The sequence below is a fragment of the Aotus nancymaae genome, unplaced genomic scaffold (genome assembly GCF_030222135.1).
Source record: "Aotus nancymaae isolate 86718 unplaced genomic scaffold, 86718_ANA_hifiasm-v0.15.2.pri h1tg000029l, whole genome shotgun sequence".
Classification (NCBI taxonomy): Eukaryota; Metazoa; Chordata; class Mammalia; order Primates; family Aotidae; genus Aotus; species Aotus nancymaae.
Genome location: NW_026988442.1, coordinates 55,055,677 through 55,119,659, shown reverse-complemented (window position 1 = coordinate 55,119,659; position 63,983 = coordinate 55,055,677). Strand labels below are relative to the sequence as shown.

At 38.8% G+C, this 63,983-nt stretch overlaps 1 protein-coding gene across 1 annotated transcript; it reads left to right on the top strand.

Annotated features, from left to right (window-relative positions):
* The first annotated feature begins 9,945 nt into the window (after nucleotides 1–9,945).
* On the top strand, nucleotides 9,946–63,346 carry GALNT5 (polypeptide N-acetylgalactosaminyltransferase 5). Its single transcript, XM_012454902.2, has 10 exons — nucleotides 9,946–11,561; nucleotides 30,803–30,969; nucleotides 32,832–32,951; nucleotides 41,341–41,476; nucleotides 42,177–42,296; nucleotides 46,082–46,199; nucleotides 47,216–47,539; nucleotides 52,285–52,365; nucleotides 55,085–55,246; nucleotides 57,723–63,346. Exons 1-10 carry the CDS (start codon nucleotides 10,108–10,110, stop codon nucleotides 57,861–57,863), a joined length of 2,823 nt encoding a protein of 940 aa, XP_012310325.2. The 5' UTR covers nucleotides 9,946–10,107; the 3' UTR covers nucleotides 57,864–63,346.
* The last annotated feature ends 637 nt before the right edge of the window (nucleotides 63,347–63,983 follow it).

The window sequence follows — 63,983 nt, the reverse complement described above, 5'->3', positions numbered from 1 at the left end:
CTTTTTTCGTCTTGTGTCTCTTGGGCATATGGATACCTGAGTAATCTTATATACACAATATCAAATAGAGTACTTTAGCTCCACAAAGACCTCAAGGCCTGGCCTCTTTCCTAAAATCCAAGACAACTTTTTTTTTTTTTTGAGACGGAGTTTCGCTCTTGTTTCCCAGGCTGGAGTGCAATGGCATGATCTCGGCTCACCACAACCTCCGCCTCCTGGGTTCAGGCAATCCTCCTGCCTCAGCCTCCTGAGTAGCTGGGATTACAGGCAAGACAACTTTTTTTAACAAAAGATGTTTCTAACTAAATATCCCATTGGCACTTCAAACCCAGTACGGCCACAATCTAAGCTATCATCATCCCGCTACAGACTTATTAGTTATCTAGGCTCACCTTTCTCAGCAAAAGCCAAAGTTTATCAAAGTGTGGTCCCACAGCTAGTACAATCAGCCTCAAGAGAACTTACAAAGGAAAATTTTTATTCTCCGTCCAAAACTAACCGGAAACTTTAGGGGTGGGGCAAGAAGTCTGGGAGTGACTTTTTTGCGTGCTACAGATGGAGACCCATGGGAAAAAAATAGTATTCACCCACTCACCCAAGTAGAAATCTTTCATTTGTTTTGTACTTGCTGTCTCACTTACTGAGAAATTCTAACTCACCAAAGGCTCCTAAGCATCGAGTTTTCCCCTCTCTGTCCACTCTTACTCTCCTTATACTTCCAAAGCCTTCACCATCATTCTTAGAAAGAGTCCCTGGCACAATCTTGACCCTGGACCTGGAGTCTGGAGCAACTCTGTCCCACAAATATCATATTTTATAAAGATTTTCTTCAAACAGTGCTGTAATTGAAACCTATAGGCCTTGATTTTAAATGTTATACAACTCAATCATAACACAACAATTTGAATGTAGAAACAATGGGACAAACTCTAAGTTTGAGACTGGCATCCATTTAAATGTTTTAAATGAATTGGTGGGTACTTTGTGCCCAGGAAACAGAGTGAGAAGGGCATCTGGCTGGGCCCATACAGGGAGCACACAATGTCCTGCTCTCTCTAACAGCCTAAGGCAGCACTGCACAAACCAGAGACTCTGCACTGACCTTGTTGAAACCAGAACTGCAGCTCCTTCCTAGGACCCAAGAAGCAGGGATCTCATTTCTTGAGGCTCTACAAGCTATAATAATGGTATCACTCACTTTTTTCCTGCCTGGAATGATAAGAAACTAAAACACTGAACTCTTTTTTTTTAATCCAGGAATTGTGCTTATTCTTTCCTTAGTTTGTTTGTTGTTTTAACAGTCTGATTTAGGTATAATATATACACAATGAACTGCACATTTCTAGGTTGTACAACTGAATACATTTTGATATTGTGTCTATACCTATGAGAGCATCACTGAGATGAAGATAATAGACCTGCCTATCATCCATAAAGGTTTCCTTGTGCCCCTAAATGATAAGAAAACCAATCCATTAACAAATTCATCAAAAATTTGAAGACATCATTCACCAAAGAATGTAGACAGATGGCAAATAAGCACAGAAAAATCTGCCCAAAATTATTAGTCATTAGGGAAACATACATTAAAACCACAAATAGATACCACTATATACCCACAAAATGACTACAATTAAAAAATTAAGTATTAGTGAAAATGTAGAAAAATGTCCATGGTCCAAGCAATTTGGGGACATTTTGGCAGTTTCTTAAAAGTTAAATACACCTTAGCCTTATAAAGAGAGGACAGAGCTTGTATACTTGTGCCTTATGTGTACTCTAAGAGACTGTGTCTTTAATGAAGACCCACTCTGTTGGTAGAAATTATCCTGCTTCGTCATTCCTCTTGATCTAGAAAACTATCTCTTAAATAGAGTAACACATACAATTAAAGTTTAGATTTTATTCCACGTGTGATTAGACTGATTGAAAGAAGGGCAATAAATATTTCTTTGATTTGTTTCATCAATATTTTATAGTTTTCAGTGCACAGGTATTTTACCTTCTTGGTTAAAAATACTTTCATCTCTTTGGTTAAAAAATACTTATTCCTAAGTATTTTTATGCTATTGTAAATAGGCTTGTTTGCTTAATTTATTTGTGGTATAAAATCAACTTAACATTGATTAAAGACCTAAACAGAAGACCTAAAAGTATAAAACTACTAGAAGAAAACAGAGAGAAAAAGCTTCTTGACATTGGTCTGAGTGGTGGTTATTTGGAACTCCAAAAGCACAGAAGACAAGAAAACAATCAACAGAGTGAAAAGACAACCTATGGGTGAGAGACTATATTTGAAAACCATGCATCTGTTAAGGAGTTAATATCTCAAATACAGAACCATGTTTATTGGGCTCCTACTGTTGACAAGTAACACACTCAATATCAAGAAAACTGGATTTAAAAATGGGCAAAAAAATGAGTAGATCTTTTTCAAAAGAAGACATACAAATGTCTAACGGGTATATTTTTAAAATGCTTAACATCAAGGAAGTGCAAATCAAAACCATAATAAGATATCACCTCATACATTTTAGAATGGCTATAATGAAAAAGATAAAAGATAAGTGTTGGTAAGGATATGGAGAAAGGGGAACACGTGTACACTGATAGTAGGCATGTAAATTACTACAGCTGTTATGAAAAACAGTGTGGAGTTTCTTCAAAAAAACTAAAAAATAGAATTACCATATGACCCAGCAATAATACTTCTGGGTATATATCCAGAGGAAATTAAATCAGTACTTTGAAGAGATAGCTGCACTTTTATGTTCATTGCCGCACGATGCACAATACCCTAGATATGGAATTCACCTAAGTGTCCATCAACAGATGAATGAATAAAGAAAGTACAATGTACATACCTATAGACATCACACACACACACACACACATACACACACAACACACAGAGGAATGTTAGCCTTAAAAAAGAAGAAAATCCCATCATTTGTAACACTGTGAATGAACCTGGAGGACATTATACTAAGTGAAATAAGACAGGCATAGAAAGACAAATCCTGCATGATCTCACTCATACGTGGAAGCTAAAAAAGTTGAACTCGTGGAGTAGAGAGTAGAATGGTGGTTACTGGGGGCTGGGGGATAAAGAAAGTTGGACGATATTGGTCAAAGAATACAAAGTTTCAGGTATGCAGGATCAATAAGTTCTGGAGAGCTAATGTACAGCACGATGACTATAGTTTATAATAATACATTGTATACTTGAAGCTTGCTAAGAGAGTAGATCTTAAATGTTCTCATCACACACAAAAAAGGTAATTATGTGAGATGATGGGAATCAGCTTCATTTAGGCAATCATACCACAATGTATAAGGTTATCAAAAATCATGTTGTACACCTTAAACATTTAATACATATAATTTTAATAGTCAATTATAGTCAGTAAAACTGGGAAAAAAAGAAATTCAGTGATGCACCTATGAATAATCATTATTCTCTATGAAATATATGTTTAAATTAATTTCCCTTTTGCATCTTTCTTTTTACTTAGGGGTGGGTAGTTGAGTAAATATCATAAATTAAAACAGATATTAGTTACTCAGGATATGCTCACATAGTGGAGAAACTTTCAAATACCCAGAGAAACCAACTTTAGATGGAAAGCCAGAGAGCTGGAATCGGTATTTCTAAGATTTTGTATTCCCATCAGGGAGATTTAAGGCTAGATATAAAATAGTGTTTACTGAGCTCCTACTTGATTAACAATAAGGATGATTCAAAGATATTTGCCATGAGAATATAACACAGATATACTTTTCACTTTAACTTTATGAAGATCTGTTTTGCTGGACAGTTTATGATGCAGTGTGTGAAAATCAAATGTTGAGGATTAAATGAGATAATGTCAAGTGACTAGTGGCAGGCCCTCAGTAAATTCCCAATGAATGGTTGCTATTAATATGATTATCCTGACAACGACCAAACAGAATAGAAGCCAAGTCCTCCTATTATTGTACCCGTTTTACAGAAGAAGAAACTAAAGTCTGTTTTTAGATTTTTACTACAAGCTGGAGTCAGACTGATAATTGGAATAACCCCTCCAAATATCTCCCAAGGCTAATACATAACTCTAGATTTTCAAACAGATATCATCTCCAACTAAGTATGTGCAGATTCTTGAGAAATTTGACTAGTCAAAACTATCTGCATTCTACCACTTGGGATGACAAGGCAGGCTCCCTAACTGTAGGTACCTCAAAGAAGCAACCCACTTACATATTTAGTTTCCTGCTGGTAACATTTTAATCCAACTAAAATTTTAGAAGCATCATCATTTACCAATATATAAGGGTAATGTGTTGGGCAATATGCGTGTTGATGAAAAAGTGGAATTTCCTAGTATCCTTTTTTTTATATTCTTTTTTTTAAAAAAAAAAAGGAAGAAAGAAAGAAAAAAAAATGAAGGAGAGGAAGAAAAAGGAAGAGAAAGAGAGAGAGAGAATGGGAGTATTGCTTTATTGCCCAGGCTAGAATACAGTCTAAAAATGGGAATCAAAAACCTCTTTTACGCCAATAATTGTGCTTAACAATGGAGTCAGTAAGGAATAAGGGAAGAAAATAACAAACAAGCAGCCAACCAATATTTCATTTAAACCTATGAAATGCTATGCAATTACTGAGGAGTGATTTACTTCCAATTATGTAGTCACTTTTGGAATAGGTGTGATATGGTACTGATAAGAATGTACGTTTTATGTATTTGAAGTGGAGAGTTCTATAAATATTTATTAAGTTTACTTGTTCCAGGTCTAAGTTCAAGTCCTGGATATCCTTGTTAATTTTCTGTCTCGTTGATCTATCTAATATTGACAATGTGATGTTACAGTCTCCCACTGTTATTGTGTGGGAGGCTAAGTCTCTTTATAAGTCATTAAGAACTTGTCTTATGTATCTGGGTGCTCCTGTATTGGGTGCGTAAATATTTAGGATCGTTAGCTCTTCTTGTTGCATTGATCCTTTTACCATTATGTAATGTCCTTCTTTGCCTCTTTTGATCTTTGTTGCTTTAAGGTCTATTTTATCAGAGGCGAGAATTGCAACACCTGCTTTTTTATTTATTTATTTATTTTTGCTCTCCGTTTGGCTGGTAAATCTTCCTCCATCCCTTTGTTTTGAGTCTTTGTGTATCGTTGCATGTGAGATGGGTCTGGATGCAGCATACCGATGGGTTTTGGCTTTTTATCCAGTTTGCCTGTCTGTATCTTTTGATTGGGGGAAGTAGTAGATTTAAATTTAGGATTAATAATAACATGTGAGTTTAATATTTTAATAATTTTAATTTTAATAATATCTATTCCTTTTAACCTATACAATTCATTAATAATTTTAATTTTAATAATATCTATTCCTTTTAACCTATACAATTCATTGATCTGAGATGTGAAACAGCATGTGTGTCAGAAAAGAGAAGAAAAAGGAGAGCGATATACAGCTATAGGGGCCACAGAAATTGTTAGAGTCCCTGAAGACCCATAATGTTGAGTCAGTGATATGGCTTATAACAAACTTCTACCATCATCACAGATTATCATAAACTCACAAGGGAAAAAAACAGAAAGAGGCTGGGAAGAGAACCTTACACAAGCTTTGCGATGCGTGACACATACATGATTATATGGCTATTAGTGGCCAAGTCAGTATTTCAGATCAAGTCTGACAACCCAATCTACTCCTCCATTTCTAAGATATTTAACCAATGTTTCCCTACTCTGTTACCTACTCTTCACATCTCATTCTCAATTGTATGTCAGATAGATTGAAGACTAAGCCAGATTAACATTTGACTTTACCCATGATAGATAAGCCAAGATTGCCTTTTAATTTTTTTGACATGTTGCTCTCCTGTTGCAAGTAATTTGTGTTTTGATTCACAAGAGGGATAAAAAAGAAATCCCCTAGGAGGGATAAAAAGAAATCAGTACTCTCTGACAAAACTTATATGGAAACAAGAATATATTTCAAGCAGTGTTTTAAACTGTTAAGCATAGAATGTAACAAGTGTTGACTTTCCTAAAAGACATTTGAGTAATTCCAACTGCCATTTGGGTGGGATGGTGGCTGGACAAGATTGAATCATGCAAGTAAAATAATTTTAAAGCATTCTATTTTCATGTTTAAAACAATATTGCAATGCAAACCATTTTTCCATGATACTAAAAAAATTCTCACTTTATTTTGGAATGTGGATGCTAAATATGTGTGCTGTTTTTTGCTCATGGTGTTCTGCTGAGGGGAGTTTTAAGGTTGTTGGGGCAGAGACAACATCACCTACTTCACGTTTTGGGCATGTAGTGAGTTCTCAGTGCACAACTGTCATTGGTTAAATCTACAATTAGAGGAAATAAGAATAGCAAGAATAAAATAAAATAATCAGATATATTTCTTCCCCATTACCAGCATCACATTAGTCACTAGTTTCCTACTTTTTTTTGGGAAGAGCTGGTATATTGCCACCGACATGCACCTGACACTCCTATCACAGCAAAGTATTAGCAACAATATGAATGGCAGTGGCCAACATTTAGAGAGTAACTTCAATATAACAATAACTTAAACCATTCTGAAATATTCTCACATTAACCTGCAAAGCACAGGGTTTTTTTAATTGCTCAGTAGCCACAGAAAATTATCTAGTCTGCAAGGTCATACAGCTAGAAAAGCAGTACTGTGTGATATTTAAGCACAGGGACTACAGTATCGTACAGTTGTGTATTCGAGAACCAACTCCTCCAATCTCTACTGTTGCTTTACCTCTCTCAGGTTTCATTTGCTGACTACAAATTGTAATTTTCTCCTTCCCATTAGATTCTTTTGAGGATTGAGTGACATAGTCAATGGAAAGAACTTAGCAAAGTGCATGAGACATATATATATATATACACATACACATATATACACACACACATATATACACACACACATATATACACACACACATACACACACACATATCTATACACACACACATGAATATACATGTATGCAGAAAAACACTAAAGCCTGTGTTTCCAGTCATGCTAGTTCTCAAAAACTTGGGACTCTCCTAAGGTACTATGCTCTCTCTTCATTTCTATGCTTTTGCTAATTTATCCGCCTTTCACCATCTAACTAATACTGATTTTCTCAGACTACAATATGGGCCAAGGTAATTATTATCTTATTCATTTTTGAAGTCTAAGAATAGCTTATCCAAAAATCATCTATGCCTCCCAAAACTAATCTCTGTCCCCACAGAATCCAGGATATTATTTCTCCCATATTACTTATTACATATTGGAACATATAACATATGCCTACTTGTCTGTGTCCATCAATAAACTGTGAGGTCCTCAAGCACAAGAACTATGTCCTTTTACTTAGTGTCTCTCAACACCCAACACATGGCCTGATCTGTGGAACATACCCAATAGATATTGGAATGATGGATAAGTTGAGAGAGGGATGTACACAGGAAATAGGTGAGCCATAGATGCTGCCATCCACGTGGATATTCCAAGTTGAAGTGAGCAGGCACTGAACAGAAAGGAGAATCAGCGACTCAGCAAACATGTTACCATAGCTGCATTTATCTGAATTCCCTCCCATGGTGCAAAGGCCAAATGCTGCAAAAGGCAATGCATAAGTATAAAGAATTGGAATCTCTCCTTCCCCTCCCAAGCCATTAGGAACCTAAGTTTACCTCAAAGCATGGAAGCTAGACCCTCCCCACACTGGAGAAATGAATAGCAGTGTTGTCTACAAATCACTCAGAGTTCCTCAGAGAGGAGAAGAGTTGTCCTGAGCAGTGATTCTTAAACTCTATAGACAATCTTTATAACTGGCAATGTCAAAGTGTATATTCTGATTTAGGTGTTCTGGGAATCCATAGTTTTTATTAGACTGTACTTTATTTGTCAGGGAAGGAATGTCACACAAGTTGTAGACTGTATTAGCCAGGATTTTTCAGAGAAACAGAACCAATAGGATTCATAGAGATAGATAAATGAGAGGCAGTTTTCATGTGGTTATGGAGGCTGAGAAACCTCAGGCCAGGCCACCTGCAAGCTGGAGAACCAGGAAATCCAGTAACATGGCACATTCCGAGTCCAAAGGCCTGAGAACCAGGGAAGCCAATAGCATCAGTCTCAATCTAAGGCCAAAGGCCTGAGAACCTAGGGGGAAATGTGAGGGTCTGGGGGGCAGACTAGTACAAGCCCCAAAGTCCAAAGCCAGAGAACCTAAAATTCTTGTCTAAAGGCAGAAGAAAGATGTCCCAGCTCACTAAGAGAGAGAGAATCCACCTTCCCTCTGCCTTTTTATTCTATCTGGGCCCTCAACCAAATAGCGATGCCTACCCACATTGGGTGAGGGCATCTCTTCCCCACTCACTGCACTAAGTCAAATGCCAGTCTCTTCTGTAAACACCCTCACAGACATACCTACAAATAATGCTTTACCAGTGCTCTGGGTATTCCTTAGCCCAGTCAAGTAGACACCTAAAATTAAATGTCCCATGGGCAGTGTTACAAAAACCAAATAATAATAATAATAACATTGAGACTTTTTTTTCTAGACCAGTGTTTCTCAACTTTAACTGCACATTTGAAAGACCTTGGAAGCTTTGTTAAAATATATATATATATATATATATATTTAATACACTGTCATCTCCACCTCCTTTCTCATCAATTGATCAGAGTTTTGGGGATCTTGTTTCAAGTGATTTTAATGAAAAGCCTGTGGGGGAGCCACTACCCTACCAGTCAACCAGCATCACTCAAAATCTGGTCCAAGTCCTGGTGTGGTCCTCAAACTGTTTCATGCTGGTTCATGACAAGATAAGTACTGAAACTGAGAGTGTGTCTTACTCTGTTCATGCTCTTGTAGAAAAATACCATAGACTAAGTGACTGATAAGCAACAGAAGTTTGTTTCTCACAGTTCTGGAGACTGGGAAATCAGAAATCAAGGCACCAGCAGATTCATAGTTTGGTGAAAGCCCATTTCCTGGTTCATAGACGGCACCTTCTCATTATACCATCACTTTGTGGAGTGGCAAGGCAGTGGGGTCTCTTTTTTAAGAGTGTGGATCTCATTCATGAGGGCTCTATCCTTATAATCAAATCACCTTCAAAAGCCCTACCTCCTAATACTATCACATTCATGATTAGGTTTCAACATATGAATTTTGGGTGGACATAAACATTCAGACCATAACAAAGTGCTTAGAAACTTTTTGTAGCAATATGATAAATTTAAGTTTATGTTTATTGAATATAATAATAAAAACAGATGGATTCACAAAAAAATAAGTAGTTGGCTTACAAAGAAATACATTAAAACCTCCTGAAGGAAGGCTGTAAGTAACTAAACATATACATTTCTGGAAATGAGGAGGATATACTGAGCCACTTCTTTAAACTGTTACGTCTTAAAGCTGAAACGTTAACTTCAGTGATGAATTCCTCAGCAGAGCATTGGCACCTGGGTACAACAGGGTTAATGAGCAGGAGTAGGGTAGGTGGGGTTACAAACCAGGAACACATGCCCTCCAAGTTAGATAGCTTTTTTTCCTTTTTAATTGCCCTTAACACACACACGCTCTCACATAACACAGAAGGTGAGAGCTGAATGAAGTTTTCTGGGTAATGACTTGAAATGTTTTCCTTATGAGAAGTGGTGTTGAGTTACAGCGTGCAGACGGAGAACGGGGAGGAGAGAAACAGCAGCCTCAATCTGGCCCCCACCTTTTCTTGGGCTTGTAGGAAGGTGGACATGGGCTCCTGGGGACCAGACAAGTGATATGTTGAACTGCTTGGTGGCTGGAATCAACTGCTCCTGGAGTGACCTAAGGCCAGTGTTTACCAGAACTTAGCCAGGGCCAGCCAAGCAGGCACAGATGCTCTGCTGTGAAATGCCACGCAGGCAGAGACTGACAAGCGGTAGGAACTGAGCTTTCCCCTTGGACGGCTGCTTCCTGCGGTGTTCAGGGGAGGGGGTCACTTTCTGGCAACTCCGCTGCTGCTGCTGCTACTGCTTCAGCTCCCTCTCCACTCAAGGTAAGCAGGCTAAGGGAGGGCAGGCTCCAAGCGAAACCTTTGTACCATGAACAGGATCCGAAAGTTTTTCCGAGGAAGTGGGCGAGTCTTGGCATTTATCTTCATAGCTTCTGTCATCTGGCTGCTCTTTGACATGGCAGCTCTCCGCCTCTCATTCAGCGAGATCAACACTCGGGTCATCAAGGAAGACATGGTGAAGAGGGAGCAGTTAGGATTCAGAGTTCAGCCAGACCAAGTGAAAATTTTTTACAGCAGCATAAAAGAGATGAAACCTCCCCTAAGGGGACATGGGAAAGGGGCGTGGGGCAAAGAGAACTTTAGAAAAACTGAGCGGAGTGTCCTCAAGGTTGAGGTTGACCTGGACCAAACCCAGAGGGAAAGAAAAATGCAGAATGCCCTGGGAAGGGGCAAGGTTGTGCCACTGTGGCATCCTGCACATCTGCAGACCCTCCCCGTGACTCCTAACAAGCAGAAGACAGAAGGGAGAGGCATCAAACCTGAAGCCTCCTCTCACCAGGGGACACCAAAGCAAACGACAGCTCAGGGGGCTCCAAAAACCTCACTCAGAGCAGCAAAAGGAACTCTATTAGTTACAGTATCAGTACCCATGGGACCCCTCAGTTTAAAACAGGAGGCCCTGAAGAGTCATGGCCCTAGCAGTGACACTTCAAAACTAGCAGCTGAAAGGGACTTGAATGTGACCATCCGTCTTAGTACTTACAGACCAAAGCATAGATCACAGGCAGTAGCAAAAGAGAGGACACACCCTGCCAGCACACCAGTGCTGAAGTCTGGGGAAGCCATAGCCTTAAACAAAACTGAGACTCAGAGCAAAGAAGTAAATGCAAATAAACACAAAGTCAATAAGAGACTTCCTTCTTCTAAGTTCATCGTCAATTCAAATCGCTTAAGGAAGCAATCTATTAATGAGACACCTTTGGGAAGCTTGTCAAAGAATGACAGAGCTGGAGGGGCTCATGGAAAGAAACTCAATTTCTCTGAAAGCCACATTGTGATTATAACCAAGGAAGAAGAGCAAAAGACAGACCCCAAAGAGGTCTCCAATTCTAAAACCAAAATTATATTTCCTAACGTACTGGGTAAAAGCCAAGGTAAACACATTTCCAGGAATAGAAGTGAGACGTCTTTCTCTTCAGTTGCTCCACATAAACTACCACTGTCCCAAACTAACCACGCTTTAGCTGGGGGGCTAGAGCCAGCAAAAATCAACGTAACTGCCAAGGCCCCCCCTAGAGAATACAACCAGAGTTATATAAAAGCCCTTTTACCTGAAGACCATGGGATGCACCAGGTGTTAAGAATTGATGTGACGCTTTCTCCAAGGGACCCCAAAGCTCCAGGGCAGTTTGGGCGGCCTGTAGTTGTCCCCCATGGAAAGGAGAAGGAGGCAGAAAGAAGATGGAAAGAAGGAAACTTCAATGTCTACCTTAGCGATTTGATCCCAGTGGATAGAGCCATTGAAGACACAAGACCTGCTGGGTAAGACCTATTTCTCTTCTCTTTCCTCAACCCCAAGTGCTTTGGCTCTTACATAGAGAGGATTTATTGCTAGACAATTTTGCATGATTTTTGGTCGCCTTGAGAATTAAGGAAACATTAATCATAGGATATCATTCAGACAATTCACCAGCTACACAGAGAAAAATTCTCAAATCAGCAGTTGCAGAGTTCTCGTTCTCTGACTTTGGTCCCCGTCATTAGCTCATGTTCAATTTCCTTCCCTCTGCTGAAAACCTATTAAAATGATTAGGTGAACTCAGTTCATAATAACATATATATGAATGGTAGAGCTTAAAGTGTAATTCCATTAGAATAGTGACAATGAACTGAATTCCCAGTTTTGGAACTTTTCATTATTAGCAAGTCTGTCAGGAATATATTTGGGAGGGAAGCACACAGAAGGACTCTTCTTAGATCTCCCTGGAATCATATCTTAGCCAGAATTCTGCCTAATCATGAGTAATGATAACCAGAATAGCAAGAGAAGAAGTGACTTTACTCCCTAAAATTTAAAGTCCTTTATAGGTGGAGATGGTAGACATTTCAAGAGCTCAGTTACATAGGAATAATAATATTGGAAAAAGTCAATCAGTCCATGACCAGCAAACACCTACAGGAGGTATAAAAAGCATAATAATAATCACTTACATTTAGGTTTGTAGAGTTTTACTATTTACAAAGAGCCTGCATACATACAGATGAACTGCATCTGAGTCCTGGAAAGGAGGAGGCAGGCATTATGGTTCAAATTAACACACTGGTGAGGGCGCTCAGAAGTTACAGCACTTTCACAAGGTAATGCAGTTCTAAAGCTGCCCAGTGGGCCTTCAGGAACCAGTCCTTCTAAGAATTAAATTCCTATAACTCTATCACCAGAGGTGGATCAAAGCATAGATATTTAATCTGATTCAAATATAATTGGGTTCCTGGCATTTTTTTCTTGGCCCACTGATAAGTGAAGGTACTCTATAGCCGTATGTTCAATATCTGTTAACTCAGTTCCCTGAGTCAAACAATATTTGCCAGGAAGTTGGATTGGGGAATATCAACATTGAGACTTAGCACATGTGGCATGCAAACAATGGCCTTGTTTGGCTTCTGCAGAAAATTCTTCTTTGTGATCTAGGCAGTCAGTATTACATTTTAGTCAGTGTTACTAGGAGGAAGGCAGATACAGGGGAAGCTTTATCCATATTAGTAAGAAGAGTCTCTTCATTGTGATGTCGGCTACAGCCAGATTGTTCCCTACCTCGTAGCTATCAGCAAATGGCTATCAGCCATGCACTGCTTAGATCAAGCACTGTGCCATTCGCGTTCCTCACCCTGGTGATAATCACAGCTTTGAGAAGAACGCAGACATACTCAAAGATGAGGAAACTGAGGCCCTGGAAAGCTAGACTGCCTGTGGTCACAGAGCTAGTCATTGTAGAGAAATAATTAAAAATAATGCTGAAAATTATTCTGTGCTCTCTTCAATCTCTTGCCAATCTCCCCTCAAAAAGGATCCTAAAAATTATGTTGGCCATCTCTAATCTAAAGTCCTGTGTATCACGAGATTACACATGCCAGCCTTGAACACAAAGTGCAAGGAAACAAAGTGACTGTTAAAGCAGCTTCATTTTAACATGCCCTTATTGACCCGGCAGGCTGCTAGGGAGTCTGGGGAGAAATCAGCCACTGCACAGAAGCACAAGCTCCAGTTCCAAACCAGAGAAAAGCATGTGCGTGGCGGGGTGCAGGTGCCCAAAGCAAGTAATCATGATTTTATCACCACTGTGGCTCACTGAAGGCTCACCGGCTCCCAGTGCTTCTTAGTTTCTATACTTTTGTCTGTAGAAGTTGAGCCTTGCAGCCCAGGAAAGTTATAGTCAGGCTCTGTCTTCTGAAGGAGGTTGTCCCAACTATAGGAAAAATTGACATGTGTGCTTGAGAGGATGAGTCAGAGAGCATGTGGCCAGGCCTCCTCCCACTTATCACATAACCCACCTTGGTTAAATACAGGTGTGCTCTCAAGCTGCCTGGCGGATGCTGTGCTCCACTCAGGCGTCCCCTACCAAAGATCCTGGACCTAGGGCCTTCCAAAGTATTTTTCGATCCTTTTGTAGCCCTGTTCTTTGAAAGAGGATAAATCATTTTTTGTTCTTTTGCCCAAACACCCTGACTATAAAATATGTGTAAATTATGTATTCATAGAGGTAAAGGTTAAAGAAAATACGATCAAAAAACATTTGATTCATCAGGTTGGCAAGAGTTGGAGTGTTTTGTTTTTTTTTTTACTTTGGCTTTATTTATTTTCAGCCTTGCTCAAAAGGTGTTTGACGTAGCTGCTTACAGGAACACACGCAATAAGATTTTTTAAAATAATCAGTTTTAAAAGTCAGCATAAGGGGAAAATTGTTATAAAATAGAATAAGAAAATGAGGGATGCAGCAAACCACCATGGCACGTGTATACCTATGTAGCAATCCTACACAGTCTGCACATGTACCTCAGAACTTAAAGTATAATTTAAAAAAAAAAAAAGGAAAATGAGTGTGTGTGTGAGACAGAGAAACAACTATACAAACACAGGAGAGCTAGCTTAAAATTAGCTGGAGTAGCATCCCTCTACAACCTTTAAATTTTAAGAGTTTTGGAGAATATCTTCCTTATTGATCTATTCATTTTCCCAAAATCCACTGTTATAGACAAATTCTCACGTAACTGGCATATCACAACTGCTCATTGAATACAGATTGAACAACAAAACCCACCAATTTGGTATATTCATTTAAATTCACCTTCCCCCAGTGAAGATACGAACTCGGTAGTAGTTAATATTGTCTTACAGATGAATTAGCTGATGTACTAGAGTGAGGCTACCATTAAGAAGTAGAGGACAGCCATGGTGTCTCACATCTGTAATCTCAGCACTTCGGGAGGCCATCTGTTGGAGGATCCCTTGAACCCAGGAGTTTGAGATCAGCATGGGCAATATAGTAAGACCTCATCACTACCAAAAATTTAAAAATTACTCAAGAGTGGTGGTGCATGCCTGTAGTCTCAGCCACTCAGGAGGCTGAGGTGGGAGGATAACTTGAACCTGAGAGGTTGAGGTTGCAGTGAGCTAAAATTGTGCCAGTACACACTAGCCTGGGTGACAGAATAAGACCTTGTCTCAGAAAACAACAACAAGAAAAAGGTAGAGGAGACAGGCAGGGATTTCTAGGACAAATTCTCTTACTCTAGTTCTAAAATCAGATTCTCTTTTCCAAATCTGCTCTTTCCTCCTTTTTCTCCTGAGTCCTAAAGGACAATTTCTAAAATGTTAAGATGTAATTTCACACCCCTTTCTGTTCTCAGGGTTGCTCACATGGTCCTTTTCTGTCTGCCCAGGTTTCTCCCCTTTGTGGAATAGCAATAGCACCCTGCACATGACATTTTCTCCAAGCTGGGCCTTCAGCATAAGAAAAGCTAGTCTCTGCTCTTCTCTACTCATTATGGTCGTAACCATCCATTAAGGTTTTCATTCACTGGTCCCTTCCCACAGCCTCTCTCCATCCTCCCCATTCTCTTGCACACATTCTAATCCAATATTGCTCAAAATCCAACTGTGGCTTCCCTCTACCTGGACCATGAGGTAGCTGTGACATCTAAATCCCAATGACCCTTAGTGTACACAGGCCTTCTAGCTACGGAAACACTCTTTGTCGTGTGCTCTTCATTAACTGGATCCTTGAATGCCTGTTTTGTCTTCTTAGTGAAATTATAAGCTTCAGAAGGAAACTCTATCTTTAGCTTTATTTTGTACTCCTTTAGCACTGATCACAGTGCTGTGCATTCAAAAGCAACCGGTTTACACAGTATGAATTCAAAAGGCATGTTTCTCTGAATGATTTTTGAAAACTGATACTACATTAAGAATAATCAAAAGGTAGCAATTCAAATGAAACCTGCAACAAGTCTATTTATAAATCAATAATGACTTCTTCATTTTTCATTTTGAATATATGGAATACATTAAAATCTGATTTAAGGTAAATACATCCTATTTAACACTATGATCTATTCACTAATTTGTGTTTATTACTTATTTCATATTTTTGCTGTTATTTTGGTTTTTAATTTTAATGTTTTGGCTTTCAAGAGAGGAAAGTCTATTTTATTTACAAGAATGTTTTATGTCAGTATGTAAAATACAACTTAATTGTTGCCTAGAAATTTTGCCTATAAAATTTGCTTGAAATAAAATGTTTTTATGACAGTTATTTTATAAGTTCCATTTTTAATCTTTTTTAAATTAAAAGCTAATCCTGGTAGTTCTTGCTCCTAATTACTGAACCTTGTTTCTGTTAGCAACAATCAACACACACACACACACACACACACACACACACACACAAACAGGTTTTGCTAAAATGTGGTCCTATGTGAAACGCAGGGCAATTCTACTTGGAGAAATCTGTCTTTTGGCCTGAAGCTATAGTTAAGATGGAACTCCAAAAATGAACTTATTTTAAGAGTGTACTTCCTGAATCTGAATTTAGAGAAAAATGACTCAAAGGAATTTTTGCTGCCAGCATTTAGTTTTTAAAGTACAATAAGAATTCTGGTATGGTTGTCTACCACTGCTGTGTCCTTGTAATGTTACTCAATTGCTTAATTTTACGCTTTACTTTCCCTACAAAACTCTGGCAAGTCCCTCAATAAAGCAATTAAAATGGGGCTTTATTCTCTTAGCCCAGAGCCAGGACTGTCAACCAATAATTTGATTCCTTCCTACACAGCTAAAGAAAGTTTTTTTTTTGGCACATTTGAAAAGCAAAAGAGAGCACCATGCATTTGCCACAAACCAATCTAAATTACTGAGGGGAAAGAAAAACCTTCTGGGACCTTAATTTTGATCCTCTAGGGTCAAAAACTATAACTAATGAGTTACTGGAGGAGGAAGAGGAGGAGAGGGAGGAGAAAGAAGACAGAAAATAAACTGACCAGGAATCCTCCAAACTTTGAGCTTCTAAAAGTTTATCAGGCTGAGAGAAAAAAAGAAACTTTAAAGTTAAATACAAATTTTTAATTTTTACATGGGACACAAATCTTAATTGATGAAATGGACATGTCTTTGTGACTAATAGTAATTGGAGAATATTAATTAAAATTGATTGAAGAAACTATGAGATCTCCTTGGGAAACTAATTGGAGGCAGAAAAAAGAACCCCTCACAAGAAAAATTCAAAAGGATTTACTTCCTGCTTTTACCTCTATGAGTGAAAGCAATGCAGTGGTGCCTTTTGAATAGTGTGTATGTGTTCATTTGTGTGTGCGCTTGTGAGCATATGTGTGTGTGTGTGTGTGTTAGGGCCCAGTGTGCTATTTCACTCAAAAGTCATGTAGGAGAGCAGGAGATAAAAAGGAAAATGTGTTAAAAGAGTTCAGACTAGACTGCAACATAGTGAAGCTTAAATACGGCTAAAGGACGATGACTGGGCCTTTGAATACTTGTATTTATCCCACTCTCTTCATAACAAAAAGAACAACAAAGTCAACAAATATCAGAGGAGAAGAATGTAAAGCACAATTCTGCTACTAGTTCAAAGAGAAGAAAACAGCTGAACAGTCCCTAACTAACACAAAACTGAGAAGTGTTAAAGCAAATTCCTGACTTTTCCTCCTAAATACCGTGAAAGACCCAGAAACACTCCTGGGAGAGAGTAGTTAGTAAATGCAGGCATTTGAAAGAAGTATAGTTTTTCACACACTGAACCCAAGGCCCAATTTAACCATCAGCATAATGTATCAAACTGTTGCTGTAATATTGCCCTGGTGCTCTTGGCCCCGAAAATAACTTCCTGTTAGGCTTTTCTAGCTGATCCAATCAGGACAGAGCCTCTCAAGAGAGAAACAACTTCTTTTGCTCAAAGTTCAGAAAATTCAGGGAAAATAGCAATATTCAGAAGCTGTATTTTGCTGTTTGCTTTCGAAATGAAAGGAGCTTTTTAGAGTCTCCTGGAAAAACAGCTGTATTATTCCAAACTCAAGTACCTTCTCAGTTGGCCTTGCTTCTAAAATGTTGATAATGTGGACATGTGTGAGAAGCAGCAATAGGAAGAAACAGTGCTTACAAAGGCCTTCATTACTTGCCTTCTCAATTGTTTTAATCCTTAAAACAATTCCTGAAGGTAGATACTATCATCATCCCAGCTTTACCTATAGAAAAACTGAGATTTAACCGGGTGTGGTGGCTCAAGCCTGTAATTCCAGCACTTTGGGAGGCCGAGGTGGGCGGATCACGAGGTCAGGTAATCGAGACCATCCTGGCCAACATGGTGGAACCCCATCTCTACTAAAAATACAAAATTAGTTGGGCGTGGTGGCACGCACCTATAGTCCCAGCTACTTGGGAGGCTGAGGCAGTAGAATTGCTTGAACTGGAAGGCAGAGGCTGCAGTGAGCAGAGATCATACCACTGCACTCCAGCCTGGGTGACAGAGTGAGACACTGTCTCAAAAAAAAAAAAAAAAAAAGAGAAGAAAAACTGACACCTACAGAGGAAACTGGGGTTTCAGATAATGGTGGATATTTCAGACAGTGACAGTTCATTTCATTGCATGTGATATTTGCTCATTGCCTTCAATCAGGAGCAGTGCACTATGCCAGGCAGTTGAGCCCTTTCATCCTTCATAAACATTATCTCATCTGATCCTTGTGGCCATGCCAGATTAGTAAAGTGTTACATCTCTTTATTAACAGATGAGGGGGAAACACAGAGCACATGGTAAAGTAACTTGCCCAAGGGATCACAGCCCACAAGTGCCAATGTTGGGACCCAACCTTTAGTTTTCTGATTCTTTCTCACTCAGTAATAATTCCACTGCACTGGTTCTCTCTCCACCCCCAGCCACTCTCCCCATGTAGGGATCATCATCACCTGCACCTCTCCTTGGCTTGCCAAGGCCCTCTGCATAAAGAGGAATCCCTCCCTTGCTCAGCTTCACACATAAAAAAATAAGTGCTTCGTTTTGTTCCAGTCAGTGATGTTTGTGTATGCATATATGTATGCATGTACACTTATGTGTGTATGTGTGTGTGTGTTTGTATTCCAAGCAATCCTCACAATAACACGATGAGATATTAACTCTCATATGTTTTACAGTTGAGAAAAGTGAGGCTGTAAAAGAATAAATGATTTATCCACTGTCCAGCAAGCTAATCCCAATTTTTAATTCTACTATTCTTTCCACAGGGGACAGCTCTTCCTTCCATTGTTTCCTTTTAGTCATATTACTTTGGTAGAAATTAAAACACCTCTCTTCCTTATACATGGGTAAGAGGTGCATGAGGGGAATTAAGTTTGCATGACATGTACCTTGTCAGAGAAAAAAATTACAGGAAACCATTTCCTATACAGCACTAAGCAAAGGTGATTCTTTACAACTGGGACATAACCGCAGCTCTGCAGTGAACAAATCTCCCTGGGCTGCTACTGTGCAGTATGGCATCAGAGCATGGTTGTTGACTTCAAGGCATGTACAGCAAAATGTGACGCAGAAACACAGGGGACTACTGGGAAAAAAGAGATAAAAGGCTCAACTTGGTCTGAGAGGGAACAGAAATGTTTGAGCTGTAACCTGAAAGAGTAAGTAGAGAGTCAGAGAAATGGGGAAAGCAGTAAAAAGAATGATTCATTGAGAAACTGAGGGAAGTCCAACATGGGTTGCAGGAGATCAATGAGGATGTAAATGAGGTCATAGATGTAAGTAGAGTCCAGATCACTCAGGACCTTGTTCAGGTTCTTCTAAGGGCCAGTAAGAAACCATTAAAGGATTTAAAACCATAGAAATAACCATTAATTTGCCTTTTCTCAGGGGTCTTATGACCCAAAGGAAAGCACTTACAGGCAAATGCAGTTAAAGTTGCATAGAAAACCACAGAATGTTAATACTAGGTGAAGATCTGAAAGCGATCTAACCTAGTCCTTTATGTTACAGATAAGGTTCCAGGTGAAAAATAACTTGCCCAAGGTCATACACAGCAGGAGAGACAGAGCATCTGTCTCTAGCATTATTTCTGTCATATCCCACCACCTCCTCCTCTTCTCCCTGCCATCCCAATTTCACTGTGACAGCTTCCTGCTCAAAATAGACTATTATTGAAGTGGTGAATGTTGATACCGGTGGCTTGTATTTCTAAGCCTGAGTCCTGTCACTTTGATGAATCTACATTTACCACAGCAACCACAGTGGCAGCTGGCTAAGGACTTTGGAGTAGAAGTGATGAGTGTGACTTAAATTTTCTGAATCGGTAGCCAGGTGATTCTGACTGAATGTCACGGATAGTCTGCTCTAGAAAGAACAAGACATGAAAGTACAATTTTTATATCGCTGTACCTTCTTATCAGTGAGAGGGAAAGCGACCCCAACAATTCTAAGGTCTAGGAGAAAAGAATAAAATTCCAGGCAGAGCTCTTCAGCTGTGTGCTCAATTCTCCTCCTGATGTTCCTGAGATACCAGCGCTTCGGGAATGAAGGCCCCTGAAGGCTCGCAACAAGGCAGTAGTTGAATTGCAAATAGAAGTTACGAAAATATTCTCCTTGACCTTCTGTTCAAACCTGTGAAGCCTGAGACCTGACCCACATAGTACATCATGACTGTCTTGGAATAAAATGAAAAATTCATAGAAAGGAGAGAATGTTATCATTCCCTCAATCTTCTGATTTAAAACCTCCTCTATTTGATAGGCTACATTCAAATCAAGTTAGTGGTTCAGCATTCAGCACATAGAAGTCAGGAGGGCGGGATGCATCACTTTCTGGGCTTCTCGATAGATTGAGCACTTGATAGACTCAGATTAAAGGACTGCCTCAGAGAAGGGCAGTGTGCTCCATCAAAATGTGTGTATTTGCATTATGGGTAATCATAGGTTCTCACATGACTTTTTCAGCATGAAGCTTACAAAGTATTTTTACATCCATTATCTCATCAAATCTTCACCACCATTCTGTGATGAAGGCATTCTAATATTCATTGTAAGAGTGAGGAAACTATGGTTCTGGGGTCCTAAGTGACTTGCCAAGGGTCAGAAGGCCAATAAATACTAGAATGAACGAAAAACTTAGTCCTCATCATCTTTCTCAAGCCCAGGGTCTTTCTGCCTTCCGCAGTAGTATATCCACTAAGTGCAGGATAGTGAAACTCCCCACAGTAGAGGCCCCATTTGTTTGTGGAACTTGGATTCACTACAGTAATCTAAGCCTTGATTCCCTCCAGACAAAACAGATTGGATTAATTTTTAAGTATAGCACAGGACCAATAGACTCTAAATACCTAATTTGTATAATAAATAGGCATACAGAATGTAAATGTGATTTCTTAGCCTCAAAAGAAGTTTACAAACCTAGAAATATCTGGCATTCAAATTAGACTTTGCAGCAATTCCTCCTCCCACGATATAGGCAGAAATCAAGGAAAAATTGGAATAAAGGAAACTTGCTTGAATTAGGTTGGTGTAGGATAACTTGAAATAGTTTTTATGACCTATGAAAACTAGATGACATATGGTCTGTCCAGAGTATTCTCCATTCTCCTCAAGCTCCTACCCTATTACATTAGCAAGTAACTTTTCTTCCAGTATGAAGACTGGTATGAGAGTTTGAAATGCTGAAAGCTTTTCTGGGGTGACTCACTGTTCCTTTGAACAAAACAAGCACACTAGTTTTTCTAGATACCCGGAAACATGTTTAATCTGTTTAGTAATGCAGGGGAACAGGCTTCTGTAAATATGAGAGTGCCCTGACATGTCAGTCACCCCAAACCAAGGCACGCCCTGAAACTTTGTGTAGGAAATCTCTGGCATCTCTTCCTGGATCCCTGTTTCCTATCCTGTAATATTGTCTTTACCAGGCACTAATATGATCTGTACCATATAATCTCCACAGAATATTCTTCATTGTAATTCTCTCTCTGTCACCCAGGCTGGAGTGCAGTGGCACGATCTTGGCTCACTGCAACCTCCACCTCCCGGGTTCAAGCGATTTTCCTGCCTCAGCCTCCCAAGTAGCTGGGACTACAGGTGCCCACCACCATGCCTAGCTAATTTTTGTATTTTTAGTAGAGACAGGGTTTCACCATGTTGGCCAGGCTGGTCTTGAACCCCTGACCTTGTGATCTGCCTGCCTCAGCCTCCCAAAGTGCTGGAATTATAGGTGTGAGCCACCATGCCCAGCCTCTTCGTAGTAACTTTTTAAATTCATCTAAGCTATATATTTGTCAATAACTAGAAAGGTACTACTTATTTTCTGGGGTATTAGCATCTAGTGGAATCCTTCATGATCTACCCACATAGGGTACTAAGGCACCATGACACAATTGGGGAAATGGAGAATTAGCTATTTAGTGATTAAAGGTCCCTTCCCCAAATCTCTCAAATTTCTGTGAATTTTTCTTACCTCCAATTTCAGACTGTCTAGCACTTTTTAGAACTTTCTTCTAAAAAAGACAAAAACTCTACTAATTTAAAATATAGGAAGAGTCATTTGTGTGAGCTTACTTAGTTAACTCTCTGATACAATTCCTTTTGTCTCTGGATATTTCTTTTTCTTTTCTTTTCTTTTTTTTTTTTTTTTGAGACGGAGTTTCGCTCTTGTTACCCAGGCTGGAGTGCAATGGCGCAATCTCGGCTCACCGCAACCTCCACCTCCTGGGTTCAGGCAATTCTCCTGCCTCAGCCTCCTGAGTAGCTGGGATTACAGGCACGCGCCACCACGCCCAGCTAATTTTTTGTATTTTTAGTAGAGACGAGGTTTCACCATGTTGACCAGGATGGTCTCGATCTCTTGACCTTGTGACCCGCCCGCCTCGGCCTCCCAAAGTGCTGGGATTACAGGCTTGAGCCACCGCGCCCGTCCCGTCTCTGGATATTTCTAAAGCCAATCAAATTTTAACCATAAAGCAACTTTCAGGACTTCACAACTAGGTTTATTGGTTTTTGCAGAATTTGTGCAATTGATCCTTTCTTTTTAGAACAGATTTGACTTTTTTCAGCACCAAATACCATTAAAAAATTAAGTGTGAAATGTGCATTTCTCATTAATTTATGTAATAAAATTACAGATGAGGAAGTCACAGGCAGTAGCTATCATTTTCTTCTCTACCCTCCCTTTCACTCAGGCTATTAAACTCCTCTTAACTTTACTTCTTCTTTCTCTGACCCAGAGCCCATGCTGGAACATTCAACCACCTTACACCGGTCCCCTTACCGCTACCCATTCTGTTTCTACCTCATCTGCTCTGATGTTTCTTAAACTCATATTAATCCAGCAATTTGCTTTATCTCCTCTTACACTCAGGCTGGCAGGCACTGCTGGAGCAAATCAGATATTGAAGTTTCATAAAAATTTGGCATCTCCAGTTTCAGGAAAGTGCTCACTGCCCCTCTGAAATCCGAGCTAGCTGGCTGGCACTCTCACCCATTGCCCATAGTATCTGTCCAAAATATTCTCCATTCTCCTCAAGCCTCTAGCCTAATACATCAACAGATAACCTTTCCTCCACTATGAGCTACGAATATTTTCAACATCTCATCCCATATGCATAAATGTATCTGTATATCTTACCACCTCTTGTTACTTTCTACCTCAAAGGGAAATATCTTTCTATTTAAGCTTTAAATTTAAGCTCCATCTCATCTCCATCCATCCACCCATGCATTCAATACATACTTACCAAATATTTATTATGTGTAACTATGCTGGAAGTTTGTGGCACTGTAGTAAGCAAGACAGATTTGTCCTGGCCTCAGAAAGTTTTGGATGCCGAAGATAAGAAAATAAAATTGATAAATGAATGCTGACAGAAACACAGGTGACCACAATAGGGGAATAATAAAAGAATGGCTAAATTTCGAGAGGGTAAAGAAGCCATCTCTGTGAAGGGAATATTTAAACTAGGACCTAAATGAACAGAAGCAACCAGCCACGAAGACATGGGAAGGGTACCAAAAATGCTAGAGGTTAAGCAAATAACAAAAGCTGGAGCATTCTTCAAGGAACTGAAAGAAGGCCAAGGTTGAGTGTGGATAGGCAGGTAGTTGGAAAGGTGAGCAGGGCTCCTATAAACTAAAGAATTTGGATTTTTTTCGTTTTCACTTTGTTCCATAGAAATTGACTGAAAGATTTTAAACAGGAAGAGTGGTGTTGATGTGGCAAACCATGGAGTCTCCCATTAGGAGACTCCAACGATAATCCTGGAGCAAGAGGGTGGATGCTCAAGGGCTAGGGGAAGCAACTGTGGAGGTATAAAGATGTTAGAGTTGAGATGTCTGTTGGCAATACACAGGATAGAAGTTGATGGATTGGTTGTTATCTATGGTCAGGAAGAGGGTGAAGTCTAGAAGAGCATCCGTATTTCTGCAGCAAGGTGGGTGGTGATGCCATTATGAGGGGAAATGCACAGGAGCTGGCTGGGTTGAGTGGGGTGAAGTCGAGGTTTCTGTTTCAGACACATTAGGAGTAAGATGCCTGTGAGACATGCAGAGGAGATGTTCAGAAGTTGTTTGGATATAATGTAAGTCTGGAATTCAGATGAGAAATCTGACCTGGATAGAAACCACGAAGATATTATCACACTTAAAACTGTGGGCATGGATGGGCTCATATGACCATGCCATACATAGAAGAAAACAAAGCCCTAGACCGAGCTTTGAGAATTTTGTGTTTCTTAAGAGGAGAGGAAAGCTGAGACGAAAACTGAAGGTAAATAGCCAGTGAGTGATGGGTGAAAACTAGGAGAGTGTAGTGTCTCATGGGACAAAAATTTTAGAAACGGAGAGTGGCTGAAGGAAGCTAGACTTGTCAATTGCGTCAACTGCCACTGTAAGGTGGTTTAGCCTAAGGAGACCTTGCTTCATTGATAATCCTATCAATCACTGATTTTTTTTTTTCAACTCTCCACTCCATTTGTACCTTCTCTGATGCTCATAAATATGATTGTCTCCATTTCTACTCAGGCGAGGAAGAGAGAACACAGATAACAAATTTTCCTTGTATCCCACCTATCTACTCTCGTATTTCTTTCTTTTCTAGGTTTTCTCCCAAAATTGTCTGCAAGATACTATCCTTTTCTTTTTCCTTATTTCCCTTTCACTCCTTTTTTAAAATAATTTCAACATTTTAGATTTGGGGGTACATGTGCAGGTTTGTTACATGCGTATATTTCGTGCTGCTGAGGTGTAGGATACAAATGATCCTGTCACCCAGGTACTGAGCATAGCACCCGACAGTTAATTTTTCAACCCTTTCCCCCTCCTTCCTTACCCTCTCTAGTAGTCCCCAATATCTATTGTTGTCATCTTTATGTCCATGAGTACCCAATGCTTAGCTCCCACTTATGAGCAAGAACATGTGGTCCTGTGTTAATTTGCTAAAGATAATGTCCTCCAGCTGCATTCATGTTGCTGCTAAGGACATGTTTATTTTTGGTTTTGTTTTTGTTTAGCCATTATACATTTATTAGGAAGATAACATAATTTCATCTTACCTTGTCAGGTAATTTTATATCTAACACAAAGATGGCATATAAACGATAACAAACAGCTGGAGAGGAAAAAATTGGTTATGTCACCGCATTGTGTAACATCCTAATGACAGTCGATCTCCAAAACGGATTGCAGACTCCGCTTGAAAAGCCGTTGTTTTGCCCCAATTGACTGATTTTCTTTGTTTCATTTTGTTCAGACTTGATAAAGGCATCATCAATTAACCCTCCACCCCTACCCAAACTCTGTCCTTCTAAATCACACAGATTTGCCCAGCACAGACTGTGGATGGGCACCTTGTCTTGGAAATCAGGTAGATTTTTTTGAGTTGGCTTCTTTGAAGCCAAAGTATTCATTCTCCTTGAGATTGAATTATGCTCTTCTAATTCCTCCATGTCTGCCCTCTGAGTTTGTCTGTTGAGTTTTAATTAAGACATTTTGGAAAGTTTTATACTCGTCTTTCTTTTTTTATATATATACATATTTTATTGACATGATTTTATTCTTTTTTTTTTTTTGGCTTCATAGGATTCCATGGTATATATATATATATATCACAGTTTCTTTATCCAATTCACCATTCAGGGGCACAGAGGTTGATTACATGTCTTTGCTATTGTGAATAGTCCTGAATCATTTTGGTAGAGTGATTTATTTTCATTTGGATATACACCGAGTAATTAGAGTGCTTGCTCAAATGGTAGTTCTGGAGATATCTCCAAACTGCCTTCTACAGTGGCTAAACTAATTGGTAGGAGCTACATTCCTACCAACAGTATGGAAATGTATAAGCATTCTCTTGTCTCCACAGCCTTGCCAGCATCTGTTGATTTTTGACTTTTTAATGATTGCCATTCCGACTGGTGTGAGATGGTGTCTCGGTGCTCATTTACCTTTTACTCCGGAGTTCACTGTACTCTAGTCCCACCCATTCCCTCATTGGGAAACTTTAGCCTCATCACTCTGGTCTTTAATGATTGCCACAAGAGATTCTGAGAATTAAAGTCTTATTTTGGAGATGTTTCCTTTTTTGCCTTATGAAAAACATTTCAGAGTTTAAAGTTTGTCTAGTTCCAAAATTGTCCTTTAATTGTTGGAATTGTTGGTAATTATGCAACCAAATAGGCATTTTTTCATGCGCTTCTTGGAAATCCCTCAATGTAAATTCTTTCTTCTTTTTTCTAATAATCTCTCTTTTCTAAAATTGAGTTTCAATATCATAGTTCATAATTTGGTATCACCAATTAACACTTTCATGGACTTCAATGTGCAAATTCCTAAAACTTCAAAGAAGCTTCAAATATAGGGGGAAAAACAGTATGACTAACAATTCCATAAATTCAAAATAAGCCTACCTTTTGTTGAGGGATAGGGAAGCCATTTTAAATTTTTTTCTCAAAAACGGCATATTTCTTGCTTTAACTCGTTAAGCTCTTGTGGCAGGCAAAAAGACATGGTCCTCCAAAACTATGTTTACTTCCTAATTCTCAGAACCTGTGACTATTACCTAACCTGACAAAAGAGTGAATATTACCTTCTGAGGAAAAGATGTGATGCAGGATCTTGAGAGGAGACATTTACCCTGAATTACCCAGATAGGCCCCAAATGCCCTAAATCACATGTATCCATATAAAACAAAGACAGGCAGAGTTTTCACCCAGACACAGAGGAGAAAGTGATGTTAAGACAGAGAGAGAGATTCAAGGGTTGCAACAAGCAACGATTGCCAGCAGAAGCTGGAAGAGACAAGGAACAGAATCTCCGCTGGAGCCTCTGAAGGGAAGGAGGCCCTGTTGACATCTTGGTTTTAGAATTCTGGCCCCAAGAAATGTGACAGAATATGTTACCAAGTTCGTGGTGATTTATCATGGCAGTCAGAAGAAATTGATATAGATTTTGTTATCAGGAAGTGAGGTGCTGCTGTAACAAATACCTAAAAATATGGAAGTATCATCAAAGGAATAGCCAAGTGATATGGTATGGATGTTTGTCCCCTTCAAATCTCATGTTGAAATGTGACCTCCAATGTTGGAGGTGAGACTTGGTGGGAGATATTGGATCACGGAGGCAGTTCCTTAATGAATGAATTAGTGTTATCCCCTTGGTGATGAGTGAGGTCTCCCTCAGTAAGTTCGTGTAAGTGACGTGAAGGCAGAGAGAGAGACTCGAGTGGCACAACAAGCAAGGATTGCCAGCAGAAGCTGGAAGAGGCAAGGAACAGAATCTCCGCTGGAGCCTCTGGAGGGAGGGAGGCCCTGCTGACATCTTGGTTTTAGAATTCTGTTCTAAAACCAATTATTCGATTCACGTAACATTTGTTGTTTAAAGAGGTCTGGGACCTCACCTTATTGTCTCTCGTGCTTGCTCTGTCATGTGACATGCCTGCTCCCACTGTGTCTTCTGCCATGGGTAAAAGTTCCCTGAGGCCTCTCAGGAGCTGAGCAGATGCCAGTGCCATGCTTCCTGTACAGCCTGAAGAACCAGGAGCCAATTAAATCTCTTTTCTTTATAAATTAGCCAGTCCCAAGAATTTGTTTCTTTCTTTTTTTTTGTTTTTGTTTTTTGTTTTTTGTTTTTGAGATGGAGTCTTGCTCTGTTATCCAGGCTGGAGTGCAGTGGTGCGATCTCAGCTCACTACAACCTCCACCTCCCAGTTCAAGTGATTCTACCCGCTTCAGTCTCCCAGGTACCTGGGATTATAGGTGCCTGCCACCACACCCAGCTAATTTTTGTATTTTTAGTAGAGATGGAGTTTCATCATGTTGGTCAGGCAGGTCTTGAACTCCTGACCTCAGGGGATCCATACAGTTTGGCCTCCCAAAGTGCTGGGATTACAGGTGCACGGCCAGGTGGATTTCTTTGTAGCAACACAAAAATGGCCTAATACACCAAGGAATTAGCTAATGGGTAGAGGCTGGAAGAATTCTGAGAAGCATCATAGAAAAAGCGTAGAATACCCTGAAGATGCTGTTGGTAGAAATATGGATATCAAGGATGCTGTGGGTGAGGGATCAGAAGGAAGTGAGGGGCACAGTAGAGAAAGCTTTTATCAATCCTCTTTGAAAATACATATGCTGTTTTGAGCAGAATGTTGGCAAAAATATGAGCATTGTAAGTACTTCTGGTGCAGGCTCAGAAGGAAATACAAAGCACATGATTGAGAAATGGAGGAAAGATGACAACGTTACATAGTGGCAGCAAGCTTGGCTTAATTGTATCCTAGAGTCAGGTGAAAATTAGCACAGCTTGCCAATGATGAATTCGAATATTTAGCTGATAAAAGTACCAAGCAAAATGTTGAGGGTGCGGCCTGGTATTTTCTTTCTGTTTAGAGTAAAAATGTGAGAGAAAAGAGATAAATTGAGGAAGAAATTGTTAAGTAGAATTTTCAGTAATTTGTTATGGCAGCCAAAGGAAACTGATTAAGCTCTTAAGTGAAGACGGGAACATCTTACCATGTTATTCAGAAATGCCAATGCATGGATCCTTTGTGTGGACTAATGTAAGTTTACACAGTCCGCTATTCTATGTTAGCATTAGATACCTAATCACTACATCAAGATATCTAATCAAAATGTGTTATTTTAATTCTATGTCACTTGAACATTTAGGACATGCTCCTATCAGCCCTCAATTTATTTTTTTAATATTAGCCTCAAATAATAAGAATAAATTAACTTAGAGGTCAAGTTCTTAAATTCACCAATGATTTATGAGTCATTCTTTTGTTCCTTGGTTGGGTTCTTTGTGTTTTGTTTTGTTTTGTTTTGTTTGTTTGTTTTTTAAGAAATGTATTCTCAGGCCCTCTGCAAACCTTGTAAATTGATTTTCTGGGCCTGAGGATTGGATATTTATGTTTTTCTAAGGCTTTGTCAATTATTATGATAAACAACCATTTAGGAAGCCATTGAAATTAGGGAGCATAGCTGGATTTGCCTACTATTTCTTAAGTACTTGCTATGTGTCAGATATATATGAGATGAGTTTTATACAATATTTAAATGTAATCTTACAGGTAGATGTTTAATTTCTGCTTTGTAGTTGGCAAATTGACGATCAAAGTAGTAAAACTGTTCCAAATGAATAATTAGAAAAACTTATATTTGAGCACATATATAATTTCAAAACTCATTCTCCTACAGAAAAACCAGCAGTGAAGTGAAAACATTATTTGTTCACATTTCCTTATATATCCTGTCTAGGTGGATGATGTGGGTAAGTAATTTAACTTCCCAAGATTAGTCTGTTCTATTTGAAGAAGGGTATAATAATACGTATCTCAAGCAGTTGGTGTGAAGACTAAATTCGATTATGTACAGAATAGCACTTTGGCAACACTACAGTGTCATGCAAATGTGATTTGCTTTACTATGGTTTTTGCTCTTACCTATTTTTTATTTATGGAATAAGTAAAGTGTAACCATGTTATTTGGCAGAAGTGCCAACTCTCACAAAGTGCCACATTTACTGTCGGTTGCTTCCATTCTTGTGAATCTAAGCCTTCCTCAATGGTTACTTTTGGAGCCAGACTGGATCAGTGTTCAAGTCCCAGTTGTGCCATTTATTAACAGTAGAATTATGGATGAGTCTTACTATGATTTTGATTAGTCACCAATAGAAAGGGAAAGAGATGCTAGTAATTTGAGGTCTACATTGAAATAATATAGAATGCTTAAAATATTTATGATCATCATCAATGATCACATTACTGACAGTGGCTGTGTTAGCGAGTTGGCAAATATGCTTTGTGGGGCACCGCTGGGCACTGCCTATGAAGAGTGGCACAGGCAGGAGGTGAAAGAATGCCAGCAGTGAGGCAGTGTATTCCACAGGGCATGGGAAAAAACCCAGGCCAGTTGCAACCCACCTGAATACCAACTCCCACTGTATCTTAGATTGCATTCCTATGCCAGCTAAATGTTTTTTCAACTGTGGCTATTCTGCAGCAGAGTCTTAGCAAGGGAACCCCAGACAGGGAGGCTGAAAAGAGTTTAATTATTTGGCACATATATATTATGCCATAAATACATTCACAAGCAGAATGGGAGAAAGAATAGATCCTGTGGCACTTTGGCAGATGGCCAGTTGTAAGAGCAATCATAAACTACTTGGGAATATTAAATAAGTCAGAATGCTCTCTTCTAGTATTCTAGTAATAATATAATCTAGTAATAATAACAATAACTATGATTTTATAAATTCCTGTGCCAGGAACCCTGCAAGGCTTGGTATGTACATTATTACTAGGCTACAAAACTCTATTAAATAAAAACCATTTATTACCTCATTCTGTAGATGAGGAAACTGAGGCACAGAGAAGTTAAAGCAGGCATTAATGGTTAAAGCCCTGAGAAATATTGGCCATGAGATTCAAAATAGAGCCTAACCCCCTATAAAGCCCATGTCCTTTCCACTGCAGTGTGATGCCTCCATGGGACATTCTCATGTCTTGCATCACTAGTCCTTTTACAACAACCACCGTTACGAGTTATTCTTTTGCTTTTTTATTTTGCATGTACCCTTCCCTAAGAAAAGGCACATGATAAAAAATAAAATCATCCTTAGTATATATAAATAGATGATAAACCAGAGAAATCAATGACAGATTGAGTGTGTGTATATGCACACCATCACACTCTGTAACTTTTTAAAACCATCTTGTGGATCTCCTTAGCAGATCTCTTGTGCTCTGCTTATGTTCTGGCCCAGGTGTACAGAGCAGCTAGTTCACAATAACCTCCCAACCACCAGTGTCATCATGTGCTTTGTAGATGAAGTGTGGTCCACTCTCTTGAGATCTGTTCACAGTGTCCTCAATCGCTCTCCTCCACACCTCATCAAGGAGATTCTGCTGGTAGATGACTTCAGCACCAAAGGTAAGAAAACCAGTCAGGCTCTCTTGAAATGTCAAAGTTTGGCGGAAGAAAAATTTGGTAGCAATTTGGATGGCAAAAGTATGGGATAATTTGATGAAGTATAAACATTGTACAAATGCACTATTTTATGTGGTGCTTTTAGGCCTAAGTCTAAGCACCTATGACTATCAAAAGTCATCTGGAGCTCTGTTCAGTTAGTTGTCTCGTTGTAACTCTCCTACCATGTTGGAATGATTTTCTAACTACAGCTCCTTGGAGATGAGCACTTTGAAGTATCGGAGTTTAGATGTTCTCTACAATTGCACCAATCCCTTTTAATAGAATCACAATTAAAGGGAAGCCTTGCCTACCAGTAATAACTAGAGTTAGAGTTAGACTCTATGGAAGGCAAAGAAATGGAGGTCTTATGGCTTCTTCCTTGAGAGCAAGGCATATGATATGTCAGTTAAGTGTTAAGAAGACAAATTGCCAATAGACAAGAGAGACGAGGTGATTCCAACAAAGTTCAATAGCAGAATCCACCGTCTTTTATGTTTGTTTTTGTTTATTACAGTGAAGAATCTCACTCTTTGGGTTGTCAAATAACTTGTGTATGTAGGTGGTCTGACAGCCACATTACAAATTCCCAAAACTGAACCCATTTTTCAGAAAAGTTTCTAAAATAGTAAAGACTTGGCAATGCTAATAGAATAGCTTAGCCTTGAAACATGGGAAGTTTCTTTAGCTTCAGAGTTTCTACCATAATCACACTGAGCTCAAGAAGCTGTGGGATGACAGAGAAAAACTGGCTGAAAAGTGGCCTTGAAAGCATAAACAGGAATAGTACCCGCTTAGTAAGCAGGTAAGAGTCCCTTTAGGGGGGCAGGTCCAGATTCTGTGGGACCTGAAGCTTATTCAGTTTTCAGGGTCCTGTCTAAGAAAAACTTTATTAGAAAATTTTCTGGAAGCCATTCCTACCTAAGATAGCTGTCATTACCTTAATTACACACAGAAGTGACTGTAGATCACATAAACATAACTCATAAAACCCACAGAAAAGTATTTCTTTAGCTGAATCCCTCCATGGCCATCTTATAAGAGAGAAAAGGTAGGATGGAAGATGATGTCAGAGCAGAAAATGAAAGGGTCAGCCTGGTACAGTGGCTCATGCCTGTAATCCCAGTGCTTTGCGAGGCCAAGGCATGCGGATCACCTGAGGTCAGGAGTTCAAGACCAGCCTGACCAACATGAAGAAACCCCACCTCTACTAAAAATACAAAATTAGCCAGGCATGGTGGCACATGCCTGTAATCCCAGCTATTCAGGAGGCTGAGGCAGGAGAATCGCTTGAACTAGGGAGGTGGAGGTTATGGTGAGCTGAGATCACGCCACTGTACTTCAGCCTGGGCAACAGAGACTCTGTCTCAAAAAAAAAAAAAAAAAAGAAAGAAAGAAAAGAAAATGAAAGCATCTTATTTACACACACTGTTTAGCCTCTTTCTTGGGTCATGGAAGGGGCTTTTGCAAGAGGTGGGGCTGAGAGTGGAGGCAGAGTTGTGCAAAAGCCTGAGCTATATTTATTTTAAGGCAAATCTACCCCTGCCTTGACAAATACTTGGAAAAGGTAAGCCCTCCACTGTATCACCTTGCAACGCTGAAAACAAGATTTGGGGTTTGAAAAATCAGACAGCTTAGAATATTGAACCGAGACAGAATCCTTCCAAGAAAATGACATAAGAAAATAAAATTATGACCCAAGGAATAAAATTTAGTGATGATAGTAATGTCATAGTTTTCAGCATTTGACTTTGGGGAGGCACTTCTGATACTATCCAGACCTAGTTAATTCAAGTATTTCCTGGTTTATCTTTACTCTGATGTAGACTACCTAAAAGATAATTTGGATAAATACATGTCTCAATTTCCAAAAGTTCGGATTCTTCGCCTCAAAGAGAGACATGGCTTAATAAGGGCCAGGCTGGCAGGAGCACAGAATGCAACAGGTAAGATGCTACTTATTTTTTGCTTTGGTCACATTTTTGTTTTTATTTAAAGTGTTTCTCAAGCATACAGCAAATATGAAAGACCAGCACAATGATACCTATATATGCATCACGTAGTTCCATCAATTTTAAACAGTTTTTATAATATGTGCTTTATCATACACATACGTAGACACCTACTGTATATACGTTTTTCCTGAACCTTTAAAATGGAAATTACAGACATCATCACACTGCACCCTTATGTACTTCAGTAGGCATCTCTGAAGAATAGGAGCATTCTCTTAAATGAGCACAGCTTTCGTACTTTCATACTTTTTTTTTTAATTTGGGAACTAATTAAGTTTTATACTATGCATTTGATAGTTTGATCTTCTTAGTCTAGAATGTTCAACTCCTCACATTTGTTTAAATACTATTGTGTGGTGTGTGTGTGTGTGTGTGTGTGCTTTTAAGTTCATGCCATTTGTTTGGTACGATTGATCACGTTCTGAAATTTTTGATTTCTTCTTGTTACCTGCAGGATAAATGATTTTGGAGTGAAAATATTACATAGAATTTTACTACATAGATGATAGAAATGAATATAACATAATATCACCATTATTGTTGATACTAACTTTGAGAACTTAGTTAAGATGTTGAGAGCTAGATCTTTACTTTGGGAGTAAGAAGTAATCTGTGGAATGATACATTGAGGCATGAGAATATTCCGTTTTTCTTACAATGTTTTACCCAATCGTTTCTAGTATCCATTGATGATCCTTGCTAAAAATCAATTATTACACTGAGGGCTGCAAAATTGCTTTTCTATAATCCCTTCTTTTTTATTTAGCTGGCATTCATGTGTAAGGAAAAAATCTCTGCCTCTCCCTGTCATGCTTTCTAACTCTCTCTCCCTTCCCTCTCAATTTCCCTCTCCCCTCCCCTCTCATCCCCTCACCATTGTGGACTTTTGGCTTAAAATTAAATGTGTATTACATCACCATTATTCTTTTTAGTGCTCAAATTGTCCCAGATTTGACCACTAGGAGCTTCTTCAAGCCTGTGCCCTTTTGACCTGAACCATCAGTATTTGAAGACTTCATAATCTTTTAATTCTATAATCCTCACCCCTCTTTTCTCTGACCCATGTCTGTTCTGCCTATTTCTGCCTTCCCCAAAGGCCATATGCTTTATTTTCCTCTCCTCTTTTCAGTGTGCAGATGTTGGTGAGTGAATGAGAAGTGAATCTATTCTTTGACTATTCTAAAAACAACATCAAACATTTGGGTTCATGTTTATACTTTTTTATGATAGCATCTGTGCCCTGTAATATTAGCTGACTAATACCAGGTGCCATTCTGAATACTTTGTATATTAACTGATTGAATCCACACAATAACTCTATGAGATGGGTACAATCACATCCTCATTCTACATATGAGAACATAGAGGCACAGTCAGACTGTGCCTTACACAAGCTCTCCCATCTAGTCAGTGGTAAATCCAAAATTGGCACCTGAATGCCCTGACTCCAGAGTCCATCCTCTTATCTACTACACCTTGAGGCCTCTAGACACTTAGCCGCTACTCCAGCCCCGTAAGCCCTGGTTTTGCAGGTCTCCACAAGCTTAAATTCAAGCATGTTCTGATGGGAAATTATCTGCTTACCTGTGTTTAATTTTCTTGTAACTGGACCCCATATTGGAAGCTCTTCTGATTCCATTGGCTTGCTAACAAATGTCTTCTCTTTGTAGAGAAAATTTTTAGTGAGCAACAAATCTGTCACACTAAAATTGGCATTGCAGTGACAACTAAGATTCTTGATGAGAGACTACATTCAGAAAAAATGAATGGCATTCCATGCTTAATTTCCTTTGGAAAGTAATTATCTATAAATGATGTAAAAATAGGATACTCAAGAAATAGTTTGAGTAGGTAATTTTTGAGCTGAAGTCTGGACGAAGAATATTCCCAAGTAAATGGAAAAAGAAGTATAAATATCTTAATGCAGAAATGAGCTTGGCATATTCAATGTAAAGAAATAAGTTCATTTTGACTCATGGTGCTGACCATGGGGGAAAGTCATATAAGATTCATTTGGGCAACAAGGAAAAAAACCAAGATTTTCTAAAGTTTTGTGCATCACTTAAAGATTGTAGGCATTATTCTCAGTATCAGCTGAAACCAATGAAGAATATTAAATGGGAGTAAAGTTGTCTGATGAACATTTTGAAAGCATATTCTGGCCACTATGTAGAGAATGGATATTAGGGAGATCAAAAAGGAGTGGGGGGGCCAGTTAGGATGCTATTATAGTTGTCCAAGTACCAGGGAGGTGCCAGGGTAAATGGGAGAAATGATCAGGCTCATCACAGATTGTGAACATGGAAGCTATAGACTTGCCATCAGATAAGATGTGAAGAGAATAAGAATGAGAACAATCCGAAACAAACCCTAGGACTGGAATCTGAAAAATAACTTGGTGGGTGGTAGGCTCAAAACTGGAGGAGCACGTTTGGAATTGCAGTTAAGTTTTGATTTTGTCTGTATAAATTTGAGATGAAGATTAGACATCCATATGCAGAAAGTAGAATACAGGACCAAATATGGGTTACTTATTTAAAAAAAATTCTCTCTGCGTGCATGGAGCACGAAGTATCCTAGTAGTGGCCTCCAGCATAGTCCAAACTATTAGACGACATAGATGGAGTGTCTTAGAAGGGGTGTTATGAGCTTGATTAAAGCAGCTGCAACTGTTTACTCAAGTACCTGCAGTTACATCCATAAAGTAATTTCTTTGAATTTAGCAAATCTGAATGTAAATTTAGATTCATTAACACCATTGAGAATATTAGCTCAGTTACGGTGCAATAACTTTCAAACCATTTTGACAATGACTTGTGTAGAAATAAATTTTTTAACACAACTCAGTACATGTGTAATCACATTCTATCAAATAACATGTGCAATAGATTCTAATACCTTCTTTTCTTTGTTATTTACTTTTTAGATCCTGGCCAATCCCAGTAAATTGATTTAGTGATTGATTCACTAAGGGGGACTACAACTCTCAGTTTGGAAAACCCCAGCTAGGTGTATTTTAATTGCTTGCTACTACCTAGTAGAGAGACGCTTTCCAAACTATCTGAAAAGGACTTCTTTTTTCTTTTTTATTGGCCTACCCCTTTATAAATTATAATAAATATTAATTACCTAAAAAGGAAAGTAAATATATAAAACACAAACCCATTTTTATTATACATAAAATATATGTGCATATGTATCTACATGTATATATAAAGACAGTAAACAAATAAAAAATTAATACATTTTGCAAATTGCTATAAAGTTTCAAAATATATGTTCTCAATTTCTATTGTTATCTCTCTGTAGACAGCAGGGTCTGTGGCCTACACTTTGAGCAGCATTAGTGGAGACTGGGTGCCTGAGAATTTGGAAAGAAGAGAAAGGTGTGTCTCGACGGGATGGTGTTAGGACAGCCTTGCCTAAGGATATATCAAATGCCGAAAAGTACACCTGTCCCCTGTAGGAAATTCAAGGGAATGCAGGATCAGCTTTAGCAGGGCATGTAATTCAGAGACTGGCATTGAGAAGAAATGGCAGGTGTGGTGGGTCCTCTCAAACTACCCTGTGTGTTCCACAGCTCTCAAGAGTAGAGATAGGTCAGAGACTAAGGGCCTTCTGAAGAGTCCCTGTAAATTAGAGGTCAGCAAAGACAGTAGACAAATATTTTCTCTGGGATGCCTCAGCCAAACAGAGAGTTTAAAGATAAGAATCTGAGTCCAGAATCTGACAGGCCTTGACAGATACTGTTCCCTAAAGATTTGCTCTTTAGGACCCATAGAAAAGGGAAGTAACAGGCAAAGATGAGATCCAGAAATCCAAAGACATGCAGAAATAGAAGTCAGATGGCCTGTTTTGGTCCCAGGGTATTATGAGGCTCTCTGAAAGTCTGCAAGAGGCTCTCAGAAAGTCCGCAATCATCTACAAAATAACAAGGGGCCCAGCAGTAATCTCCCTTATTGTTAGCAATATTTACTATGCATTCAGTTTCCAAGGCATGTCAGTTCTTCATCCGAATCTAATTCAGGCAAAAAGATTAGGTCCAATCAGTTGCTTGCTGTGAATGAGGAGGTTGAGAGGCCCAAGCAGGATTTCAAAATTTGACAGGTAGGCCAGGGGCAATGGATCTCTAAGAATTGCTCACAATATCAAGCCAACAGAATTAAAAAGATCAAGTAAGTGAGACATCAGGGAGCAAGTAGATTATCCACAGCCCTTCCTAGTATGGAACAGACCAAGTGGTTTACTGCCCTGCCCAGAGGAATTATCGTCAGACAGTTTCACTAGTGAGAGTCAAAGTAAAGATTAGATTTTCATTTCCCTCATGACATGGCATGTAGCAAAATTCCTGACATTTCTGTGAGCATTCTAAATAATCCTTTAGCTAACTTTAAGTAACTGGACAAGTGACATCTAACTTATAGCAAACTCCAAGGCCTCCTGAAAGCAACAGTGGACATCTTTCTGCAAACTTTTATAACTTGTATCTGCTGTAGGCAAAAATTATTCTCTTAGCATTACTTAGGAGGCATTATGTAAAATTAAATGGCAACCCAAGCCAGCATCCCTCAAGGAATCCTAGACATAACAATCTAGCATTAACTGGTATTCCAGGCTGGTACACTGGATATAAGTGGGGGTCCATGCTCAACGAGGACCCAAAATTGTTTGGCACTGTGAACAGCTTTAGGTTAGCCCCATCCCCAAAATGTTTAAGTTACAAATGAAACTCATCCAGTATTATTGGGGCCTATGCTTAGAAAACAGAAAACCCTATTTCATATTGTCTAACCAACCTCTCCCTATATCCCCTCTCCCCTACCCTTTCCAAATCCAGTGCTCTATAGCACTATAGGGTCATTATAGTTAATAATAATTTATTATATGTTTTCAAGTAACTATCAGAGAAGAGTTTGAATGTTCCCAACACAGATAAATGATAAATGTTTGAGGTGGTTGATATGTTAATTATACTGATTTGATCACTACACATTCTATGTATCAAATATCATTCTGTACCCCATAAATATATACAATTACTATACGCCAATTAAAAAATTTTAAATGATTGGATTGATTATTCTGACAGTAAATAGTACTGGCCATTTTTAAAGAATTTAGGTATCAGGTAGATCTTAGAAATATCTTCATAGGGCAAAGCTCTAAAATGTTAAGTAACTTGTCTAACCTGGCTAGGAAAAGCAGAGCTTGGATAGAAGGCAGATGTATGAACTTCAATGCTATGTTCATTTCTCTATGCCTCTCAGCCTCACAGGATCAGGAACAGTGTGTACAATGTCCACAGACAATAACCACCACAATCGGAAATCCCACCAAGAGTCGGCTACACAGAGAGCTCCCTGATTTCTCACCCAACATAGGCCTAAGATTTTATTTTAAAACAGAATGTCTGAAAGTAGAGCAAAAGTATGCATGCATAGGAGGATTCTCCTCTTCCCCAAAATAAAACAATGTAAAATTCCAGACTGTGTTTTGAGCAGATGCTGCTTCCCTTAGGTCCTGGCAGCAAATGAATGAGAATTTTCATAGTGATCTGGGCCAGGTGGGAAGTGAATGCAGGTTTGGGGACCCATCCTGCTGCCACTGGGGACTGAGAAAGATAATCCAGGCCCCTTTGACTTCATAAGGCTGCTATGGGGATAGGGACAGATGGTGTAGTAAAGACTGCTTTTTAAACTCTAGGTCTGAATGGATCATAAGTAGGAATCTTTTTTTAATGCATTCTATACCACAAGCCAAGTGGACTTCAGCAGGCCACGCTTCATACACCTAGATGACCCTGTAAGTGTTCCCATGACAAGGGAGAGGGTTGTCCCAAAGGTGCCATCCCCAAAGGACACCCTAAGGAGATGGCTTAGTCCTTTTGGGCTGCTGTAACAAAATACCTTAGACTAGATCATTTATAAATGGCATATATTTGTTGCTTACAGTTTTGGAGGCTGGAAGTCCAAGATTAAGGCACTAGCAGATTTGGTGTCTAGTGACAGCTCACTGCTCAAAGGCGGCACCTTGCTGCTGTGACCTTCCATGATGGGAGGGCAAAAGGGGCTCACAAATGCCCTCCAGCCTCTTTCATATGGGTACTAATCCTATTTAAGAAGACTCCGCCCTCATGATTTTATCACAAAGGCTCCACCTCCTAATACCATCACCTAGGGTTAGGTTTCAAAATATGAATTTTGAATTGACAATACACTCAGACCATGCAGGGAACAATACCCTATCATTGTCAAACAAGCTTTAATGCCCTGAGAATAGGGCGCCTCCAGCCTGGTCAGGAGATGAAACTGCTGTCTCCAACAACAGAAGACTACATGGGAGTGGGGCGCTTTTGCCTTGCACAGATGATTTTACTAAACAGACTCCTCAAGAACACTCCACACCAATACTTTACCCTCATGCAAAAATGCCATTGTCAACGAAGCAATTAATGTGATGCTAAATTCCATTAACTGAGAGGTAGTTTGCAGATTTCAGTGATAATGGTCTATCATCCAGATAACTATCCCCATTTTGTTCTCTAAGCCTTCCCATTCTCAAAGCTGTGCCTCTTTCTGGTATTTTTTAAGGAACGTAATCCATGGAATGAGCTACTTATCTTCTAATATCACATAGTCGTTTATTAGCTGTGCAACCATAGAAAAGTCACCTAGGTTCTTTAGTTTCCTTGTCTCTTAAGTGGGAATAAAAACTAGTTCTAGACGGCAGGGTTGTTGTTAGAACTGCATAAAACATCCATGAAGAATGTTTAGAACAGAGGCTGGCGTAGAACAAGCACTTAATAGATGATGGTGCTCTTACAGGTGTGTCAAGAGCTGAGCTGAGTATCCAGGTATCAAAGTAGTCAATTAAAATGATAAACCAAAATGGAAGCAATAGTCAAGCCTTAATCCCTTACTGCAACAGTATCAGCAGGAGGCTGAAGAGGAGAAGGCACCAGCTCCTTCGATGTTTTATTTTTCCCCCGGAACGTTGCTGAGTGGTGGATCAGAGCAGAGCAGACAAGAGGAGCATCTCACTACCTGCCCAAGGATCCCAGCACAAAAGGCTCCTTCTGTTGTGGGGCCCTGGGATCCAGAGTAAGAAAGGGAAAGGCTAGGAGTAGGAAAGCACTGAATACTGAGTCCGAGTGGAATAAAGTGTCTTCAAGACCCATTCCACCTCCAATAAGGTGGTCCTGGCAGAGGTTTTGGCCTGAATGGAGGCACCTGGGTTGGAAATGCAAGTCCTGCAGACAAGGAGAGGGTGTGAGTCCTGGACCGCAACTCCCTTCAGAGACTTCAACACACTGGCTGGACACCAGAGTGAGAAAGCAGGGTTCCTCCATGAGGCCCGCTAGGTAGAGCCTTTATATTACCTGTGATTGGGCCTGAAAGATCACACATGGGATCTGGACCAGGAGCTTATTTCCTGGGTTGTTACTCTCACACACATACATCATAACACACACACACACACACACACACACACTTCTATGAGATCCTGGAGCAATGTAGATGCTACTGTGGTTTCAGTGGGGATGGAGAGAGTATTACTTCACACAACAGGGGAAAAAAAGAGTTCTTAATACTGCTTCTGGTTTTCAAGTTTCTTTTCCTTTTTTTTCCCTCTTCTAAGTCTTTTTTTAAATTGTATAAAAACATAGAATATAAAAATGTACCATGTTAACCATTTTTAAATATATAGGTCCATAGAATTACTTACATTCACACTGGTGTGCAGTCTCCACAACTCTTTTTACCTTGCAAAAATCAAACTCCATACTGATTCATCAGCAACCTCCCATTCCCCACTCCCATCTCCTGTAACTCTTTTCACAGTACCTCCTAGCCTTGCTGTTTTGTCCACTTTAATTTATTTCATCCCTATTGTGCGAAGTAATTTTTCCTCTTAAGCATTCCTAAGGCCAAACTTGTCATCTCAGTCTCTCTGCTTCTTAAAAACAAAGTCCCAAATCCTGTACCCCCAGCGTTAATGGGCACACTCTCTTAGAGGGGACTTCAGCAACTACCTTTAACATCAAGTAGTCTTTTCAGATTCTTGTTACCCATTCTAAGTGGTTTATCAATATTTTCCAAACATGAATTATGTTTGCACCACAGGACTCCTAGGAGCAAAGCTACTCTCATTTCATTATGAAATGAAATTACAGCGACCACAAATTCAGGAAAGAAAAAAATGATCACTGCATTTACAGCCACATTTCTGGAGCAATCATCAATATCTTTGAACATGAAGTATACACATTCAATATATTGTGTTTTCAAGGGTTCTTTTTTGTGTGTTTTTGGCTTTCTAGGTGATGTGTTGACATTTTTAGATTCTCACGTGGAATGTAATGTTGGTTGGCTGGAACCTCTTCTAGAAAGAGTTTATTTAAGTAGAAAGAAAGTGGCCTGTCCGGTAATCGAAGTCATCAATGATAAAGATATGAGGTAATATTGACACATTCTACAAGATACTTCTAAGCACATCTTTAATCACATGCAGCAGAAAGTGCTATGTATATGCCTAATATTTTCCATTTATTTCAGCAGATAAACTGTATATGTCTTGGATTTTCAAAATCCAACTTAAATAAATGGAAAAACATGATCAATATCTTGGGATTAGAGTTTGCTGATGCAATAATCTATGTGGTCACTACAAATTCTTAACTCTAAATATCAATAAATCCTAATACTCATTATCTAGTTTTCCCCTTTATATTTAGCTGAACCCCAAAACATTTATTTACCTCAAGTTTAGTTCTTATTTCTGTGGGAAACATGTATGTGTATCTGAGTCGCTCCCATATTTTTTTCTTCAAAACTGACCAGGATATTATTAAAAGAAAAGTATAAGTTAAGTACAAACAAGCCAATCAGTCACTAATGCAAAGAGTATTGTAAACTTCCTTGAACTATTAATAAAAAGTAGTGATCTAAAACCATCATAAGCACTTGTTTCATTCATTTGAATATGTCGTGAAGCCAAATTGATAAAGTATATAAAGATATGTGTGTGTGTGTGTATATATATGCATATATATACACATACATATATATATACACACATATATATATATACACACACACATACATATATATATATACATAATCCCAGGTAACACTTTGGTTTTTTTCCCTGGATTAGTTATATGACAGTGGACAACTTTCAAAGAGGCATCTTTGTGTGGCCCATGAACTTTGGTTGGAGAACAATTCCCCCAGATGTCATTGCAAAAAACAGAATTAAAGAAACTGATGTAATAAGGTAAGTGTGTGAAATTTAAGACTAGAAAGTAGTCATGTATCTTTTTGTAAAGGCATAAAAAAACAATTCTACAAAACAGCTGCACCTTGTTATGCTGTAGAAATCAGGAATCACAGTTCTAGCCAACAGATTACCAAAGCAAACACAGTATTCCCGAGAAATTTGTTCCCAAAACTCATTCTTCACTGGTCATTTGTGCCCTACTCAGGCTTGAACACAGAAAAATTTGCTAATGCTATCCTGTCTCCTAGGATTTGCAACCTAAGAAACACAAACTAGCAAAATGTGCTGCATACATACTATATAAACACATGCCATATTAAAGGAAGCATAAGTGCAAATTAAAAGTAAATAATAGTAATAGAAATATCATTCTAATGATAGCAATGGTTAGGATTTTCTTTTATAGCCTAATCCTACCCCCTCCATGAGAAAAGTGCCAAATTCTATGAATAAATTTAAAAATAGACTCAGAAGCTGGATATGAATTCAAGTCTGGGTTTTTATTCCCGAGAAACTGCGTTAAAGAACACAGTTCAGACCTGAAGCTGAAGTGGAGGCTTCCCATTACTTCTTCGGAATCTAGCCTACTGAACAGGCATTCAGCCAGTCACAGGAAGAGGAGCAGGGGGCATAAATCATTCCCTGTTGGAGGGACCTCCCACTTGAGCAGACACAAGCAAGCCAGGCTCCAGAGAAAGCCAGGCCCAGACTGTGCTTTGCAGCATGCTTTCCCCGAACTTACCCCTCAATCAATCACACCGCCTTCCTTGCCAGGTGTGATGCCTTCAGAATTATTCCACCAAGCAAAGAAGTGAAGATTCTACCATTTGTTAAGCACTCTGTGGCAGGCACTTAACTGTCTTCATAACTCTAGGAGGCAGGAGGAAGTATTCACCTTAAAGAAATGAGCAAATTGAGACTTAAAAGAGTTAAGTAATTGTCCCAGGGACACACAGCTAATTAAAGAATTTGAGACTCAAACCCAGAACTACCTGGATTTCACACTCTTATTCTGAACCTACACCTGAAGAACCTCTGCTTTTTCCACACTCTCTTGTTGAGGAGGGCCAATATACTGGTTGAGTTCAGACTATATTCAACATAATGTTAGGAAGAGAATGCATCCTGGATAGTCCAGAAGGATAACTGGAGTTCAGACTGAACATGAACATGAACATAAATGGTGGCGGAGTGGAGAGAGGTGTGGGACGGGAGTTACCCTTGAGATCACTGTAGACCCTAAGCACAAAGCAGGCTCTCCACAGAAGCTACTTCAGCTGGCTGAGTGGTGACCAGCATAGGAAGAGATTCCAGTCTCGGCTAACTGCTAACATGTAGTTTCTGTCCTCCATGATCAATGATATTAGTGAAGGCTCTGGAGACAGACTCTAGGTTTGAATCTCGACTCTGCCACTGAGAAATGGTATGAGCTTGAAAAGGTTACTTACCATCTTAAGCCTCTGTTTCCTCAGTTTTACATGAAGACTCATAGAAGTAGCTGCTACTTAGAGTGTTTTAAGAACTTAATCATATAAAGTGCTTTGAAAGGTGTTTGACATATAACTCGCTGTAGGTGATGTTTGTGTGTGGTTGTGAGGCAGGAAAATGGGGTCCGGAGGCAAGAACCTTCAGGCCAATTCCTGCTGGCTTCCTAAAGCTGAATCAAAGAAAAACACCAAGGTCTGGGGGCAGGGAACCTAAGGCCAATTAACACCAGCTGGAGTAACAAAGAATCGAAGGCTACTCTCCCTACAGCCTCCCCTTCCACCCCATCTCAGATGGAAAGGGAGAGTGCCTAGGGCTGGGCAAGCAGGGACCTTCCCTTCATCTGCACAGGGCGCCAGTTCACCTCAGCCTTTCATTAGTCAAGCAAATCCTTCATCCAGATAAGGGGCATCCGATAGGGACCTCGAAAGGAGTGCTTAAAACCCAGAAAACTTTGTCTCCAGGCCGCCCTCCATCCATTTGCTGGGGCCCACTCCCACCCTGCGGAGCGCTTTCTCGCTTTCATAAATCCCTGCTTGCGCTGCTTCGTTCATGGGTGTCCCTCCTTTGTTAGCGTATTTTGTTCAATTATTCTTCGTTCGAAATATCAAGAACCTGAACAACTCACACTCGCGGCCTTCCTCCCGGTAACGGCTGAGAGGCAGTTCCGTGGAGTGTGACGGCCCAGAGCAAACCCAAGGTGGCGCCTGTCCCCGGGAACGTGTCTTACCTTCTCTGTGTTGCGGACTCCTGAGAGCTGGTTTGGAGGTTCCATCAGGGGAGCGCAGCTACTGGGAACCCGTGAGCGCAGACCGGCCCTCCTCTGCCGCGGGTGGTCGTCCTCTTCCGCAGAGCGCGCAGGTCTCCGGAGGGATGCACGTGGAGCAGTGACGGAGGAAGGGATACTGCCTAGATCAGACGAATCAACCCTGGCTATCAGTGGGGTGACAGACGTGGCAGCCAGATCGCCCTCACATCCGGTGTTGCAGATTTTTTTTATTTCCAATTTCTATTTCTTTTCTTTTTTTTTTTTTTTGTTTTAGGTTTTGGGGTACATGTGAAAAACATGCAAGGTTGTTGCATAGGTGCATACGTGGCAGTGTGATTTGCTGCCTTCCTCCCCTTCACCTATATGTGGCATTTCTCCCCATGCTATCTCTCCCCAACTCCCCACCCCCCACTGTCCCCCCGACTCCCCCAACAGACCCCAGTGTATAGTGCTCCCCTCCCTGTGTCCATGTGTTCCCATTATTCAATACCCGTCTATGAGTAAGAACATGCAGTGTTTGATTTTGTGTTCTTGTGTCAGTTTGCTGAGAATGATGGTTTCCAGGTTTGTACATGTCCCTACAAAGGACGCGAACTCATCGTTTTTGATGGCTGCATAATATTCCATGGTGTATATGTGCCACATTTTTCCTGTCCAGTCTATCATCAAAGGGCATTTGGGTTGGTTCCAGGTCTTTGCTATTGTAAACAGTGCTGCAATGAACATTCGTGTGCATGTGTCCTTATAGTAGAACGATTTATAATCCTTTGGATATATACCCAGTAATGGGATTGCTGGGTCAAATGGAATTTCTATTTCTTAATAATCGTACACACAAGTTTTTTTGTGAAGTCTGGGCTAGTATATATACAACACTTACAGTAGTGCCTGGTACTCCCTTAGCCCTGAGTAAGTGTTATTAAAAATAGCATTTCTGGCCGGGCGCGGTGTCACGCCTGTAATCCCAGCACTTTGGGAGGCCGAGGCGGGCGGATCACGAGGTCAGGCGATCGAGACCATCCTGTCTAACACGGTGAAACCCCGTCTCTACTAAAAATACACACAAAAAAAAAAAAGAAAGAAAGAAAGAAAAGAAAAGAAAAGAAAAATAGCTGGGCATGGTGGCAGGCGCCTGTAATCCCAGCTACTCAGGAGGCTGAGGCAGGAGAATCGCTTGAACCCAGGAGGCGGAGATTGCAGTAAGTGGAGATCAAGCCACTGCACTCCAGCCTCCCCGACAGAGAGATACTCTGTCTCAAACAAACATTCCTGGGGAGTTTGTGTCACAGTATAAACGACAAATAAGAATACTAGCTCCAGGATGCATCTTTGCTGAACCTAATCAAGCTCTGCCACCATGACCCAGGGATCGCATCACTTAACCCTTATTTGTGACCCCTCCCAGGGCTTTCCTGCACCAGGTAGCTATTCTGAAAAGCTTCCTACCTCCAATGCAAATGTGTAGAGGACCAACTCTAAAAGTCAAGCTTTCACGAGATGCAAGTTTAAAAAACTTTTCTTTTTGTAGGTGCCCTGTCATGGCTGGTGGATTATTTTCTATCGACAAAAGTTACTTTTTTGAACTTGGAACATACGACCCTGGCCTTGATGTTTGGGGTGGGGAAAATATGGAGCTCTCATTCAAGGTATTACCAGGTGTTTCCCAAATTTTCTTTACAATAATGAGTTTATCAATTTTAAATGGTTTAATTTTACTCCTATAATCAGATATATGACTGCCACTGAGAGGAAATTTCACAGAAATTTTAGGGTCTCCGGATTAATTCTTTCATATCTCAGATTGAATTTGAAAGAATAAATTGCTGTCATGAAATTTATTGGCATTCCCTAATATTTCGCAACACCATTTCTGCTTATAAATATGGGGGAAACGACTTTCTGCCACTCAGTAAATGCTGTGGATGTCATACGTGATACAAAATAACTCTCCTGGAAGATCTGTCTAGTATGTTGGAAGGAACAGACTCAGTGTGTAATGGATCACCTTGGAGAACATAAATGACAGAAGGACATAAAAGTACTCTAAAGCAGGCCACCAACAGGTCAGGTGTGCCTCATAGTACAGCTCCTTTGGACACTTTATACAATCTGTTATACGATCATTGATTAACTTCTGAGAAAGCCTTGGCAACAGCAGTAGTAAAGCGTGTCCAAAAAGCAATTGCTTTCCTATTGGGTGGGTGGTCTGTATGTAAAAGGGTGTAATTTTGGAGCTGCAGATCAAAAAGAATGATTCTGAGTTGTGTATCACAAGCGTTTTGGTTCTTCCCAAAATGAGAGTAGAGGAATGTGAACAAATGGACATCCACACTTCTTTCCCTGATTCAACCAAAACAAGAACTCATATTTTACAAAATGGGATTCTGTGAAAATTTATTTAGAAATTTTTTAAAAAACTTACATCGCAGGTTAGGAAAGGAAAGAAATTGCATTTTACTAATCCTAAAATGGTCCATAGCAATACACAAAATTAAATAAACCTGTTGAGTTTGATTTTCTATTGCAGATGTGTTTTTTCAAGTTGAGTATTACTTCAGAAAAGGGGAAACAAGGTTGCCAGCTAGGTGGTTTCTTGTTGTTAAGTGCTCATGATTTGTGGATAATCATTTGATAATTGATGTTTATCATCAAATTGTTCCAGGTATGGATGTGTGGTGGTGAAATTGAGATCATTCCCTGCTCCCGAGTGGGCCATATATTCAGAAATGACAATCCATACTCCTTCCCCAAAGACCGGATGAAGACGGTGGAGCGGAACTTGGTGCGGGTTGCTGAGGTCTGGCTGGATGAGTATAAGGAGCTGTTCTACGGCCATGGAGACCACCTCATCGACCAGGGGTTAGATGTTGGCAACCTCACCCAGCAAAGGGAGCTGCGAAAGAAACTGAGGTGCAAAAGCTTCAAATGGTACTTGGAGAATGTCTTTCCTGACTTAAAGGCTCCCATTGTGAGAGCTAGTGGTATGGTAAGTTCAAGTGGCAATTTAAAATCTTACTCCATAAAAGCAAAACACAAAATCTTTTTCAAAAATGTGTGGAAAGAATGAGTGATTACATTATAAATAAACACCAAGTATGAGCATAGATGGGACAAAGCATGGCTGAGAATTAAATACAGGTAAATTTGAGGAAGGCTACCAAGTGGTCAGGTGCATTGATTAACTCAACAGATACCTACTGAGTATCCATAGATCTGGCAGTATTTCACACTTGGATTACAGGGTGATGAATAAAGTAGACTTGACCCTTTCCTTGTGGAGCTTAATTTGGATAGGGAAGAAAGATTATAAGCAAATAAGCAAGCAAGGTATAAATACAAAATACAATAGCTCTTATTTAGGGAACAGGCTGCAATTGATAAATCCTCAGTTAGAGTGGTCGAGAAATCCTCTCTGAGGAGGAGACTTTGTAACTCAGGCCTAAAACACAAAGTGTCGGTCAGCCAAGCTCTAAAGAAGAGTGCTAGGCAGAGGGTGAAGGTCACTTAAAGCCCTAAGACAGGTGAGTGTTTTCCATCCAAGCACTGCAAAGAAGACGAATGTTGTTGTCAGGCTGTGAAGGAGGGAAGAATGGCACCAGATGAAGGTGAAGAGGAAGGAAGGAGCCAGATCACACAGGTCCTTGTAAGCAACGTAAGGATTTTCTTTCTTTCCTTCCTTCTTTCTTCTGAATGTAGTAGGCAGTTATTGAGCAGAGTTAAGCAAGAAAATGATAAGATTCAATTAGGGTTTGTAAAGATTTCAAAGAGGTATTTAAAATAACAGAAATTATCAGAGAATAGCAGAAAACATTGCAGGGCATGACGGAAGGTATCCAAAGGGAAGAAGCTAAGCCAGATAAGGTGGCCAGAGTACAAGGGTAAGAAAACATCAAGGAAGAGGAGAAACTGGGGGAAAGCCATTTCAAACCCATGCAATAAGTGAAGGTGCATTTGAAGAGGATGGTAAGACACAAGGACATCTATCATAGTGTGGGTTTAAATATTAGTCAAGCCTTCAGCTAGGGTTCTTTGCCAATCATGCTTATTTCTAACCTTTTATTTCTAATTCAACTTTAACTATCCATAGTGTTCTTTTGTTTTATTTCAGTTTCTTTTTTTTTTCATTGCAGAAATTCGTTTAAAATATGACCATTAGTTATCCTGCTCTTTTAGGCCAAATTTTTTCAGTTTTTCTAGAGAGTGGATTATACCATGCTTTCTGCCTGGAAAATCTCCTGATAGCAAGGACTTAAAGTATTAGGGAAATCCAGGAAAGGTGTGAAAGACAGGAAACTAGTCTCAAAAATTTGTTCTGTTTTTGCAAAATTCAACTAATAAGTAAGTATATGTGACCCATTTTTAGGTAACATACTGTATTAAAAAATTGCCATTCTTTCAGGTCCAAATAAAAGAGCAGTTACTTTAGGTGGCTCAACCTGGTAACTTATCAGACACTTTGGATTTGTATATACTAGTCAAATAACAACATGTCAAATATAACTGTAAAATAAATTTATAATTTTTAATTTCAAACCCTAAGCAGAAAAAGAAAAGAAGAAAAATTTCCATGATAGTAATTTTTCCCATTTCAACAACATAGAATTTCAGTCAGCATATTACTAAACTTTAACCACCAGAGGGCACTAGAAAACTACCTTTTGGCTCCACTGTGACTAACTTGCGTGAGTTTTTACAAAATTTCTAAAGATCTCTCCTAATGAAACAGCCTTCTGCTGATGCCTCCACTATAATATATCAAAATGCAGCAAGTATTTTTAAAAAATGATTTTAACGAATTCCTTCTATTTTTCTGTGTTGCCTTCCTTAAACAAATTTCAGTGAAGATAGAGTTTGCTCCCTTCTGAAGCAACCAGCAGGGAGCGTTATTACCACTTTTTAAAAATTAGGGCCTTTCTCCAGGTAATTTAGAACAAATTAAGTAGACCATTATTTTAAATAGACAATATTGGAAAGTTCCAAGAAAATAAACTCCACGACATCTTTTGGTTGCTTGTTTCTTTTCCCTTCTTTCAACCTCCACACGTAGGACTTCAAATTCAGTGAGTTCTGTATGTTTTGTAATAAGAACAAATATTTTCTTATTGAACCAACAATATTTGAAGCTAATAATCTCATCAATAATTTTTTTTTACACTGGATTAAACTGCTGTTGAGCAGTCTATAGCTTCATTTCCCTTTTTTCAACCTCCATACGTAGAAATTTAAATCCAGTGACAGTTTTCTGTTTTTTTTGTAATAAGAACAAATATTTTCTTATCGAACCAACAATATTTGAAGCTAATAAAAGAATCCCACCAATAATGTATTTTTGCACTTGGTTAAACTGCTGGCAAATAGCCTAATGTTTAACAATTCTGTCATAAACTGTGGGGAATGTCTACTTCCTAAACTGGAAAATGAAATAATACAACATGGATAATTCAAAATTCACACACTGCCTGATTTTCTTAAAGATTGAAGCGGTTTACAGTAAAAACATGGATCAATTATTTTTAAATAAAAATGAAAAATTCTAAAAACAATTAATAATGAAATGAAGAATAACAATTCCAAGGCACTTCAGAGACATCTATATGAAGAAAAGTATTCAGCTGGTGTAAAAGTACCTTTAATGGCAAAGCCCACAGTTAAATAGTCTCCTCAGTAAATTCTAAGAAGAAGCTAAAAAAAAAGCATCTTCAGGTGAAGTGGGAGAGGGGCATGTGAGGGACAGAAAACTTTTATCTTTCCTTCCAATGCTTTTAAGTTCTTGGAGGGATTATACAAAATAAACACAAAGATATCCGTTAAACAGCGGTTCCCAAACACTGTGCTGACCGATGTTACTTTTGCTGCCTCAGGGTTCCATGGTCAAGTACATTTGAGAAACATTCCTACAACATTCTGAGCAGCAAGTGGAACATTAACACCTTGAAGATTTTGAGAAGTTCTGGAGTGGAACCACCTGTTCAGCTCTGTGGAAACCAGAATTTTCCAAATTTGTTTGGAGATAGAATATGTCTACATGATCCACAAATCCAGGAGCTTATATAATATTTATCTCTGCTAAAGTTCAGAGAGCAAATGCAGCACACTTTTTCTTTTAAGCCCTGAGATTATTCTACCTTCATGTCTTTCTATTCACCTTCCTCTCTGAAGTTTGGTGCAGGGGGAGTGGGGGTCTAGGGGGCATTGAACCCTTCTGTGCCTTGTGATGCCCACATTTACTAACGGTGAGCTGTCTCCTCTCATCTTTTTCATTTTCAATTTTGAATATAACTTTCTCTGAGGATTTTTGATAGAGATTTCATCCTTCCATTATTGCTTTGTATCTTTCTATACCAGGCACCTCAGAAGTAGTTACCAACCTGGTACTATTTTTAATGTCTGTTTCTATGCCTTGGAGGTCTGTGATGGTTCCTATCCAAGGCAGGTGGTGTAAATGTTCATCTCAAACCCAAATGAAGGTTGGTGTAAAGCTTCAGATTCTCAAGAAGAACCAGGCTTCCTTGTTGTCACCCTGTGATAATGGGCAAATTGTTTATCCTAGTGCAGCACTAATTGAAGGTCTGTTTTTCCGATGCTATGTGAAAGACCGGAATTCCAGCTTTTTGGCTTACCCATGCCTCTGTTTTTCATCCATCCATATGAGGGAACAAGTCTTCCCTGCCAACCTTTGCAAGTTTCCCTCCAGCCTTTAATTTTTTCTGCATATTCTGATCCCTGAAGATGTCCCTTACCTTCTTGCCCACTAAACTAAGCATGTAAAAGTGAGGACCAAACTACTGAGCCCCCGTTTATGAAGTCTGGCAACTCTGTGAGCATCCAGCCTGCATCAGTGCAGCACCCTGAGTTAGAGCTCTTTGTTAGGCATCGTAGAACAGGAAGGGCACAAATAGTGTCCCTGGCAACAAAGACTTCAGCTCCTCCCAGCTCCAGAGGCGTTCCCTGGACATATCATATAGATTCTGCTCTGCACAGCTCTTCTAGAAGTCTGAAAATTCTAAATTGCACTGTTAACCCATCATCTCATTAGCCCTGCCCAGGATGTCAAAGTGGGAAAGGAAATCAACATTCTTCTGCATTAAATGGTGACTTATAGAAAGCTACTTCCATATTTGACCCTGCAAATGCATTAAAAACCTGGGGGCCTGCCAGAAAGTGCCTTTATGCTTGGCTCTATATTAGCTTTCGTGACTTTTCTGTAATGAATTGTAGCTCGCTTGAGTCATTAAGAAGATTCTGACAGGGAATCAGCTGGAATCTGCTGTTCTTTGAAGGACTCAATTTATCTATGATTCAGTGCTTAAGCAGTCAAAAAGCTTGAAGGGATCAGTCAGGGAACATAGCTTATAACTCTTGTGTGTGCATTGACTTTTAGTATACGCGTTAGATAAACTTAAGACAAGAAAACAACTCTTTTCATGCCACCTTTGCTCATTTTGTATTTAGCATTCTAGGCAAGGGTTAATTAAAAGCTTCTGCCTGTTGGCTCTCTGGCTGATCACAGGCCTAAGTTGACAGATTGAAGCTGTGCTATTACAAGATTACATTATGTCTCTGTTAGAGATGGCAACCAATAAAACTGGATAGTGCTAAGTAATGCTAAGCTATTAACTATCTTTTAACCTCATTATAGTTTTATATTCTATATTTTCTAAATATGTCTGAATGTCTTGTTCTACTTTAAAATGTGTTTTTTAAATCCATGTTTTATATTATGCTTCCTAGCTTATTAATGTGGCCTTGGGTAAATGCATTGCCATTGAAAACACTACAGTCATTCTGGAAGACTGCGATGGGAGTAACGAGGTATGCTAAACTGAAGTTTTCTATCTCATGGTAGCTGATAGGTGCAGGGTATGACACATTCATCGCTCAGTCAAGAAATTCATCTTTGCCCATTAGAAAAATAATTTTCTGAATTTCTTTGTAATAAGAGAGTCCACCATTAACACAAAGACTAAGGGAATAAAGGTGTGGGTCCTGAAGTCAACTCACTGGATCCAGAATGAATCCAGTCCTGGCACCATCACTTGCAAAAGCATGCTAACTTCTGCAGATTCCTTAACCTTTGGGTAAATGGTATTGATAATCATGCCTACTTCTACAACTGGCGTGAGGCTGGAGGTAGGTAATTCATATGAAGCACGTAGAACAATACCTAATGCTTAGTGCTCTGTAAATGTTTTCTGTAGTAATAGCAAAGATAAAAACATAAAAAATGCATGACATAGATAAAGAACTAAAGAGAAAACATATTTCTAAATAATCATTCTAAAGAAGCAGTCTTATTCTGTGATTCCATTCCTTTTTCCCCTCATTCTCCTGCATTTTAAGGGAGTAATGGAAATAACCAAATCCATGATCCGTGGCAGAAACCCCTCTAGGAAAACTCCACAAACTCAGAGCAAAATGGTTAGTAGAGGGAGTAGGACCAGGAAGCAGGGAATAGAGACTCCTTCCACAGTGCTGGAGGTGAGCTCTGAGTGATTACACTTCCCTCTCTGACATACGTTCCCTAACAGTTCTGTTTGTGGAAACAGTGACTGGTTTGAGTGGCAAATAGGACTCAGAGGAAGATGGATTCATGAGTAGGAATCAGCTCCCCAAAATTGCAGATTGTTCTTTGGTAGAGAATTATTTTGCAATAATAATCTAGGCTTGTCAAGTCTTACATCTTTCCTTTGACTTTGAGATACTGTTTATATTTGTTAGTGCATCCCATCTCTACCTCTCAACGCAAAGCTGCTACTAGAAGAAAAGGTATCTCTGTTGCTGTATTTAGCTATGAATTGTAAACCGGAAGCCAAGGCTACTCTTCCTTAATTAGGAAAGAGAGGAGTCAAAAGGAAGTGGAAAAGTGTTAAAACCCATTGAAAGAAATAAATTTCTCTTACTAACAAAGATGAAATAAAGTCATAAATTGCAAAAACAAAATCACAATTCTTTCACATTATATGAAAGTATTAAATAATGTGGGGGTTTTTTTTGGAATCTTAATTGCATGGACTTTTTGTGCTGGAGTAACCAGTATTTTATCTGAAAACCCAAGTTCTATTCTTGAAGACCATTGAGTCTTTCTCAATTGGATGCTGGGAGGCAAAAGCATACATGCTGCAGCCTTCACCCTCCACGAAGCCCGAGCTCCCTTTTAGTCTTGTTGCTCATTTTTAGCTTCTGCCTCTCATGGTTTGCTTAGGTAATAAAAAAGTAAAAAAAAAGTGGAGGAAGTTAGCTCATTTTTGGCAGAATTAATGAGGCTTAATACCAAGACAGTGACTACAACATTCATCCAAAAAGGCTCAAAAGGAATAAGACCCTTAGATTGAATCATCAAGCTCTATCGCTTACCTTACCTAAAAAGTCTCCTTAGTTATTAACCTTAAAGCAGTTGAGATGTATTTTCTCAAGGTAATATCTAGCTTCTCTTACTGGCACATAACTTCCTTATATTATGCCATGCTTCCATGCTTCCTACATGTTAATGTTCACACAAATCACCTGGGGACTTTGTTACACTGCAGATTCTGAATCAGTAGGTCCGTGATGCAGCGGAGACTCAACACTTCTAACTAGCTCTCAGGTGATGCAGATGGTGGCCCAAGGACTACCCATTGAGTGGCAAGGTCCAGCATAGTGACTTTGATCTAAACTGATAATCAAAGTTAAACTTCAATTACAAGACAAATGATTCACTAGGTAAAGGCTTTAGATAGATTTTACCAGAAGCCTATTTTTTCAAATATGTTTTTATTAGTACAAAACAACAAATTTCCCACAGACCCAGAGCATTAGAGTAAATGGACCAGGCAGATAATACTAGGTTGTAAACAACTGAAGAAAAATTTTTAAGGTTTAAAAACATGGTCTCGTTACCTGAATTGGTATTTATTTTAGACACTGGCAACTGCTCCAAGAGCAGTTTCTATGAACTGGGGGATGCCAACTTGGTAACAAGCTATGATTCCTCATGCTGTTAGCAAAGAAAGTCTTTAACCTTTCCTACAATTGGACAAAGCCTTTATGATAGTTTTATACAAGGAAGCATAAAAATCTTCATCCAAGAAATTTAGGGCTGGGACTGGTATCTCCCTATAGCCACCCATGGCTTAGAATCTTAATCATGTGGTAGCCTGAACATTCCAATTCTTGGAGCACCAGACTTCTCTGGGATTCAGAACACTGAAATGACATCCATATGCAGACAGAACTAACTGCACTAAATAATTTTTATTATTGTAACTAACACTTATTGAAGGCTTATTGTGTGCTAAATACTTGATAGTCATTACCCCAATCCTCTGAAATAGATACAATTGCTATCCAACTTAAAAATTAGAAAAATAAGATTAGACAGAGTAAATAATATGCCCGTATTATCAGAATTACAAATGATAGTACCAGGACTTGAACGTAAAATGTCAGATCATAGTTCTTATAGTCTTAACTATTGCTAACAAAAATGTTTGACAAAGCCCCTGCCTGTGTTTGCTGCCTGAAGTGACCTCTTTATTCATTTCTCCTACAGCTTCAACAATTTAATTACACCTGGTTAAGACTTATTAAATCTGGAGAATGGTGTATAGCCCCCATCCCTGATAAAGGAGCCATAGGGCTGCACCCTTGTGATAACAGAAACAAAGGGCTAAAATGGCTGCATAAATCAACACCAGTCTTTCATCCAGAGCTGGTAAGCAAAAGATTCGTACCTCTTCTTTACCACAAACTTGACTTTTGATCAAATAGGACACAAAATTCTCATTGTCAGCTTCCTCAATCAGAAGTTTTAAGTGTGTTTGTGACAATGGGATTATGTAAAACTTCACTCAGAGAGATATATGGGTATCTCTTGTAAGTAAGGGCTTGACAAGTTCTTTTTTTTTTTTTTTTTCAAAAGTTACTTCAAATTAGTTATTTTAAATAGAAGTCACCAAGTTCATGTAGTTACATTGCTATCATTTGCTTCAGTCAATCAGCAACACCAAAAGTAAGGCTTAAAGGCTGGAATTGGTCCCCACAGGTTATCAGAAATGCTTATACAGAGAGGCTGTGAGCTACAAAAGAAGCCACATGCCTCCTACAAGTCCTGCACTTTACAATGAATCTGATTTCTCATTCTGTTCCCTTTTCATACAAGAACACTTTTCCTCATCCGCTACAGGACCCAGAGACCAAGGCTCCTAAGGCTCTGCTGGAGACAATGCTCACCAGCTCACCGGGGCTGCTGTGTGCACCCTTGCCAGCTTTGCATTCAATCATACCACATCGGTAGCTTGAAACTGGCCATATTAGGAGTATTTATGACACAGAAATCGGAAGATGCTACTGGATTGGATAGTTTTCAAAAGGTCCAGTTGTTCTATTTACCAGAACATTGCTGGTCTAACATTCATTCTCAAAGTCCTCTCCATCTTTCCCAGCTACTTTTAACAGAATACAGTCATAAGCTTTGGTGTAGGAGCTTGGGGTTGGCGAGAATAGTCTCAGAACTGCCTTCTTAGATTTTCTACCATCTCTCTAACAGGTGGCCACCAAATCTGCTGTCTACAGTGGATATTTGGGTATTTGGAGACTCTCAGTTTGCCCAGGGCTGTCCCCAGAGTAAACACCTTTTCTTCCTTGAGGTGCCTCATTCCTTTTAACAACACAGCCAATGACTATTGTCTTCTCAACTTTTGTCTTCCTGCTCAGAGTCAAAACTGGAGCCTGAGTAATGCATTCTCTAGTCTTTCTCCCATTAGATCGTCTCTGTTATATTTCAGTTGCTTCTGGACAATTCTTTTCTCTTTAATGATAATGGTTATTATTGAGTTATTCAGAAAGGTTAGGAATTATTAGCATATATGCTGCTAATTTTATTTTGCATAGTGTTAGGAAATCCATAAACATGTAGTATAGTGCATAATTTACATCTTACCTTATCCCAGTGCCAAAGTCAAGAGGGAGAGAAGGAGAAAGCCGGGGGTGGGATGAGGAGAGACTGAGAGACAGAGAACATGGATGAGAACGAGAACTAAAACACATTCTTCATCTCCAGAATTGAATCCTGGGAAAGATTTCAAGCTTAGCAGTTTCTCTTAAGTGACAAGCTGATTTGGTAAAGAAGGTGATTTAATTAAGAGACCAACATTAGAAAGCCTGTTCTCTACCTTGTTTGTACCTATGACTTTGTGACATTTTACACAGCTGCCTTCTGCCTTGGGTTTCCCTTTTGATGCTACCAAACGTCCTGGAGATGAGTAGCTTGGTGATCAGCTTTCTTCTTTTCTCAGTTTTTCAGTAGTTTTCATGCTATACCTCCTAGATCCCCCAGTACATGTAAGTCTTAAACAACAGGAGAAGTATGAGATGAGACTCCTTTACAAACCCTTGGCCATACTTAAACATTGTATTTCCAAAATCCGGCAAGGGTGACAATATTTTTGTAGGAGCAATGTTTAAAATAAATTATCACGAAAGTCGCTCCTGTTTGAAAACTTTTTAAAGTTTCAAAACAACGTCTGTAATTAAGATCATCTTTGTCATAGTCATAGGTAATTGATAAGATATATAGATGAAAAAATATATAAGCCATTAGTAAGTTCCATGAATATTATCTACCATTTCTAGGATATTCACTAAATATTAAGCAATAATAGAACTTTCTTTCATGCCATTGACTTTTTCCTAATCTGGATTCTGGACATCAGTTATTATGAATTGTCAGAGATCATGGTAAGGAACTCATAAATAAAATATATCACTGCCAGAATTTTGTAATCCAACTTCACAAAGATACCCACTTTAAAAATTAATTAACTTTATGTTACAGTATGTATTTTTTCTTTACCATCAATGAAGTAGTTATCATCTATCAAGTCCAATAAGTGTCATCTGTCATGTTTTCTCTTTGAAGAGTATAGTTCTCGGCCATACCATCAAAAAATTTGTCTTTTGCCTCCTGAGGACTTAAAAGTCTTATAGCTTAGAGGAGGATGATTACTTAGTCTGAAACAGACAAATTTAATACTTTTCAAAGTCTGTGTTTATGTTAATAATTTAGTTCAGAATAATTATTTAAAAATAAAAAATGTAAGTGCCTATTAATTTTTTATTGATTTTCATTACTTTATATCTCAGTTATCAAATTCAGCCTGTGGCTCATTCCAGCTCCTCTTTCTCTCCAGGTGAATCACATTGTTTTTGAAAACAACCAGCAATTATTATGCTTGGAAGGAAATTTTTCTCAAAAGATCCTGAAAGTAGCTGCCTGTGACCCAGTGAAGCCATATCAAAAGTGGAAATTTGAAAAATATTATGAAGCCTGAAGTGGAACTGATGTTTTTATATAGTAAACCCATCAAATACTGTGAAAATAACACTGAACTTGGTAACTATATTTCTCAGCAGTAGTTTAAATTTTCAATTTTAATAGCATTTGAATGGAAGATTTTTTGTAAATCACAATATTTGTAACATCAAAGGACAACTCAGGAAAACAGTTCACCATTGGACCAAAGTCCTTCTTCAGAAGTGAGTGACCTTTTGAATTGCCTGCTTTCCACCCTGTGCTGGAACTCATCCTGCAAATTTCCCTGTGAAAGCTAACGGGCAACCAGAAATGAAGACAGAAGGATTTGAGAAAGCATGAGGATATTTCCAATGACGGTGTTTGATAATAATCAGCTCTTCTGGCCCACAAGTAGGGATGATCAATGGAAACTTAATTCAGTTTTTTATTTGGGAATATTTTCAACAAACAAAAACTTCTTGAGTTTTTATGGTTAGAAGACCTCAGATGCCCACAGCTATCACATTTGTGAAATCCCTCCAGACTACATGCATGCTTTCCTAACAGTTTGAAATAGTATTGGTTTACTGCTGGTAACCTTACCTGATGGTAGCATTTTGATCTAAATTACATAATGGTTTTTCCCAGTCTGAGTCAGTGGAAAAAATTTTAAGTGAGGAAGAAGAGGCCTTCAAATGCTTAATTCTAGGTATAAACACTGCTTCCACTCATTTTGTGCTTTTAAAACTACAACTTTAAAGATTCACAATACCAATAACTTTCTAGATTCATGTGGATTTTTTTTAAAGGCAGTGAAAAAGGGGCTGGATTATAACACACTGTGGTAACCAAAAATGCACTGAAGCATTGAATGCGCTCTAATGCAGGGCCAAGTAAGAGGAGTGAAGTGAGTAAAGCAGAAATAGAGCTGCCGAAAGTTTCTTTTATGTAAAATAATAAAATACTACTTTAGATAAAGTAGCATTCACCGGGATAAAATATGATAAAAATGGGCTCTGAAATATTTCAAAGGGAAAATAAAGTGAAGCAAACGTCATGAAAAAGGAAAGGAATGAGGTACACAAGTTTTAGGAAGAGAGTTAAGAAAATTGCCCTGGACTTAGCCAAAGAAGGAAGGGGATCTAGTATCTCTATGAAGGAAAAAAGAGAAAATCCCTCAATGTGGACCCAATGAAAACACTGACAAATTTGGGAAAAGTTAAATACTGATTGGATCCAAATAAAGCCTCTAATCTTAAGTATACAAATACTTTGGCATACCAGAAGAAGTCTTACAAATCAGGATATCCTTTTTGATAAGAAAAGTGATGCTGAGAGGACAAATTACCTAAAAATCTAAAAATCCAATCAAGATTAAAATTCAGGTTTCCAGAGACAGACCTCCTTCTACTGCCTTGGGCCACTGGCCTAAACAAATCTGCTCCACAGAATTCCTTAGAAAGAGACACACAAACTTCTTTGCTGAGATTAGGTCCCTGGAGGACAACCATACTATATTCTTGTTAATATGTTAAAAAAATATATAAACCTTTGTTCAGTTGAGATGATGGTGAAACAACATATCTCTCATTCTGACATTGGGTTTAACATTTAATTTTAACTCTCAATGGGTTACATAAAAACAAAGCTACAACTAAGAATGGGAAGAAGAACTATTTCTGCACATTTGTAACATATTTAAGATTTTTTATTCAAATAATTGAACATTGCAGATGAATAAGAGAATGACCAGAACATGAGATACAGTTATGTGCTGCATAATGATGTTTTAGTCAACAATGAACCACATATTTGACATTGGACCCAAAAGATTATATTAATAATATGGTATTTTTGCTGTACCTTTTCTATGTTTAGATATGTTTAGATACACAAATACCATGGTGCTACAGTAGCCTACAGTATTCAATACAGTAACATGTACAAGTCCGTAGCCTAGGAGCAACAGGGGTTCCATATAGCCTAGGTGTGTAGTAGGCTACATACACCATCTAGTTTGTGTAACTGCACTCTGATGTTCACACAATGAAGAAATTGCCTAATGACACATTTCTCAGAATGTATTTGTGTCATTAAATGATGCATGACTGTAATTCTTTTCAAAACAGAGCCATATGTGGAAAGGGGGGTGGGGGAACACAAGTCAGTTGCCAAAAGACTAATTGAGTTACTGACAAACAATATACTAGGTGCCTCATGTAACTCTTCATGTAACTGAAACATGTTGAGAGGTTTTTTTTCCCCCTGATGTATAGGCTCTTTCTTTTTCCAAAAATGGTTTCCACAAAGAAATCAACTCTGTTCTGGGAAAAAAAAAAAAAAGAATTATGTTTTAAACACACTTACTTTCGGGTATATCAGCTGAAGGAGGTTAGATTGTTTTCCTTAACAGAACCGTCTGCAGTCCTCTCAACTCACATTCTTTCTGACTTTACCTTGACATATTTACTATATAAAGCTGTATTTAAATCTACATTGTCAATACAACAAAGGATTGTTTTCAAAAATCACAAATTTGTTCCTGAATAGAATTTTATAAATTGCTTTTATCATATATTTGCTTAGTTACTCTAAGAAGCAAGAAACTGATCACTAGTTGGGAGTCTATATGGGCCTAACCTTGAGTGTATTGATTTATTATGAAATCTACTACCATTTTCTTAAGCATTGCCTTCTAAACTTTTTCAGGAGACTGGAATAAAGTATCAATGCTACTAGAGCTTTTGGTACTTCTAATGATAAACCTCTGGATGAGAAAGGTCCTAATCAGCACTGAATTATTCAATAGGGGGCTGTATGATAGGCGTTACAGATTTTTTCCTAGATTAACTTAGGTCTTTGCCTTTTCTTTAAAAAAAAAAAAAAAAGTCTATGCATCTTGTAACCTTGAATACAAGGGTGGTCCTATTAATATTTAACAGGACTAACCAACTTACCATGGCATCTAAGTGCCTCTGAGACTTTCAGTTTGCATAATCTCTTTCTCCTTTTCAACAGTTACCCAGCGCTTCTGCCCTACTCTCTTGTAAGCTGACACAGCTGTTGTTGGTACAACCATGTTTTATCACCAGCATCAAATTTGCTCAATACTGCTTGCTGACATCCCTTCAGCTGTCATTCACAGCAAACCACCATGTACCATGAATACAAAGTATTATTAACTTCACCACACTTATCTGGAAACATTCTTTTCAATATTAAAACACCTTGCTTCTAGTATTAGTTTGGGACTGCAGAGGGGCAAAGATACCATTTTCAGTGTGTAGGAGCTCAATATTCCCAACCAACCTTAATTTCATTAATGGCTAATAATTATTTTTAGGGGGCATTCATGCAATAGAAGGAGGTTGAAACATGACAGACAGTACCATCTTTCTTCGTTTTAACATCTCTTACTGAATTCCTATATTCAGAATACAAGAAGGAAATTTTACCAGCCAGTCATGGTGGCTCACGCCTATAATCTAAGCACTTTAGGAGGCCAAGGCAGGCGGATTACAAGGTCAGAAGTTCAAGAGCAGCCTGGCCAACATGGTGAAACCCTGTCTCTGCTAAAAATACAAAAAGTAGCTGGCATGGTGGTGGGTGCTTATAATTCCAGCTACTTGGGAGGCTGAGGCAGGAGAATCGCTTGAACCAGGCAGGTGGAGGTTGCAGTCAGCCAAGATCGGCCACTGCACTCCATAATCTTTTATTATGCAAATGAAGCTACTACCTGGCTGTCGCCATGACACCGGCACAAGTGGCTTTACCTGGCTGGCACAGTGATGCCATGACACCTTCACATGTGCTGACAAGGAAAAGGGAGCAGCGATCCCCATGTTCGATGTGCCTGGCTTCCAGGTACAGCTGTTAGTTTTACATATGCAAGCCTCTAGCTTGCCTATCTATGGTTGCAACTTGAGTTTTCAGGCTGCTTTCTGTTAGAAAAGAAATGCTTTGGGGGCTGCTTTTTATTAAAGAAAAAAACCACTGAGAACTATTTTACCCTTTCTAACTGCCTAAAATAAATTTTTAATGACTTCTGTGTTAATATTACCAACTCTTGATTCCTCCAACCTTTAAACAAAGCTGGCAGATTGCTCATCATGAACAGAGATGAAAAGTTAAAAAGTTGGAGTCCTTTAAAACGCAAGCCATGACGTTTTATTTCTACTCATTGTGTAGATTGTCACTACTGTGCTTTTGCAACAACTTTTGCATGGGTTACTCAATAGTTGCTACAAGACAAAATGCCTTACAATTAGAAAAGAAACATTAACCAGAGCTATTGTACAAAATATTTATTTTTTGGCAAATGGCCATTCCATGGACAGTTTTGAATAAGCCATATAAAGTATTATATATCACTGATGAAGCTTAATGGACTGTTATTTCAGGTGTTGGTGGTGTCTGTGTCTAAAAGAAAGAAACAAATAACATCACAATAAGCAGATTTAATGCCTCTGTTTTCAAGCTAATGGAACAATCATTTCAATTAGGGCCCCTCTGCAAGTTTATGTGGATCTTTGCTTTGTAAAAACACAAACAAAACACAAGGGAAAATTCTCATTTTCTAGCAAATACGACAACTCTAATATGCTGAGTTTCTAATAATGAGTTGTCATCAAATGAGTAATAAATAATTTCTTTGGAAACAAGAGCTTTCTATTTTTTTATTGATTGACAGATATTTACTAGTTTAAGGATATTGGTCATAAGTATCTATATAATAAAGCCTTTATATTAGATGCTAGATTAAAATTTTTGATAGCATGAATAGATTTTTAACTGACCATTCAAAAACATCAATTTTTGTGAATATACTATATGTTTGTATATGTATATATATATATATATATTTTGATCCTTTGAACTGGAAGAAAGAAATATCAAGAGTTTCTACTCACAACATAAAGAAAATTAAATGTTTTTGGATATTTTGAAGTCTTTCAGGTGTATAGCTTTGTCTGCATCTGGCCTGCTGCACAAAACTATCTCAAATGAACTTTCACTCTGGATACCATTTTCCAACTTGAAGACGTAATCAAATTCTCAGTTACCAGGGTGCTTGTTATTCAGTTTAAGATTACACATACGTCTTCTCTTTCAAACAAGTACCCCAAATTTGCTAGTTTTATACATACTAGCTACAAACAAGATAAGCCAAAGATTAAGTAAGTGAATTTTTTAAAGGATCGCCTAAGAACATTTGCTAAGGGGAGAATGAAAATAGAAACTTGGAGTATAAAGGATGTTGGAATTAAACATTTTTAAGTACTTTTTTTCTGCATCCGATCAACTGAAGTTATTATAAAGAAGGAATCAAGTATGTAGCTTTATATTTCTAGATAAAAATCCAAATTACTTTCTAAATTCATTTCCAAACTTCTCCTGTGCTGGCAGTTAGCTACTAGAAATCATCATTTGATTTTGCAGTTTGCCATGTTTTGAGTGAGTTCAGCTGCTTATTACTACCCATGTCATCGTGTTTGTATTGATGGCCTGGCTCAGTTATTTTATGATCTCTGTGAACTATATACACATTTTCACTGTCTTTAAACAATACTGTGTTTTGAAGTTAAGTAGAATATTGTAGGAGTTATCAGTAAACTATTCATTGTGTTATGTTTCTGTCCGATATTTCAGTATTAGCAAATATAATTTTTGACATTGCATTTTACAATCCTCTTATTTTATTAGAGTGATGAAAGTTCAAGAACGTTTTAAGTGAAGTGGTTGCCTTTCTCATATTGTCAAACATATTTCTTCTTTTTTATACTCTGGTGCTTCATCCTTCTCCATAATTTTCTATTGCTACTTATTTTAAAAATTTCCCCATCACACTGAAAAACTTAGATGTCGATTGTCCATTTGAAAATGTGCCAAAAGTACTATTCCATGTAAATATGCAGAAACAATTACTATAAAGATGTCAGCATAGCTTACATGTATTACTTTGATGATTACAGAGATTTTTTTTCAAGTTGTTTGTGTTAAGATGTAGCTTAAACAGTATCTCAGTTCTTTAAAAAAAAAAAATAGAAATGTTTCACGTATATTATATATCTACCTACCAGAAATCCTTTTTAAATTTTTATATACAATCATTTTAAGACCTTTTTGAAATAAACAATGCAAAAGAATTAAAATAAAG

Excerpts from the sequence above, each read along its gene's own strand:
- GALNT5 (XM_012454902.2), top strand. The coding sequence starts at position 10,108 with ATGAACAGGATCCGAAAGTTTTTCCGAGGAAGTGGGCGAGTCTTGGCA. Across the intron at positions 46,200-47,215 it reads ATATGGAGCTCTCATTCAAG|GTATGGATGTGTGGTGGTGA; the intron begins GTATTACCAGGT and ends AAATTGTTCCAG. Across the intron at positions 52,366-55,084 it reads ACTGCGATGGGAGTAACGAG|CTTCAACAATTTAATTACAC; the intron begins GTATGCTAAACT and ends TTTCTCCTACAG.